Source organism: Argopecten irradians, chromosome 7 (genome assembly GCF_041381155.1).
Source record: "Argopecten irradians isolate NY chromosome 7, Ai_NY, whole genome shotgun sequence".
In the NCBI taxonomy this organism is placed as follows: Eukaryota; Metazoa; Mollusca; class Bivalvia; order Pectinida; family Pectinidae; genus Argopecten; species Argopecten irradians.
The window spans coordinates 3,018,535-3,079,482 of record NC_091140.1 but is presented as its reverse complement, the minus strand read 5'-3'; the positions used below and the strand labels follow the sequence as shown (position 1 = coordinate 3,079,482).

The 60,948-nt window shown below is 37.2% G+C and overlaps 1 protein-coding gene and 2 long non-coding RNA genes across 3 annotated transcripts; all 3 read right to left on the bottom strand.

Moving 5' to 3' along the window:
- Nucleotides 1-2,156: 2,156 nt before the first annotated feature.
- LOC138327292 (uncharacterized) lies at nucleotides 2,157-7,422 on the bottom strand. Its single transcript, XR_011209026.1, has 2 exons — nucleotides 3,904-7,422; nucleotides 2,157-3,717 (listed from the first exon to the last, which is right to left on the bottom strand). It is a non-coding gene; the product is annotated as an uncharacterized lncRNA (long non-coding RNA).
- A 4,143-nt stretch (nucleotides 7,423-11,565) lies between these two features.
- On the bottom strand, nucleotides 11,566-12,136 carry LOC138326734 (uncharacterized). Its single transcript, XR_011208950.1, has 3 exons — nucleotides 12,091-12,136; nucleotides 11,660-12,057; nucleotides 11,566-11,626 (listed from the first exon to the last, which is right to left on the bottom strand). It is a non-coding gene; the product is annotated as an uncharacterized lncRNA (long non-coding RNA).
- A 1,806-nt stretch (nucleotides 12,137-13,942) lies between these two features.
- LOC138327291 (uncharacterized) lies at nucleotides 13,943-26,909 on the bottom strand. Its single transcript, XM_069273262.1, has 5 exons — nucleotides 26,036-26,909; nucleotides 19,556-19,651; nucleotides 19,041-19,274; nucleotides 18,086-18,242; nucleotides 13,943-17,761 (listed from the first exon to the last, which is right to left on the bottom strand). Exons 1-5 carry the CDS (start codon nucleotides 26,492-26,494, stop codon nucleotides 16,233-16,235), a joined length of 2,475 nt encoding a protein of 824 aa, XP_069129363.1. The 5' UTR covers nucleotides 26,495-26,909; the 3' UTR covers nucleotides 13,943-16,232.
- Between the last annotated feature and the right edge of the window lie 34,039 nt (nucleotides 26,910-60,948).

Sequence of the window (60,948 nt, the reverse complement as noted above, 5' to 3'; positions counted from 1 at the left end):
ATAACACTTAATATACACAAATACCATGATAGTAAAACAAAGGGAAGTAACTGGATCATAACACTTAATATACACACACAATACCATGATAGTAAAACAAAGGGAAGTAACTGGATCATAACACTTAATATACACAAATACCATGATAGTAAAACAAAGGGAAGTAACTGGATCATAACACTTAATATACACAAATACCATGATAGTAAAACAAAGGGAAGTAACTGGATCATAACACTTAATATACACAAATACCATGATAGTAAAACAAAGGGAAGTAACTGGATCATAACACTTAATATACACAAATACCATGATAGTAAAACAAAGGGAAGTAACTGGATCATAACACTTAATATACACAAATACCATGATAGTAAAACAAAGGGAAGTAACTGGATCATAACACTTAATATACACAAATACCATGATAGTAAAACAAAGGGAAGTAACTGGATCATAACACTTAATATACACAAATACCATGATAGTAAAACAAAGGGAAGTAACTGGATCATAACACTTAATATACACAAATACCATGATAGTAAAACAAAGGGAAGTAACTGGATCATAACACTTAATATACACAAATACCATGATAGTAAAACAAAGGGAAGTAACTGGATCATAACACTTAATATACACAAATACCATGATAGTAAAACAAAGGGAAGTAACTGGATCATAACACTTAATATACACAAATACCATGATAGTAAAACAAAGGGAAGTAACTGGATCATAACACTTAATATACACAAATACCATGATAGTAAAACAAAGGGAAGTAACTGGATCATAACACTTAATATACACAAATACCATGATAGTAAAACAAAGGGAAGTAACTGGATCATAACACTTAATATACACAAATACCATGATAGTAAAACAAAGGGAAGTAACTGGATCATAACACTTAATATACACAAATACCATGATAGTAAAACAAAGGGAAGTAACTGGATCATAACACTTAATATACACAAATACCATGATAGTAAAACAAAGGGAAGTAACTGGATCATAACACTTAATATACACAAATACCATGATAGTAAAACAAAGGGAAGTAACTGGATCATAACACTTAATATACACAAATACCATGATAGTAAAACAAAGGGAAGTAACTGGATCATAACACTTAATATACACAAATACCATGATAGTAAAACAAAGGGAAGTAACTGGATCATAACACTTAATATACACAAATACCATGATAGTAAAACAAAGGGAAGTAACTGGATCATAACACTTAATATACACAAATACCATGATAGTAAAAAACAAAGGGAAGTAACTGGATCATAACACTTAATATACACAAATACCATGATAGTAAAACAAAGGGAAGTAACTGGATCATAACACTTAATATACACAAATACCATGATAGTAAAACAAAGGGAAGTAACTGGATCATAACACTTAATATACACAAATACCATGATAGTAAAACAAAGGGAAGTAACTGGATCATAACACTTAATATACACAAATACCATGATAGTAAAACAAAGGGAAGTAACTGGATCATAACACTTAATATACACAAATACCATGATAGTAAAACAAAGGGAAGTAACTGGATCATAACACTTAATATACACAAATACCATGATAGTAAAACAAAGGGAAGTAACTGGATCATAACACTTAATATACACAAATAACATGATAGTAAAACAAAGGGAAGTAACTGGATCATAACACTTAATATACACAAATACCATGATAGTAAAACAAAGGGAAGTAACTGGATCATAACACTTAATATACACAAATACCATGATAGTAAAACAAAGGGAAGTAACTGGATCATAACACTTAATATACACAAATACCATGATAGTAAAACAAAGGGAAGTAACTGGATCATAACACTTAATATACACAAATACCATGATAGTAAAACAAAGGGAAGTAACTGGATCATAACACTTAATATACACAAATACGTGATTGTAAAACAAAGGGAAGTAACTCTAATTGATCAGAAAGTGACTATACATTATGTAATTGGGAGACCTTGCTCCTGCTGCAACATCTATCTGAAAACAGAAAGTATGAACTGGAGTCATAACTTATCTCTCAGTAACACTACATCATTTCTGGTAATGACGGACATGAAAAAGACAACAGAATTCTTTTTGCATCCATATTTTATTTAAGTTTCTGTTCAAACACAATGAGTAGCTAAAAGCTTTGCAACAATTCGGATTGCTACACAAATAAACAAAACAACATAACCTTTTAGGTATACAACTGTCAAAAAGTGATTTGTTTGTAACATCAAGACAGCACTAAGGGTCATAATTAACTTAATTAACAGATTGTTATTACAAGCTGAAATACATTTAGTTATAACAAGAATATTTTGCAGTATACATTGATGGTGACCAAAACTGAAAATGACAACATTAATGTATTTGATACTGTATAGCTCGTTATTTTCCTTGGGCATGATATTTTCACGATTTTGCAGGACATTACTATGATTGCAAAATACACTGAAATGGTTGAATCACATATACAGCTGTACCTTTAAAGCCATATCACAAAAAATTTAAAGCTAAATTTTCTGAGTTTTTTTTGTTGTTAAAATCACAAAATTTTGACCCAGGTAAATGACTAGATACACAGTATACATTTGTTTTATGATATTTCTTCTGAGTAGATACGCAGGGAATGTTGAGTTTTAGATCATATATCTTGAAGTCAGAAATTAATACATCCCATATAGAATGCATTAAGTCTTCAGTTTCATTTGACCCCTGATGCCAGACTTGGATTTTCCATAATGAGTGATATTGGGTTTAATTATTGACTTAAATGTATCATAAACTTAAACTTTGAAGAAGAGTGCACAAGTTCTTCTAACTTTTGAAGCCATTTCCTCTGGGTGAGTCTGACAATGTAAACTATCCTTTAAAATTCATATCGATAAGAAGCTACGGTAAAATAAATTCATTGTATTCAACAATTTTAGTTTAGTTTTAGAAAACTTGGAGCAAACATTTAATTTTAGAAATCTACTGATAGGATAAAAGAAAGGCATGCCTTTGTACAAGAAAGAAAAGTCACTCCATGCTGGTGAGCTCTGTGTAGAACCTACCTAAATGTGTTGTATTATCAACAATGGTTAACGTCACTATTGCCTACCTGTGATTATCAACCATGGTTAACATCAATATTGCCTATCTGTGATTATCAACCATGGTTAATGTCTCTATTGCCTACCTGTGATTATCAACCATGGTTAACGTCACTATTGCCTACCTGTGATTATCAACCATGGTTAACGTCACTATTACCTACCTGTGATTATCAACCATGGTTAACGTCACTATTGCCTACCTGTGATTATCAACCATGGTTAACGTCACTATTACCTACCTGTGATTATCAACCATGGTTAACGTCACTATTGCCTACCTGTGATTATCAACCATGGTTAACGTCACTATTGCCTACCTGTGATTATCAACCATGGTTAACGTCACTATAGCCTACCTGTGATTATCAACCATGGTTAATGTCACTATTGCCTATCTGTGATTATCAACCATGGTTAACGTCACTATTACCTACCTGTGATTATCAACCATGGTTAACGTCACTATAGCCTACCTGTGATTATCAACCATGGTTAATGTCACTATAGCCTACCTGTGATTATCAACCATGGTTAACGTCACTATTGCCTATCTGTGATTATCTTACCTGTGATTATCAACCATGGTTAAAGTCACTATAGCCTACCTGTGATTATCAACCATGCTTAACATCACTATAGCCTACCTGTGATTATCAACCATGGTTAAAGTCACTATAGCCTACCTGTGATTATCAACCATGCTTAACATCACTATAGCCTACCTGTGATGATCTTACCTGTGATTATCAACCATGGTTAACGTCACTATAGCCTACCTGTGATTATCTTATCTGTGATTATCAACCATGGTTAACGTCACTATTGCCTACCTGTGATTATCTTACCTGTAATTATCAACCATGGTTAAAGTCACTATTGCCTACCTGTGATTATCTTACCTGTAATTATCAACCATGGTTAACGTCACTATTGCCTACCTGTGATTATCTTACCTGTAATTATCAACCATGGTTAACGTCACTATTGCCTACCTGTGATTATCAACCATGGTTAATGTCTCTATTACCTACCTGTGATTATCTTACCTGTAATTATCAACCATGGTTAAAGTCACTATTGCCTACCTGTGATTATCTTTACACATGTATCACAGAAAAACATACTGTTAAACAGTGAGATCAAAATTCATAACAATATTATCTTGTGAAATATATGAAGTAACATATAAATTAAGAAGCAGCAGATATATACATTGCATATAGTTATTGCATATGTCTATAAAATCACATAGCACTGAAAAACTCTAGTACGCTAATAAATAAAGACCAAAAGGGCCTGTATGCTCAAAAAGTGTAACAAACCAGCTTTGCATGTATTTTTCTACTTTGGAGTACATCAAAAAGCTATCTTCTTCCTAGAACTGAAGAATGAATTGTTAGAAGAATTGTACATTATTATCAATCAACATATGCAGACGGAAACATACATAATGGTGGAACACGAGATATCAGAATATTCTACCACTAGTCCTACGCCTCTGTGTTGCTTGTTCAAAACCTGCATAAAGCCAGGTATCAACTAGAGGTCACTAGGTAACAATTGTAGGTCACTGGATAATAACAGATTGGTGACTTTCCTTTAGTACCGAAGCCATGCAAGCCTTCAACAACAATGGCTCTTAATACAACAAGAAAGTAAAGTCCATTTATAGAACCAGACCTAGAATTGAGGTTCCATAAAAAAAAAACCACTTGGTCCATTTAATACAGGGGTTTCAGCATAAATGTACCAATACTACATATGCCAAGTACAATTAGTCCCACCTTCCTGCCATCATCACAAAACCTTGTTAAATCTGACAGGGACTTCTCAATAGTCACTATACTTTTCCTGAGTTTATTTGGTATTCGTAATATGTAGTGAAAAATGTAAATATTGTTAATTAAAACTACCTATATACCTGCTGATAGTGAAACAAACGGCAGTAACGCTGATTTTAAATGTGCTCACAAAGTCCAAAAATGTTTCCTTCAAAGGTCTGCTGAAACTGTTAAACGTGTTGAGAATACAAAAGATTTTGTTCCATATGCAGATTAAAATTACTTTCATCTAGAAATGTGAGGAGTGTACACTGTATCAATCATGTTGAAGAAAGGTACTTATTTTTAGTAAAATCTCATGCACATACATGTATACACAAAGCAAGCAAAACACTTATTCAAACATGCAGCTAAGTCATGCACTAAGAACATAGTTAATATCATGTAAATTACATTTATCAATCTCTAGAAAGAATACAATGATAATATGGGGTTGAATAGAAAGTCTAATCCTGTGTTATACAGCTAACAGGAGAGATATTTGATTAACCGAGAGAGCTGTATAGAACAGCTAACAAGGGAAATAGCCAAGTGAGTCATATGATAATACAGCCAACGGGACAGGTAGCTGGTATAAAGTGAGCTTTAAAATACAGCTAACAAGGGAGATAATCAAGTGAGCAGTATAATACAGTTAACAGGGGAGATAATCAAGTGAGCAGTATAGGTGGCGATGTACAGTAGATTTGAAAAATTTAGCAAAATAAAGTGCAGGCTTTAATTATGTACACACAGCTTTTTAACCTTAAATGACATCTATATAAAAGTATATATATTTGTAATCGACACAACATTTGCAATTGTTATGCAGAGTTCATTTTTGGACAAGTCTGCTTTTTGTGGTTTTGTGAGCCTGTAAAAACCATGGTAACCAAATTTGTTTTTTTTTAAAAAATGCAAAAAATTGGGATTTTCAACCCAAAATTACACCCCCTCTAGGAGAATTTTTTTTCTTGGACACAGTTTAAAACCAAGCATCACTGCCATGATAGCGGAACTGAGCCTATTTCGACATAGGTATTTCATTAAACTTTTGAGCAATCTTACCTCGTGCCCCAGCTATCAATTTCTGCTGCTACAGTATTTTTTCATGCTGCTACAGTATTTTTTCCGAGTTTTTCCATCTGAGACGCACATTCGGATACCCTCTAAACCATTAATCTCGAACCCATTTTGCGGAATTTCTTTATGCAAATGTGAAGCCTGCATATAATTCTCTAGATTGAATTCACCAATTTTAGGATATATACATTTTTTTTTTATTTTTTTATGCATATAATAAAACAGGGGCTTTCTGCTTAATTAAAATCTCACCCATGGTCACTCGGTCTTACTGTACACTGCTACCATAATACAGCTTACAGGGGAGATAATCAAGTGAGCAGTATAATACAGCTAACAGGGGAGATAATCAAGTGAGCAGTATAATACAGCTAACAGGGGAGATAATCAAGTGAGCAGTATAATACAGCTAACAGGGGAGATAATCAAGTGAGCAGTATAATACAGCTAACAGGGGAGATAATCATGTTAGCAGTATAATACAGCTAACAGGGGAGATAAACAAGTGAGCTTTATAATACAGCTAACAGGGGAGATAATCAAGTGAGCTTTATAATACAGCTAACAGGGGAGATAATCAAGTGAGCAGTATAATACAGCTAACAGGGGAGATAATCAAGTTAGCAGTATAATACAGCTAACAGGGGAGATAAACAAGTGAGTTTTATAATACAGCTAACAGGGGAGATAAACAAGTGAGCTTTATAATACAGCTAACAGGGGAGATAATCAAGTGAGCTTTATAATACAGCTAACAGGGGAGATAACCAATACAGTTTACAGTTAACAGAGGAGATAACCAAGTGGTATGTCTCATACAGTGACCAAGGTAAGCAACTTTTTAAAATTTATGAATGGGAGATATTTACTACCAAGATAAAAACAGCTCAAATATTTTCATGGAAGGACAGACAAAATCTATAAGAAACGTAACTATTTAAGGCACAATTCCAAAATATATCATACAAATAGTTACTGAAGAATCAAAACCTAAATCATTCAAGTATACAGTATACTACAGTAACATAAATCATTCAAGTATACAGTATACTACAGTAACATAAATCATTCAAGTATACAGTATACTACAGTAACATAAATCATTCAAGTATACAGTATACTACAGTAACATAAATCATTCAAGTATACAGTATACTACAGTAACATAAATCATTCAAGTATACAGTATACTACAGTAACATAAATCATTCAAGTATACAGTATACTACAGTAACATAAATCATTCAAGTATACAGTATACTACAGTAACATAAATCATTCAAGTATACAGTATACTACAGTAACATAAATCATTCAAGTATACAGTATACTACAGTAACATAAATCATTCAAGTATACAGTATACTACAGTAACATAAATCATTCAAGTATACAGTATACTACAGAAACATAAATCATTCAAGTATACAGTATACTACAGTAACATAAATCATTCAAGTATACAGTATACTACAGTAACATAAATCATTCAAGTATACAGTATACTACAGTAACATAAATCATTCAAGTATACAGTATACTACAGTAACATAAATCATTCAAGTATTATAATGTAACAGTATACATACAGTATACATAATCACAGAATATTCCAGTTGCCTGTTAGCGCCACAAGGACAACCATTATAACACAAACAGATGTAGGAAAACAGGCAAAAAATAAACCTATTCAAATTGCTGCTACAGTAATTGTTTGGTTAATGCAATAAAGAACAATTTGATAAAATGATGACTTAACAGATAAAATGCTAATCAACCCTGATACAGCAATCAACATACTGTTAATTTGATATAATGGTAAAGTTTTTATATTCACACAAAAACGCCTTAACTGGTGTAAAAAATAATTATTATCATTACTTGATTTGTACAATTCTTTGATTTAAACATTCTCTCTAAAATGCTCCCAAAAAAGGAGAAAGTTAAGACTATAAACAATGTTAACATCTACCTTCAATACAAGGTTGTATTATAGTCTATATATGGTCACAGTAATGTCAATACAAGCCAATCTAATCAAAATTAGACTTGTAATTCTTCTCCACTACAATGCTCTACGTTATGCTCCAATACAAGATCTAACAACTCCTCGTTCTGGGTCATCTCAGCATGACCCCATGGGTTAGCCAATTAGCGCCTCGCCTATGGAATCTTCTGTGTGGTTGATTCTCTCGGAAGAATCAAAGGCTAGCAGTACATCCTGAGGTTTCCGATTCTATGCCAGGGGTTATGCTGAGGTGACCCAGAATGAGGAGTTGTTACATCTTGTATTGGAGCATAACGTAGAGCATTGTAGTGGAGAAGAATTACAAGTCTAATTTTAATTAGATTACCATATAGTCAACACAAGATCACTATATAGTCAACACACGATCACCGTACACTCAACGTAAGGTCACCATACAGTCAACATAAGGACAAAATATATGTTACCATATAGTCAACACAAGGTCATCATATAGTCAATACAAGGTCATCATAAAGTCAAAATATAGGTCACCATAAGGTCAAGATATAGTCAACAAAAGGTCATATGAGGTATATGAGATCATCATATAGCCTATCAGGGACATATGAACACGTATACCTCCACAAGTCAGGGACATATGTACATGTATACCTCCACAAGTCAGGGACACATGTACATGTATACCTCCACAAGTCAGGGACATATGTACATGTATACCTCCACAAGTCAGGGACATATGTACATGTATACCTCCACAAGTCAGGGACAATGTACATGTATACCTCCACAAGTCAGGGACATATGTACATGTATACCTCCACAAGTCAGGGACATATGTACATGTATACCTCCACAAGTCAGGGACATATGTACATGTATACCTCCACAAGTCAGGGACATATGTACATGTATACCTCCACAAGTCAGGGACATATGTACATGTATACCTCCACAAGTCAGGGACATATGTACATGTATACCTCCACAAGTCAGGGACATATGTACATGTATACCTCCACAAGTCAGGGACATATGTACATGTATACCTCCACAAGTCAGGGACATATGTACATGTATACCTCCACAAGTCAGGGACATATGTACATGTATACCTCCACAAGTCAGGGACATATGTACATGTATACCTCCACAAGTCAGGGACATATGTACATGTATACCTCCACAAGTCAGGGACATATGTACATGTATACCTCCACAAGTCAGGGACATATGTACATGTATACCTCCACAAGTCAGGGACATATGTACATGTATACCTCCACAAGTCAGGGACATATGTACATGTATACCTCCACAAGTCAGGGACATATGTACATGTATACCTCCACAAGTCAGGGACATATGTACATGTATACCTCCACAAGTCAGGGACATATGTACATGTATACCTCCACAAGTCAGGGACATATGTACATGTATACCTCCACAAGTCAGGGACACATGTACATGTATACCTCCACAAGTCAGGGACATATGTACATGTATACCTCCACAAGTCAGGGACACATGTACATGTATACCTCCACAAGTCAGGGACATTGTACATGTATACCTCCACAAGTCAGGGACACATGTACATGTATACCTCCACAAGTCAGGGACACATGTACATGTATACCTCCACAAGTCAGGGACACATGTACATGTATACCTCCACAAGTCAGGGACATATGTACATGTATACCTCCACAAGTCAGGGACACATGTACATGTATACCTCCACAAGTCAGGGACACATGTACATGTATACCTCCACAAGTCAGGGACATATGTACATGTATACCTCCACAAGTCAGGGACACATGTACATGTATACCTCCACAAGTCAGGGACATATGTACATGTATACCTCCACAAGTCAGGGACATATGTACATGTATACCTCCACAAGTCAGGGACACATGTACATGTATACCTCCACAAGTCAGGGACATATGTACATGTATACCTCCACAAGTCAGGGACATATGTACATGTATCTCCACAAGTCAGGGACATAATGTATCCACATCGGACATATGTACAGTATACCTCCACAAGTCAGGGACATATGTACATGTATACCTCCACAAGTCAGGGACATATGTACATGTATACCTCCACAAGTCAGGGACATGTACATGTATACCTCCACAAGTCAGGGACATATGTACATGTATACCTCCACAAGTCAGGGACATATGTACATGTATACCTCCACAAGTCAGGGACATATGTACATGTATACCTCCACAAGTCAGGGACATATGTACATGTATACCTCCACAAGTCAGGGACATATGTACATGTATACCTCCACAAGTCAGGGACATATGTACATGTATACCTCCACAAGTCAGGGACATATGTACATGTATACCTCCACAGTCAGGGACATATGCAATCAGGGACATATGTACATGTATACCTCCACAAGTCAGGGACATATGTACATGTATACCTCCACAAGTCAGGGACATATGTACATGTATACCTCCACAAGTCAGGGACATATGTACATGTATACCTCCACAAGTCAGGGACATATGTACATGTATACCTCCACAAGTCAGGGACATATGTACATGTATACCTCCACAAGTCAGGGACATATGTACATGTATACCTCCACAAGTCAGGGACAATGTATGTATACTCCACAAGTGTATGTACATGTATACCTCCACAAGTCAGGGACATATGTACATGTATACCTCCACAAGTCAGGGACATATGTACATGTATACCTCCACAAGTCAGGGACATAGTACATGTATACCTCCACAAGTCAGGGACATATGTACATGTATACCTCCACAAGTCAGAGACATATGTACATGTATACCTCCACAAGTCAGGGACATATGTACATGTATACCTCCACAAGTCAGGGACACATGTACATGTATACCTCCACAAGTCAGGGACATATGTACATGTATACCTCCACAAGTCAGGGACACATGTACATGTATACCTCCACAAGTCAGGGACATTATGTACATGCATACCTCCACAAGTCAGGGACATATGTACATGTATACCTCCACAAGTCAGGGACATTATGTACATGCATACCTCCACAAGTCAGGGACACATGTACACGTATACCTCCACAAGTCAGGGACATATGTACATGTATACCTCCACAAGTCAGGGACATTATGTACATGCATACCTCCACAAGTCAGGGACACATGTACACGTATACCTCCACAAGTCAGGGACATATGTACATGTATACCTCCACAAGTCAGGGACACATGTACATGTATACCTCCACAAGTCAGGGACATTATGTACATGTATACCTCCACAAGTCAGGGACACATGTACATGTATACCTCCACAAGTCAGGGACATATGTACATGTATACCTCCACAAGTCAGGGACATTATGTACATGTATACCTCCACAAGTCAGGGACATATGTACATGTATACCTCCACAAGTCAGGGACATTGACATGTATACCTCCACAAGTCAGGACATATGTACATTCCACAAGTCAGGGACATATGTACATGTATACCTCCACAAGTCAGGGACATTATGTACATGTATACCTCCACAAGTCAGGGACACATGTACATGTATACCTCCACAAGTCAGGGACATTATGTACATGTATACCTCCACAAGTCAGGGACATATGTACATGTATACCTCCACAAGTCAGGGACATATGTACATGTATACCTCCACAAGTCAGGGACATTATGTACATGTATACCTCCACAAGTCAGGGACACATGTACATGTATACCTCCACAAGTCAGGGACATATGTACATGTATACCTCCACAAGTCAGGGACACATGTACATGTATACCTCCACAAGTCAGGGACATATGTACATGTATACCTCCACAAGTCAGGGACACATGTACATGTATACCTCCACAAGTCAGGGACACATGTACATGTATACCTCCACAAGTCAGGGACATATGTACATGTATACCTCCACAAGTCAGGGACACATGTACATGTATACCTCCACAAGTCAGGGACACATGTACATGTATACCTCCACAAGTCAGGGACATATGTACATGTATACCTCCACAAGTCAGGGACATATGTACATGTATACCTCCACAAGTCAGGGACAATGTACATGTATACCTCCACAAGTCAGGGACATATGTACATGTATACCTCCACAAGTCAGGGACATTATGTACATGTATACCTCCACAAGTCAGGGACATTATGTACATGTATACCTCCACAAGTCAGGACATTATGTACATGTATACCTCCACAAGTCAGGGACATATGTACATGTATACCTCCACAAGTCAGGGACATTATGTACATGTATACCTCCACAAGTCAGGGACATATGTACATGTATACCTCCACAAGTCAGGGACATTATGTACATGTATACCTCCACAAGTCAGGGACATATGTACATGTATACCTCCACAAGTCAGGGACATATGTACATGTATACCTCCACAAGTCAGGGACATTATGTACATGTATACCTCCACAAGTCAGGGACACATGTACATGTATACCTCCACAAGTCAGGGACACATGTACATGTATACCTCCACAAGTCAGGGACATATGTACATGTATACCTCCACAAGTCAGGAACACATGTACATGTATACCTCCACAAGTCAGGGACATATGTACATGTATACCTCCACAAGTCAGGGACACATGTACATGTATACCTCCACAAGTCAGGGACATATGTATATGTATACCTCCACAAGTCAGGGACACATGTACATGTATACCTCCACAAGTCAGGGACACATGTACATGTATACCTCCACAAGTCAGGGACACATGTACATGTATACCTCCACAAGTCAGGGACATATGTACATGTATACCTCCACAAGTCAGGGACATATGTACATGTATACCTCCAAAAGATGACATCATAGCCATGTTTTAAGTACATGTATACCTCCACAAGTCTGGGACATATGTACATGTATACCTCCACAAGTCTGCATAACCACTAAATAATATATCCAAGTTCATCAAAGTTTAACCATAAAGTTAATACAGGTCATTGTCCATATAATAATAGTTAAAATGAGGTCGCCTTAGTCATATAGTCAAAACAAGGTCATACTATAGGTCAACAATGGTGTTACTTTTATTCAAACATTGATTTATACAGTCATCTGAGTATATACAGGTCAACACATTAGGGTCAAGGAAGTCTACATTTCTACACTTCACAAGGTCACCTCAAACTAGGTCACCACAAACAAGGTCACCTCAAACTAGGTCACTACAAACATGGTTACCTCAAACTAGGTCACCACAAACAAGAAAAGCACTCATGTGGAAATAGAAAACATTCCACATAGATTGTCAGAATTCACCGGGTAATAAATGACACATACCAGAGTCGGATCTATACACTCCTCTGGAAATTATCTATAGAACTATAATCTAATACTGTCTATAGATTTATATTGTCTATACATCTAAACTGATTTTTATACTGATATCTGTATACTGCCTATAGATCTATACTGATATCTATATGTCTATAGATCTATACTGATAGCTATATGTATGTAGATCTAAACTGATTTTTACACTGATATCTGTATACTGCCTATAGATCTATACTGATATCTATATGTCTATAGATCTATACTGATATCTATATGTCTGTAGATCTAAACTGATTTTTATACTGATATCTGTATACTGCCTATATATCTATACTGATATCTATATGTCTATAGATCTATACTGATATCTATATGTATGTAGATCTAAACTGATTTTTACACTGATATCTGTATACTGCCTATAATCTATACGATATCTATAGTCTATAGATCTATACTATATCTATATGTATCAACTGATATACTGATGATATACTATACTGATATCTATATGTCTATAGATCTATACTGATATCTATATGTATGTAGATCTAAACTGATTTTTACACTGATATCTGTATACTGCCTATAGATCTATATAGATATCTATATGTCTATAGATCTATACTGATATCTATATGTCTATAGATCTATCCTGATATCTATATGTCTGTAGATCTAAACTGATTTTTATACTGATATCTGTATACTGCCTATAGATCTATACTGATATCTATATGTCTATAGATCTATACTGATATCTATATGTCTGTAGATCTATACTGATTTTTATACTGATATCTATATACTGCCTATAGATCTATACTGATATCTGTATACTGTCTATAGATCTATACTGATATCTATATGTCTATAGATCTATACTGATATCTGTATGTCTATAGATCTATACTGATATCTATATGACTGTAGATCTAAACTGATTTTTATACTGATATCTGTATACTGCCTATAGATCTATACTGATATCTATATGTCTATAGATCTATACTGATATCTATATGTCTGTAGATCTATACTGATTTTTATACTGATATCTATATACTGCCTATAGATCTATACTGATATCTGTATATTGTCTATATATCTATACTGATATCTATATACTGTCTATAGATCTATACTGATATCTGTATACTGTCTATATATCTATACTGATATCTATATACTATCTATAGATCTATACTGATATCTGTAAACTGACAAGATATATACTGATATCTGTAAACTGATAATAGATCTATACTAATATCTATACTGCCTATAGATCTATACTGATATCTATATACTATCTATAGATCTACACTGATTTCTGTATACTGTCTATAGATCTATACTGATATCAGTATACTGTCTAGAGATATATACTGATATCTGTAAACTGACAATAGATCTATACTGATATCTATCTACTGTCTATAGATCTATACTGATATCTATACTGCCTATAGATCTATACTGATATCTGTAAACTGACAATAGATCTATACTGATATCTATCTACTATCTATAGATCTAGACTGATATCTATCTACTATCTATAGATCTAGACTGATTTGTGTATACTGTCTATAGATCTATACTGATATTTGTATACTGTCTATAGTTCTATACTGATATCTGTATACTGTCTATAGATCTATACTGATATCTGTATACTGCCTATAGATCTATACTGATATCTATATACTAGCTATAGATCTATACTGATATCTGTTTTTATACTTTCAATAGATCTATACTGATATCTGTATACAGTCTATATATCTATACTGATATCTATATACTATCTATAGATACATACTGATATCTATATAGTATCTATAGATGTACATGTATACTGATATATGTATACTTTCTATAGATCTATACTGATATTTATATACTATCTATAGATCTATACTGATATATATATACTGTCTATAGATTTATATTGATATCTATAGACTATCTATAGATCTATACTGATATCTATATACTGTCTATAGATATATACCGATATTTGTATACTGTCTATAGATCTATACTGATATCTATATTCTGTCTATAGATCTATACTGATTTCTGTATCCTGTCTATAGATCTATACTGATATTTATATATTGTCTATAGATCTATAACTGATATCTGTACATCTATAACTGATATCTGTACATTGGCTATATTTTGGATGGTAAGCTCTCGTCAAGCCTCATGCTGACTAGCTAAAATCTTTCTTCTAGTTACAAGGTTCCATTTCTATTTGACAGACCTATTTCAGATGTCATAAATGCAAGATTATTCCATTATACTTTGAATTCTTCAGAAGTGAAATACAATATAGCAATTAAGATAAGCTACATATTGTCAAATTACCGGTATACATATCCTTGGATTAAATCGCAAATCAATACTGCCAATGTTTAATACCTCTTACATAAATAATTAAAAATATAAATTTGAAAATGTGATCAGGACAACAACAAAAATACTTTAACCCTCAAAACCTTTTTCAAGAGTTAAGGATGTCTGACATTTTTCCAAGAAACATTTCAACTGTCATATAATAACTGTTTGAAAATAAATTAACAATTTGTAACACATGAATTTATCTTCTTCTAAACATTATTTTTGTAAATACATGTATCCCTTTTTTATTTATCTTTCTCTGGCATTTAAAAGTGTGCCTTTATGTATGTTGCTCTTGGGTTTTACTTTGCATTTGTAGGTAACTGATCACTTTTTTTGGTATCTTGCTCTTGGGTTTTACTATTCATTTGTAGGTAACTTATCACTTTTTTGGTATCTTGCTCTTGGGTTTTACTGTGCGTCTGTAGGTAACTGATCTAGGAGGGGATCCAGTCCTTGAAGGCGAAAAATCCCTTGAGGAAAGTTTAGGCAGTCCTTCCCCGAAGTTTGTGGCTCCTCCTTGTGTAACTGGTCTAGTGCTTTCCTCTGGATACCCAGTAGACAGTATCGGGGCACTAGATCGTCTGGTGATCTGAAGGGATGTGTCACTGGAACATGATACTGCAGCAGAGTCTCCAGACGCAGTGGGTAAAGAGGGTGCTGACGTGGTCATCAGTGCTGCACTCACAACTGGCTTAAACACGTTTTGGTTACCAGAGAAAGTAAACCCACTCGGTATTTTGGGTTTCACACCAAATGTCAAAGTTGTCACGTTGGGGGTGTCTGTTTTTGATCCTGACACTCCACATGCTGATGATCTGGACAAATTGTCTCCCTTTAATGGGATGTTGGACTGTGAACTGAAGTTGATGTTAGATGAGCGAGACTGACTTGCCGGCTGTTCTGTGGTGCTGGTAGTAGGTGGGCAGTATGGTGGTAAACTCTGACCAAGAGAAACTCGAAAGGAAATAGCTCCACTTCCTGAACTTGAGCTTGATGGATTTGAAGTTCCTTGGAAAACTGGAAATTTTACTTCGAAAGGTGTATTTGAACTGATGGAAGGAGAAATAACTGCTGGCTGAAAAGTCTGTGTATCTGCCAGGGGGAGTTTGTCGAGTCCAGAAGTGACTGTTGATACACTACTGGGTGTATCACTGTTGACCGACACTGATATACTACTCGCCATAGAAGAGGAGGTTTCCGCGACGACTTCCATCGGCTGTTCCTGTGACACCACAATGTTTGGTTTTCCCGTTAAAGATTTCCTCGGTATGAAATCTGAGGTGGTTATTGTTGGGTACTTCCTGTTGCTCTCTGCTGATCTGGCCCCACCACAACCTGTACCGTTTTGGTCTGTAACACTTTCAAATTTGAAAGTAGAACTTGTACTGACAGGTTTGCCAGACAAAGCTGTTTGTGTAGTAGAGACAGGCCGCTGTGTCGTCATAGTTACACTTGTAGGGGCTCTAACCACGTTAGTAGCTCCTCCGTTCCCCGACACAGACAGACTGAAACGTTTCGGTCCTGCTCCAGCCGGGATACACACATCCACACTACCGTCAGAGCGTCTAGAATTTGGCACACTGAATAACATACTGGCACTAGAAGTGTCTGTCTTTGTAGCAGTACTACACTGAGGTGGGGCAAACGTTTCCTCGGATTGTTTAAAGAAAGATTCCAATCCTGGGACAACAGGTAACTTAGCCATTTCTGGGGAAAATCTCTTGGCAGCATCTTGTTTGGCAAATTTTGTATCAAATCCAGGAACTATGGGAGTTTTAGTCAGTTCTGACATCTCTCTCTCGCCACTGCTGCCACGACTTGAGAATCCCATCGCTCCAGGTTCTGACTGGCTTAGTACTGGCATTTGTAAGGGCACCAGGGGCCTCAAAGGCTTTGTTCCGTCTCCACCTATCAAAGTAGAAAGTGTCATCTGTGATAGCAACAGACTGTGGAATAACTGTCAAGCTTTTCTGTGGTACATTTTTAGCCTACACACAAATTTGTTTCAGAAAATTTCAGATACACAGAACTGATCATGAGTGATCATACTTTCTCTTTGAGCCATATGCAGGGATTAATTTGGAGAGCTTTTGACCACTGGCCACTACTTCTCAAAGATAACTCAGATGATTCAGGAAACTTCTTTGATAGTGATTATTAAGAAATGTCAAACTCTAAAATTTATCTCAAAATGATGATCCCTGTATGAGGATATGGAGGCTATATACAAACCTGTTTTCTGCCACATGAGATCAGAGATGCTGCGCTCCACATCACATTTCTGTAGTGACCAGGCGGGCATGTCTACAGATGGCATATCATTGGACGAAAACCAGGCAAGGTCAAAACATAACAGACTGTTCAACTGCTTCTCAGAGTCCTGCATCAACTACAAATACAAAGAAAAACCTATAAAACAAGAGATCCTTGGCACCACCAAATAATGATCTATGTCACACACTAGAAAAGGGGATCTTTTCTCTGCTTTTCTTCCCCCCCTCCTTCCATCTTTCTTAGATATACATATGTATCCCAGGCTGACCTTGACCCTATATATTTCATCCTTTATTATATTACTTGATATGTATGAATGGTATATCTGAAACTGACCTTGATCCTAAGAATTTTTAATTAAAATTCAAGTTAGATTTGACCCCAGTATTGTTAATATTTGTAGATGTAGCTAAAAGTAAGTTATATCAAGGAATGTTAATTTTGATTTCTTAATAATTTTTGTACAGCAGTTGTTAAGTCGATGCTTGTAAACATGCCTTCATTTTAAACTGGTGGCCTTAGAAGTTACAATCGTTGCCAAACAGAAGTCGGAAAGTTCATGACTCATTCTCGGAAGAGTTCCGAAAGACTTTACGTAGTTACGGTAGTCACAAGGTGTTCTCAACAATGACTTTACTATGTCAGCTAACTTTGGTTTGTTTGAAAAGTAGGACCCACTTAGCCATGTTCAATATTTATTTTGATTTTTAACAAAAAATTCTGAGTCATTATTGTCCATCTGTCATATCTCTGCATGACTTAAAACAGTTGGGTTTTTTTTCAATTTTTTTTCAAATTTTTTTTTCTTCTAAATCACGAAAAAAATCAGACAGATACTTGGGATTATAAGCCATCAATACCTGTATTCTGCAAAGTAATGTAATAGTAATACAAAATATGATATGTGACTTACCTTGATTCTAAGACTTAAATCCTTAGTACCCTTAACCATGCTAAGCTTTTTGAAATGTTCCTGTATGGTCGTCTGTAGGTTCTTGTACCGTCTGAGGTGATCCTCAACAGGGCGACGGATGCCCTGGATGTCGTTACCAAGGAGACGGGTTAGCTCCTCCTGGCGACTGTTGAGAAGAGAAACAAGGGAGGCAATCTCCAACTCCAGTTGTCTCTCCACTTTCTTCTGGTTCTCCTTACAAGTTAGAAGTGTGATGTAAATAATTAGTATGCGGCGTTATTGAGATAAAAAATACATGAAAATAGAAACAAAAAATATTTCACCATTTTAAACTTCCCAAAGAACATTTCTATATGAGAAATGTTTGTGTAAGAGATAATTTTAGAAAATACTCCTTTTATTTTTCATTTTTCAAACTGAATGATTTCATCAAATGGTTGTACTGTACTACAATAAAATAACAGACTTAAAAGTAACTGAATGGCTATTTACAATCACTTTTAGTGTACACTTACATCAATGCCCCGTACAATGTCCTCTAAAAGCTGTACACGATCGTTAAGGGGGATCACTTTCTTTTTCACTTCAGTCAGTTTGCTGGAAATGGTGGCCTACAACAGATCAGAGATTAACAATATGCTCAGAATTCTAGTCGGTGATGGAGGAGTTTTATATATAATCAATAGTCCATGACAGAAGGCATTGCATTCTTACTAATAATAACAAGAGGCCCAGAGGGCCTGTATCATTCACCTGGTTTTTTTTTTTTAGTAATTCTGTTATTTAGTAATTAGTGATTAAAAAATTACAAAGACTCTTAGTCTTACAATTAGAAAAATAACAAAATTGACCCCACAATTTGTTTAATTTTGAATCCCAACCATATAATGATGCAATAGCTATAGATACCATACGAATATGCTATCTAATACATAGTTACAGAGAGGAAGTCATTTATATGAAAAAAGTGGCCTAATTAACCTTCTTGTCCTCGCGCCTAAAGCCCCAGGGGGTCAGCCCCATATCATTTGTACAATTTTGAACCCCACCCTATAAAGATGCAACCATTGCATTATGAGTGCTCTCAACATGCTCAGTTGCAGAGAAGAAATTGTTTATATGGAAATAGCCAAATTGACCCCTGTTGACTGCGCCCCTCAGGCCCCCCAGAGGTCAGCCCCATCATTTGTATAATTTTGAATCCCCACTCTATAAGGATGCTACGGTACCATTGCATAATGGTTGCTATGCCATGCTTAGTTTCAGAGAAGAAGTCGTTTTTATGGAAATAGCCAAATTGACCACTTTTGACCCCGCCCCTCAGGCCCCTGAGGGGTCATCCTCATCATTTATACAATTTTCAGTCAGTTCATCCATAAGGATGCTACCAGTCAAATTTTGTTGAAATCCGACCAGCGGTTTTGGAGAAGAAGTCAATTGTTGATGGACAGACAGACGACGGACGCCACGGTCATGGCATAAGCTCACCTTTGTCCTTCGGACCAGGTGAGCTAAAAATACTTGTCATATTTATACATCTTATTACATTACAATATATAAGTATGTTCAAACAGACAAACACTAAAATTAACTTGAAATAAGTCTAACACTTATAAATATATTTACACATCACTTATATATTTATACATGAACCAAACCAGCATTCCTTTTATTTAGTATAAACAGCATGAAGTACTTATTTGACTACCTCAGTACCAGTATGCTATAGTAAGGTAGCTAGCACTTTAAATTTTCAGTATCACAGGAGACAAAGGCTGCAAATTACATCTTTCAATGCATTGCATGCACACTACATTTACACTAAGTGGAATTAAATAAGGCTAACATATATGATGTCTGGTCTTTTTGTTAACCTTTGTACATAAGCCATGCCATCAATTTGAACAGAAATACCACACACACTTGTCAATGTTTATAAGATGGTCACATCCGCCTATCGGAAGTGACCTTAAACTATACATAATAAGATACTTGTGCCCTTATAAAATCACACTAATTTTGTGGTTAAATGTTGTTCTGTGTCCTCATAATGGGGTCAGCAAATACTGTTACTGAAAGCTGTCCAGAACATCAAACATGGACACTCTACAGTACTTATTATATCATACAGAGCTTTTACTAATGGAGAACAGCAACCACTATATCTGATCACAAAATCCCGATTTTTCTTCTATACAGTTTTATACATGTACATTTGGTAGTAGACTAAAGGTTACACATTGTGCACACAGTGTGAACTATGAGTGGACACGGAGTGCACGAGGTTTAGACTACAGGTAGACACGGAGTGCACGGGGTTTAGACTACAGGTAGACACGGAGTGCACAAGATTTAGACTACAGGTAGACACGGAGTGCACTACGTGTGAACACGGTGTCCCATACAGGTGGACATCGTGTCCAGGTAAAATATCCACTACAGACAGACTAGATGATGTGCCACAGAAATATGAGAAAATATGTATTGATTCTGCAGTCTATATGGACTTTGACAGATAGAAATAGTTATTGCGATCAGAAACATAATATTTATTGCAACATAAAAATTGCCGTTAATTACTGGAAATCATTCGTAGTGTAATGTTTATTTGAATAGATACATATAAAGTAAAATGTATCAACATATATTATGATACAATTTAATTAATACATAAGGACGTTAATTATAGAATTTATAAAAGCAAAATAACTGCGTTGCAAATTAACTGCGTACGGTAAACCACATACTAGTTATGTTTCATCAATGGATAGTTCCCAGTAAAAACTATTTTTCTTAGCTAGTGATAAGTAGTTTAAAGATGAAATTCTTTTTCATACGCATAAAGTGATGAACCTTGCGTGGAGTAGGATTTTTAGTATAAGCAAATCGTCGCCAAAGAGATATTTTGATCGGCAAATTATTTTGATTAAAAATAATATATAGATGGACATAAGAAAAGCAAGGACATATAAACATAAACAAATAAAATTCTTCATAAAATGTTGAACTATGTATGTATGGAATATAGTTTTCTAAACGGCAAGGTGCGCGAAATAGTTTGTATAATACGTATACATTTGCTACATGGAACCTGTCACGTCGCAAAGCATTGGAAAAATGAGAAATCGTCCATAGACGTTAAAAATCGGCATTAGAAATTACACTTTATTACACTCAACCGATTGAGGAACCTGTAAGCACTGGCTTAAGAAAGCAAAAATTTATCATCGGGCATGTGGCTGCTCGTGAGCATCAACACTGTTCAAAGGACCGATCGCTAAAATGTAGGTCACATGTCTGATAACAAATCAAACAGACAGAATCAAAATAAATCCAACTTCTACCCATTTAAACTGTAGATTCATAGTTGTTGATTAGATTCTGAATTTGTCATAATTATTTTAATTCTAGAAACCTTGATAATTTGACAATATCCTATTCTGACCTTCTTTTACAAACCGCGTGAGTTATATGATAACAATTAATGTATGATCCATACATGTAGTAAATTGTTCACTTAAATTTGCCTGCTCGAAAGGTAGACCCCTAGGCTAGGACTGCAGTTGCCATGGTCACTTGGGCTTCATACTGTTCCATCAACCACACGGGTATGATAATCTAAATTACCTAACATTGGTCAGAGTTTGGCCAGGGGCCTGGGGCCTTCTTTGGGCACCCTTCAATATGTTCAGTCAAGTGTATCACAGACTAACAACACCTGTATACATGTAGTACCTTATCCCAACCCCAGGAGGTCCATTTATAGCATGCTGTACTTAGGTGGCAGCCTCTCTTCATACATACATATGTACATTGTACTCATCACACAAATACGTACAGTTATACAACAATGCTAGTCAATAGGGATATGTGTTTTAACTGGTAGTGCATTTTAATTTATTTGATAATGAAGCTTTATAAATTAAAATTAAAAATAATCTAAATACCAAGTGTATAGTTAAAGATGCTCCACCGCTGACAAATGGTATTTTTTCACAATCAAAAACAGGAGCAGACGATTTAGTATTTTTCTTCTGTTACAAAAGTTACTTACTTTACACCATTACCACCATTGAAAAGTTTGAGCTTCTAATTTTACTTCAAGTACAAAATATGAAAAATAATTAATTGCATCCCGAAAAAATTCCTTGGCACTATATTCTATATGAAATGAAGTACTGATTGCGCATGTACCAAAGGCGAAATAAATTATTTTATATTATTTTTTGTGTTAATTAGGCATATATATATACGATTAAATACAAATTATTGTTCGAATGATGAATATCATTTATGCTCTGTCGGCGGTGGAGCATCTTTAACTAAAACATTTATTTCAAGATTATTGGAATCATCATATTTCATCCAATATCTTTTCATTTATTTAATTTTTTTTACACTGGCTTTTTACATATATCAGAAACCTGATTACCATGACTATGTATATAAAATACCATATTACAATGTTGAATAAGTACCTAACCTACATTAATTTTGATTATAATATATACATGTATTATTGGTAAATTCAAGGTTGTGACAGACATGCATGATTTAAGCATTGTACAGCTACCGTCAGCTCCACTTCACGGCTGCCTGTCATGACAATAATTGAGGTGTATTCAGCATCGCTTACGTATACCTCATCCCTCATCCCAATCTACACCCCCCCCCCCGGAAACCGGTGTACATGTTTACCCAGGCTCTACAACAAGCATGTTCATGTATCTAATAAGAATGGTACTTTTGTGTTTCAAACTCATGAACCTACAGTACCCGAAGGGTGATTTGGGAGTAAATAGCTCCGCGAGTGAAAAATCGCTTGAGCTTTCGCTTAGAATTTGAGCGGGATCGCGGCGGGGTTGGAGCGGGATCGCGGCGGGACGGGAGGAAGATCCATCGCTCACAGAGCGGATCCGTCCGCTGTCCTCCCGCTCGTAGAGCGAGTTCCCCCGCTCGTTCGTAGAGCGGATTCGCCCACTCATGGAGCGAGACCGCTCGCCCTCAGAGCGGATTTGCCTGCCGATCATATCGCTCTCGGAGCGGGAAAAGTTACCAGTACGTCTTTAAAGCAGTTTCGAAAAGTCATGGTATGGTAAGTCTTATACAATGTATACCATTTTCGTTTTACATATTCATAATCTATTTTAACAAAATGGAAAAGAATCGACAACAAGACTTTATATGCACATAAATGAATGGTTTACTGGAAGATGTTAAAATTACGCTGAATTTTCACGGTAAGTACAAATTCCTTTTGTAGTATTTTGTAGTTGAATAAGGTCATTGTGACATTTATTTGGAACAGACATATACAAGTACAGAGTGAAATATCGGGAAATTATATTATCTATTATACAAGACAACGATTCCGGAAGAATAAAAGAGTCTTTACTCTTACATCCATACCATGTACGTTTCAATTACGTAAGTGTAATTTAACAACGTGAAGTTATCGCGGAGACTTTCATGTACTTTGTATAGTTGCATTGCCAACCGTATACCAGGGTCAAGGATTCTGTTGTTTGGATTACACATGTCCCTGTTGATAAACATCGTTGACTGTCATTATGTAAAATGACATTTTTAAAAACAAGCTATAATTTTCAAATATAAAGCAGAATAAGATACTCGGAAAAAATCTATAAATAGTCTTAAATCTGACATGGATTCCAAACGTACATTGGTGAAATTACTCAATGATCAATAATTATGTGTACTACTTGGTACGCTTTATATTTTCTAATAAAACTAAATAGATATATGCACAACAATCTGCATCTTGATTTAAACCCTTTTACAATGTTGTCACGTATACTAAAAAAATATTGTATTATATAGTTATATATACTGTACATTAAATTGTAGATGTTGTAATTAAAAAAAAAATAAACACTTAAAAATTATAATTATGTATTATTTCAAATTGAAGAACTTATTCTTCCCCGATCCCTAACTGTAACACATCACCTTGTCTGTCTAGGTCTCAATGTACCTGGACACGATGTCCACCTGTAGTGGACACTGTGTTCACACGTAGTGCACTCCGTGTCTACCTGTAGTCTAAACCTCGTGCACTCCGTGTCTACCTGTAGTCTAAACGTAGTGCACTCCGTGTGCACAAGGGTGTAACTTTTAGTCTACTACCAACTGTACATGTATCCTCCCCAGTATATTAACAATATGTATATAATTCCACTGCTTGCTTCAGTCCATCAAACAATATATTATTACTTGCAGTAATTATTATAACTGGTGAAGGAATGGGAAAATGTATGTGCAACAACCACTGGATCTGGAACTTATAGCAATTTGTGAATTACATATATATGCATTTGCTGATTTAGTTAAGCTACTGCCTATAGTAAAGGTCATAGTTCAAACCCTGTCATTGATATCATTTTATCATTAATTTAACAATTAACCCATGTAAGCTTTTTGCAACACTTAATTAATTAATATATTTCTCTAATCGGCAGCATAAGACTGCTGTATGATCTACATCCCTGGAATTTATAACTCATGATGTAACATGACAAAAGTATTGTACATGTACGTCATGTACATTACATGTACCTGGCCTAGCTATTTATTTTTTTATTACCAGAAAGACGAAACACAGAAAAAACGTGTTATATGTAATGATCATATTCATAGTTATATAACGTTAACATTGAATGACATGAAGAATATCAATTAGCCATCGATCTTTTATTTTCAATTGTATCCATATTACAGATGTCTGTTTTAATCTGCAATCTGATTATAGCCATCATGCAAAATGACAGCATTAGACATAAATTATTCATTAAGTGATTATGCTGAAATCTTACAATTGTACCAAGCCTATAATGATGTACAGTACAGTTGTACACATGCAAATAAATCATGCTTTACAAGTGTCAATTATTGTACTGAGTCAAGTGTATACATCCACATATACTTTTGGTATATAACTTGTTATATATGAAATATCTCAAAGCCCAAATATTCACCTGAAGAAATGAAGCATGTTCCTTAATTGGGGCACAGCGATGAGACATCTTTGATCCCTTATCTGTGCAGCAGTTACATTCTTTACACACAGCAAAATCACAGGTCATACAATAGAGTGTCATTGGATGATTATGCAATTTGCATGTAACTTCTGTGATATCCAAATCCGTGTTCCACGACGCTTCGCTGTAAGGCATCGCTCCCTTGGATTTGTAATGGGAGATGATGTTCTCCAGTGTAAGGTTTCCTGGTAATCCATCAAGTCCATTATCCAAGGACCAATGTCTCTGACACAGAGGACAGTCAATATTGACTCCAGGTGGGCGTCTCAGACGGTAATTTTGTCTAGCATTGATAATCCCTTCCAGACATTTCTTACAGAAATTATGACTGCAAGGCAGCATAAGAGGACTGTCAAAAAATTCCAAACAAATTCCGCACGTTAATTCTCCTTCCATATTTACAATTTGGGAATAAGTTTGTGAACACTAGGCAGTTATTTCATCCTGCTTACAAAACGTCCCCTTTGTGGATCACAATATAACAATAAATATCCAAATAAACACAGTATTTTGATTTCCATCTTAGTGTAGTCTAAGACATCGTCAAATTTTGACGCAAGATTTCTTGGTAATGCGATTAAGATGGATTTCATTAAATCAACGAATATAATGCATTGTTGCTATGCATTTGAAGCTATACACATTATCATTAAACCTCTGTCTTACAATTGTCGATGCAGGAAATATTAAGTTGCGGTTTGCTCGGTCAACAGTTTTCGTTTTCGTTCTTGTGATCTATGTATTTAGCAAGCTTGTAGCTCAATCATGAAGTCTGCGTTATAATCAAGCGTTTGAGGCGATTGCATTTTATTATAGTAATAGTTTTAACCGACTACGGAGACAAATAAAATATCCGGATATCATCAGTAAAATATGAAGACAACAAATCTGTTTTGAATATAGGAATGCGTTTATACTTTATAGTAACATTTTCTTACACCATTTGCACTTTTTGGTTTCAAGACAACCAGGATTTTCAACAAAAGCAACAACAACTAAAGTGTTGTAGTGGAAAAGATATTACCTTCTGACTGAAAAGTCAGTCAGAAGTAGCGGAAAAGATACAAGACATTACCTTCTGACTGAAAAGTCAGTCAGAAGGTGATATCTTTTCCTCTTTTCCGCTACAACAGTAGCAGTGGCGTAGGAAGATGAAACGTAATAGGGGGGGGGGGAGGGGGGGGCGCAAAGGTCCTCAATATTTTGTAACCCTCAATATTTTGTAACCCCCCCCCCCTCCCGCCGCACCTACAGGAGGAGATTAATTCAACTCCAAACCATATATGCTTTATGCACATTTTTTCATTTATCATTAAATTTAATCCTTGTACACATTTATAGACAGTGGGGTCGCTAAAAGGAAATTTACGAATACGCAAATTTGCCAAATTAGCGTGTGAGCGCCGAAGGCGCGGGATTATGGTGTTTTAGGGGTCTGAGGGTGACATCCTCGATACTCCAGGGGTTCCGATCACTTACGATCTCTACACCCCTGGACTATCTCATAGTGAAATTGAAGGCAGCTCAGCTGAAAATATTTGACCAATCACAGACCAGCAAAGATTTCCTTTGAAGACTACAGAGAGAGCGACGCCCAATTTCAAAGCCACATAGTCAACCACAGTGTACCGTTATACGGCTCTTTTGATGTACATCAAAGGACTAAATTACCTGTTCTGTTATGTTGCCTCCAGTTTTACGATGAGATAGTCCAGGGGTGTAGAGATCGTAAGTGATCGGAACTCCTGGAGTATCGAGGATGGGGGTCTGAGGGTGACCCCCATAGGCCATGGGCTAGGAGGGTCCCACATGCACCCCCCCAAACCTCCGAACCTATATTTTTCTTAACCCATATGACCCACTGATCACAAATCAAAATGTTAACATTGCATAAAGTGGGATGAACTTCCGGTTATGACGTCATCAAGATGGCCGCCATCTCAAATTTCACTAAAAAAGGAAAAATGTTCATAACATTGACATTTTTTAACTGAAGTAGACAAATGAGGTATCAAAATGACCACAATAGAACAACAAATACATATCAGGACCAAATCATCCAATATATGTAGCAATTTGTACGTAGGAAATGAAAAAATAAGATTTTAAGCTCAAAAATGGTAATTTTTCAGCAAATTTTTCATATTTGTCTTCATGCAGCAAAAATGTTTCCCAACAATTATTATTGATCGTAATCAGTTATTTGATCTCTTGTCAATCAGTAAAAACAACAACAAAATATATAGAAATGCAAAAGATAATTATTGTTATACCATCATTTGGTTTACAAAGCATTACCGTTTGCGTATACAGGTCATATGATAGTGTATTTTTCCCAAACCGCCGAGACTACGGTTTCCTGGTGTCTTAGAATTTCCTGAATATAATAGTGGCTATTGAAAATTTAAATCTTAACAAAAAATTTTGGGTTGGCTGAATATCTAAGTGGGACTTCAAAATATTTCACTTTCATGTTCGAAATGTTGTACACTAGTAGCATCTCAAACTGAATTATTACAGCTAAATGCCAACTAATAGCTATATGGTATCAAATTAAAACTGAAGTAATTCTGTCATACCGTAAATACCATGACACTTTCCGAAACGTTTTGTGCCTTTTAGAATGAGCACATCCAGTGTTATTTCCTGTGTATAACGTCAGGAAATGTCAGATGGTTACTTAACAGTGTCACATATTTCTTTCACTAGTACTTTGTCTTCGATAGCGTTGAGCTGATGAGCTGATGAGCTGATATGACATTACATTACCGGATTACCATCGTGGTTGTAGCTTGTCAACTGTCCATGGCCAGAGTTAACATAAGAAACATCAGTGTCAGGGATGTAGGAGCTCTTCCTGTTTCCAACCTAGTGATTCAAATATCGTATATGATGTTACAGACTATCAGATCCACATTCTGCGAAGGTTTCAGCTGATTCTCCTTATTTCGTATGAAGCACAATTCCTCATTCTTGTGAACCTTCAGTGACCATAGATGGCACAGGTGGATTCTTTGAGGTCATAAATGAGGTCTGCAGTGAAGTTCCACTATTTGCCAAGTCTGAAAAGCACTGTAGAAAATTTTATTTCTGGAGAGTCTTCAATGGTCTCTTTACGCATACACCAGATGTGACACAACCAGCACCTTCAAGGGAGTGGGAAAAGTCAGACCAATGAAAAACATTTAACATTAATGGCCTCATTAATGACCTCGATGATATCACCTGTGCCATTTATGGGCGCACGAGGGTCCACTAGATTAATGAATGGTACTTCATACAAATTATGGAGCTATGTGCTAAGGAGAACCAATTCCACCATTCGAATAATGTGGATCTGGTGTAGTTTCCATTATGCCGAAGAAGTCTGGAACAGTATATACGATATGTTAGAATCTGAGGGAGATCCCACATCTCTGAACCTATTGTTCCTGATATGAACTCTGGCCAAGGATGGGTTATGAAAGATGACAGGCTAGAACAACACTGGTAATGTACTGTCACATCAGCTCATCGACATTGAAGACAACGCTATGGCTTTCGACGAATTTGATACTGATATCTCGATTATTCTGATAATTTGGACTAGCTAGCTACCAGCTACCAGACATGCCGAGTCTCTTCAGTGGATGATAGAGCAGTGAGGTGAGAAAGCACGCACAATGATAATGGTTATGATTAAGAACCATTGAAAGAAATATGTGACACTGTAGTAACCATCTAACATTTTGCCTATGCTATGCATAGGAAATAAACAATGAATGTTCTCATTTTCAAAGACACAAACGTTCTGGAAAATGATATAAACAGAAACACAGGCTTAGGTTACATTTGTTACTCTATCAGTAGGTGTTGTGTTGTAATAATTACCAGCGGTTTCGAGTTCGAAAAATAGCATATGCCCACTATACGCACCTGGTGATGTTTTGTAATCCTAATGAGGGTATAACAATAATTATCTTTTGCATTTCTATATATTTTAATTTTTGTTGGTGTTTTCATTGATTTATTGATTGATAAGAGATCAAATAACTGATTACGAATAATGATTTGTTGTTGGGAAACATTTTTGCTGCATGAAGACAAATATGAAAAATTTGCTGAAAAATTACCATTTTTGAGTTTAAAATCTTATTTTTTCATTTCCTACGTACAAATTGCTACATATATTGGATGATTTGGTCCTGATATGTACTTGTTGTTCTATTGTGGTCATTTTGATACCTCATTTGTCTACTTCAGTTGAAAAATGTCAATGTTATGAATATTTTTCATTTTTAGTGAAATTCGTGATGGCGGCCATCTTGATGACGTCATAACCGGAACTTATACAATGTTAACATTGTTTTTTTTTCTTGTTTTTGTTTAAACTGATTTATAAGTGGACAAAAAACTAATTAGAAATAATAGTTTGCGGTTGGAAAACGTTTTTGCTGCGTCAAGCAAAATATGAAAAATTTATTAAAAAAAATACCATTTTTGAACTTAAAATCCTATTTTTTCACTTCCTGCGTAAAAATCACTACATATATTTGGTTATTTGGTCCTGATATGTTTTTAGTGTTCTATTGTGGTCATTTTGATACCTCATTTGTCTACTTCGGTTGAAAAATGTCAATGTTATGACTATTTTTCATTTTTTAGTGAAATTTGAGATGGCGGCCATCTTGATGACGTCATAACCGGAAGTTCATCCCAACTTATGCAATGTTAACATTTTGATTTGTGATCAGTGGGTCATAAGGGTTAAGAAAAATATTGGTTCGGAGGTTTGGGGGGGGGTTGCATGTTGGACCCTCCTAGCCCATGGCCTACCGGGGAAAATATTGTAATCTAGAATGACTGCGATGAGTCTAGAATGACTGCGATGAGTTTTACAATGTGTTTTGATGATTTTGCGAGCGCCCGAAAGCGCGAGATTTTGGTGTTTGGGGGGATGGGGGGGTCCGGGCCTCCCCCGGGAAAAATATTACGATTTAGAATAGTTTATATAAGATTTGATGAATTTGCGAGCGCCCGAAAGCGCGAGATTTTGGTGTTTGTGGGTCCGGGGGTCTACCCCGGGAAAAAATTACGATTCAGATTGGCTTAGATGAGTTTTACGATGCATTTTGATGAATTTGCGAGCAACCAAAGGCGCGAGAATTTGGTGTTAGGGGGTTCCTGGGGTCTCCCCCGGGGAAAAAAATACGATTTAGAATGGCTGAGATGAGTTTCATGATGTATTTTAATGATGATAAAGCGTTCTTAACATGGTAACGATCTGAATATACCGGCTTCACACCATCGGCAAATTGTTGTGTAACATAAAAAATGAGTTAATTGTCTCGCTAAGACATATAAACAAATTGATCTTTTAAGAGACATTTTTAAATAGTACAAAGAATCCCTTGATGGACACTTTTAGTCTAGTTCGTGTGTATTGAATTTTTACTATTTAAGGTTTCAATGGGTTTGACATTATGTGCTTGAACGTTTTAGGAAATGCGTCGCGCAGCGGAAAATTTTCTAGAATGAAGTACGAAAAATGTGCAGGAGGACCCTTTTTTCTTTCAAATAAGCATTTTCAGAAAATTTCAGTCGGCGAAAATAGCCCCCCCCCCCGCTTCCTACGCCCCTGAGAAGCTAGCATATATATGTATATTGTATATGTTTCTGACTGTAAAGTTACTTTTCCGAAACGGCTTTTAATTTCTAAAAATAGGAATGTTAAACGATATGGCAAGCCATTTTTTAAATTCTATTATCGGAATTGAAATATCTGATATTGGGAATTCTAATTCCGTTATCGGACATTCTATTTTTGATATCAGGAATTAGAAAACAATTGAAAATGGAATTTCCAATTCAGACACTTTTGAAGGTGGCCAATCTCAACTAACGAAATGTTCATTGTCTCCTAAATCACAAGAAACTGATTATAAACAACGGCCTAAAGTGCAGTTTTAGAAACAAGTGATATTCACCGGGGTCAAGCACATTGATCTGAAGTTACAGTTCATATTAATGTGGATCGAGAGTGTCCATATACCATTTTTAGGGGTCTAGATAAATAATTGAAATAAACAGTAACTAATTCTCATATCAATGTCGTATGAATAATGTGGACGCGTTGACTATGATATAGGACATTTTTATGTTAAAGCCGGGGATACTGAAATCCTAATTTGGGACAGCGAACCTTGAAGAAAACTCCTTTTTTCCTGAAAGCAACATTCATGGAGAATGTTTCTATGGCAGTTCCGTTCTTTGATACAGGTATTTGCATGATTGAAATTTTTTGACCGAAGAAACTTATACAAGTACAAAACTTTCTTAACCGATCTCGATATTTATTGAGATGAGTTAATTGTATCAATACAGATCGTCCACAGGATGAGGGACCAACAAATATCTATATACAAATTAAGTACAAATTTAGTACATGATTCATCTAATTAAAATATATTATCAATAATTAAATTTTTATAACCAAAAACAGTAGCAGACAAATTAATATTTTTCTTCGGTTACAAAAGTTACTTACTTCACACTTTACACCATTACGACCATTGAAAAGTTTGAGGTTCAATTTTATTTCAAAATATAAATATCAAAAATGAGTAATTGCACCCTCCCCTCCTCAAAAAAAAAAAAAAAAAAAAAAAAAAAAAAAATGACACGATGTTCTATATGAAATAAAGTACTGATTGTCCATGCACTAAAAGAAATTTTTTTTATGTATTTTTGTTTTTTACATTTGCATGTCACTTTTACTTTTGATGATGTTGATGATGGCTGTTCCTTCTTGGGGATTAAATCGTCGTTGATAAACGGGTTTCCTGGTCTAGGTTTTAACCAATGTAATGCAGATACCCTACAGTGAGTTGATAATGTAAATATAAACACGATTATACATCAGTTATAATTCAAATGATGGGTATCATTTATGCTCGACAACCACAACCTTGAATTTAACCTTGTCATTACACTGTACTAATATCACATATACAAACAAAAGCTGAAAAATGCGCAATATATTTGACCATCAACCCAATAAGTATTACAATACATGTATATTTCCCCATTAACCCACATAGTCAGTACATTTTTTATGTAGTTTTTCCCAGTTTTTACCATACTTAGTTTTCCCTCAAATATGCATTAGAAAACATTGGTGCTTACCTCATTTCCCCCAACAGCACACTACTTGTTGTTCACAGGTTAATCTGTATGGCCTATATATATTAAAGGATTTGTGCAGTCAAAAATGATAATTTAAGTATATGCTGGAAATGGCTTTATTAGCGCGTGTAGAAACCTCTCCGAGCCGCGCGCGACCGGAATAACCTGTAAGCCGTCGATATCGAGGTCATTTTTTCGGTGCATATTTCTAGCTCTAAACCGTGTGACACCATAATAGTGCGTGGGGTATAGCTTATATCGACGGTCACAGGAAAAGCCGATCAACGATTTTTTGATGATTACTTTTGAGTGAAGTTAATCGTACAATAACTTTGGCTCGAATGTAAATAACTAAAAGAGTGAAATTCGATGTTTCAAATACTCTAATTTATGCTCTAATAGCAGGTATCTTCGTGTAATTATGAAAGAAAATCCATACAGAAATAAAAGTTTCGTATTTTTTGTCGGGGAGTTATACAACGAATAAGCTTTAATTAGATAATATTTTCCTGTAGTGTGTATCTTTGATAAATTGTGAATTGCAAAGTCTGTGACTGTAAAATGAAAATTTACGTAACAAGTAAAGAAATCCTTGGTTAAATCATCGAGGATATGATGCTTGACGTACATGTACGTACACACCGATGATTGATCATTACAAACATTGTGTTGTGTGTTGCTAACACTTTTTGTATTTGGTGGATGGACTGATGAGTATATATGACAGTCATGTGGTTTTTTCCAAAAATACGAGATTTGAAAAAAATATTTAAAAATCGGGATATTTTCTACTATAAAACAGAGAAAGGGACGACAGTCGCCAAATTAGAATTTTTACCCCCACCTCGATTAAAGCTAATTTTTTCACAATAGTATACCTTTTTTCCTAGAGTCATAGTTCCGAAAAAAATCACATGACTGTCATATTTACCCATCAGTCCATCCACCAAATACAAACAATGTATTACAACATTAAAATCACGACCAAATCCAACCGATAGCGCTAAAAGGTACGGTGGCTGGGAGCGGACATGAAATAAATAAAATTATTGCGTTCGAACGAAATATTATTGCGTGGGAACGAAATACTATTGCGTTCGAACGCAATAATATTTCGTTCGAACGCAATAGTATTTCGTTCCCACCCAATAATTTTATTTATTTCATGTCCGCTCACAGCCACCGTAAAAAGGGCTTCATTCCCCGAACACCAACTCTCAGTGGGAGGTGTTTATATAGGAAACCCTTTAGTTTACCCTGAAGTTTAGTTATAGTCTGTTTCAAACTCTAACACCAACTCGGGTAACTCATACCTATAAAAAGATACATCATAAGATATACTGCAGTTTTGTTAATTAAGTTCAAGCACTCTCTAACATTTTTTATATTATTTATTATAAAATTATTATTACATTTTCTTAATCATCAAATTAAAAAAAAGCATTGTACAATATTTATTAAAGTGTCACACATATTTAACAATAGTAATTATTAAATTAAAATATCCCAGCACTCATGCAATTCAACGTTTTCCAAAATAATCATATTGTAATAAGACATTATAAAAGTGTCGCATATATTTTAAAACTGTAAGTAATTAACCAAGAGCATGCTCTTATGCAAAATAGTTCCTGACAATTTAAGCAAGGTGCAGCAGCTGTGATGCTGATCGTGAGTAAGCATATGTCATCAAGTCAACTGTTCCATTCTGGTATCCCATGGCCAAATAATGACTGCATATTCTAAAATTGGTCTGATATAGGAGAGATATAAAGTTCTTGGTGTATTTAGTTTATGTTTCAATATTCGTAATAATTAAGTTCTGTCTTGATGAACCTTTATCACAAATATTAAAGATGTGATCCTACCATGATCCTTTTTGTTAAATGTTAAACCCAAGTGTCTATGAAACTCATCTTGTGATTTTGGTGGTTATTAAAAGTGAGTGGTCCCCCTGCAGATCTGAATGTTTTCTTGTATATGTTAAGGATATTGTTTTATTTGGATTAAAAAGAATTAGCCATTGATTGATCAGCTAGCCCATGAAGAAATTGATGATAGATCATCATTCAAGAACTCTGCATGTGTTACTGTCAGTAAAATGTCATCTTCATTATCAATACAGAGATGTGTCATTAGCAAATTAATTTTTAAGATATTACATTTATCTGTTAAGTCATTTATAAACAATAGGAAAAGACCAAGCACTGAACCTTGCGGTACAACATAAGCCTAAATGCTCAACTCGATCAAAAGCCTTACTTATATCACAGAAAACAGATGAAAATAGTGATTGATCCTATCAACAAAGGGAGGAAACATCTTGACTTATAAGATAACTCCCTCCACTAAGTGTTTAAAAGGGTCATTTTATGATATTTCAAATCAAATATGACTTTTTTTTCTCCATAATATTTTCCAATCAGAACAAAACCGCTGAATTAAAGAGGAAGATTCTCGTTCTTGAAAACTGAAAAAAAAATCAATCAAGTATAGATCATTAAAAAACAAATACCGAATAGTTTTATCTAAATTTCGTCTATCTGCTCATAATTTGGCCTCGAAGCAGGCAGATATACTGATACTGCTAGGGAACAAAGATTTTGCCCTGGTTGCAATTTAGATGTGGAAGACGAATATCATTTTATTTTAATGTGTACTAGTTATCATAATTTAAGAAAGAAATATGTAAAACCTTTTTATTGGCGTAAACCATCTACATGTATGTACAAGTTGATACAATTATTATGTTGCGAAAATATAAGTGATCTACGTATAAGCTAAATTTATATTTGAGGCCATGAAAATACGATCCCGCCTCCAATAATTTCAGTAGAGTTATTTTAGTGTTGTAGCCTTTATATAATACAAATTTATTATTTCAATGTAAAAAAGAAAAGTAAAAAAAAAAGATAATTTAACGATCAATTCAAATACATAAGATAAGATAAGATAATTTATTAATGTCTCACCTCCAAAGATTTACAATTATATTAAAACATTAAAAGGTACAAATCTTAAAAAAGCCACTCTAAAAAGAGTTATGAGAGACTATTAAAAAGTCAATTTCAAACTTATTTACATAAAATATATTGTACTTTTCTCTTTAAAATATACCATACCTTTATAAAAGTATTAAGAAAAGAACATATTGCACAGGTCTATTTCACCACGTGATTCCTTGAGTACATATAATGTATTAAATAAATGTATGGCTTTAGTGAGTGGGACAAGCGTGAGTGATTGGGTCCATCCCTACCTACAATTCGCTTATCCCACATCAAACATACATACACTGATTTGCTGATCACCTACCAGGTGAGTTATCATCAATCTTTATAAAATGACAGTGTATAATACAGAAAAAGAAAACAAAATTAACTAGATTTGATCGCGATCAAAACACGGGATTTCCATCCAGCAAACAATCATGTTATCGATCAGATGATCGTTTTGATAATTTTCTCTTTGCATAAAATCAAACTATCTGTAATGAGCGAACAAACGGTCGAAAGAACGAACAAACGCACGCCCGAGTGAAAGAAAGAAAACAATAACTATCGAACGAAAATGACAAGAAAGAAAGAACGAATATAATGATTACATACACAATGTACACGTATCTGGTTGAACACGGTCAACGTGTCTTTCATTCCATCCGTCTTTTAATCGGACTGTGCACACGTCCGGTTACAGACAGGACACACTGCATATGCAACGAGCATACTTCCAGATTTGATTTTATTAACTCAGACAAACAAACACACGAACACATGAATTAATGGACAGACAGATGAAGGACAATCACGATACGGTGATCACAATTTGCACACATGGACGAATAAACAGCGCTGAAAAGTTGAAAGTTAGAACGCATTACGATGAAATAAATATACACATAAATAACACATACATGAAGTGGCATATTTTTTGCATGCTGTAAAGATACACAGTAAAATCTCAAATAGTCGAAGCTCATCTAGACTTCGAAGCATAAACTGTCTAGACAATGCACCTAGTTGTGGTGTAGTTGATGTTATCACTTAAAAAGTGTTTAAGTTTTGAAATTTTGTTTTCAAATTACAATTTTATGGGACTGATGCAATAAATCAACTGAATGGATCGCTGCCTGTCGTGTGAAACATACATGTGTATTGAACGGATAACTGCCTATGATGGGATATTAAAAATATATACTATATTTTTAAAAATATATACTATATTTTTAAATGAAATCTCATTTTGTGTGATGTATTTGAAATGAAGCCGCCACATTTTAACAACCAATTTTATGTGATTATTAACACGCAACACTGTGCGTGTCAGTTCGCTAAACCTGCCTATATTACTAGGCTTTTAAAATGTGTTTTTGCCTAATATATTCAGTGGCGTAGGAAGATGAAACGTCATGGGGGGCAAAGGTCCTCAATATTTTGTAATCCCCCCCCCCCCCCGCTACACCTACAGGAGGAGATTAATTCAACTCCCAACCATATAATATATGCTTTATGTACATTTTTCATATATCACTAAATTTAATTCTTGTACACATTTATAGACAGTGGGGTCGCTAAAAGGAAATTAACGAATACGCAAATTGGCCGAATTAGCGTGTGAGCGTCGAAGGCGCGAGATTTTGGTGTTTTATTAGGAGTCTAAGGGTGACCCCCGGGATGAGTTTTATGTATTTTGATGATTTTGCGATCGCCCGACAGCGCGAGATTTTGGTGTTTGGGGGGTCTCCCCGGGAAAAAATTACGATTTAGAATGGCTTATATGAGTTTTACGATGCATTTTGATGAATTTGCGAGCGCCCAAAGGCGTGAGAATTTGGTGTTAGTAGGGTCCGGGGGTCTCCCCCGGGAAAAAAATTACGATTTAGAATGGCTGAGATGAGTTTTTACGATAAATTTTAATGATTTGCGAGCGCCAAAGGCGTGAGAATTGCGTCTCCCCGGAAAAAATTAAGAATGGCTAGATTTTTCGATTTTTAAAGCGTACCTGCATTTAAAGCTTTAGAAATGATAATTGTGTCGTCATAACATTATGCAACCCTACTCGATCTGAATATACCGGCTTCACACCATCGGCACATTGTTGTGTAACATAAAAAATGAATTAATTGTCTCGCTAAGACATATAAACAAATTGATCTTTTAAGAGACATTTTTTAAATAGTACATAGAATCCCTTGATGGACATTTTTAGTCTAGTTTGTGTGTATTGAATTTGCACTATCTAAGGTTTGACATTATGTGTTGGAACGTTTTAGGAAATGCGCCGAAATGAATGAAGTATGGAAAATGTGTAGGAGGACCCTTTTTTCTTTCAAATAAGCATTTTTAGAAAATTTCAGTCGGCGAAAATGGGGGGGGGGGGGCAAAAAGACATGTTTGCCCCCCCCCCCCCCCCCCCCGTCCTGGGGAACGGGGGCCCCCTGCCCCCCCGCTTCCTACGCCCCTGTATATAGTTAGCTCGCGATACCTCTTAAAACGTGAAATCGTAGGAAAGATTTGGCCTACGCTACGTATACGTCAGCGGCATATTTGTAATACATCGCCCCACAGGTGTTCGTTTCTAATATAAGTATAAGTATAATACTGGGTCAAGGTCTATAACTCGGCCGGCCATATAACACTACCCAATTTCAGAAAAAGTATGATTATTATCCAACCGTATAGGATATAATAATAGAAATACTCTCAATCGACAGCCAGATAATTTATCTTTAATTTGGTATATGATACAATATATATCATGCCGTATAAATGTCACTAGGTATCCAGAAACATCGGAAAACAGCCAGATTTCAACTGGTCGGACACTGTGGTGTCCACCGATAAACACGCTAGGGCTCTAATGGGTAGTTCAAAAACCACTGCATGTCAACACTTCAGCTTCATAGGAATTAAAGTTTGGTAAAAAAAACAAACTTACCGGTATGTTAGTGTTTATCTATGTACCATCCATTTGCGCAATACAGCCTTTTGAAATTTCCGATTGAAAAAATGTGTGTCTCTAGCCGTCATGTTGATATGTGTGTAGTACATTTGTTTTCTCGGCGTTGATTGGTCAATTAATTTTCGAGAGCCAATCAACGCCGACGAAACAAATCTACTGCACACATACTTACATGGCGGCTAGAGACATAATTTTTTTCAATCGGAAATTTCAAAGGGCTACGTTAGGCAAATGGATGGTATTTATCCAGGGATTTACTAACCGGTAAGTTTGTTTTCTTCCAAACTTTCATTCTTATGACGCTGAAGTGTTGACATGCAGTGGTTTTTGAGCTACCCATTAGAGCCCTGGCGTGTTCATCGTAGGACACCAGTGTCCGACCAGTTGAAATCTGGCTGTTTTCCGATGTTTTTGGATACCTAGTGACATTTATACGGCATGATATATATTGTATCATATACCAAAATAAAGATAAATTATCTGGCTGTCGATTGAGAGTATTCCTATTATTATATCCTATACGGTTGGTTAATAATCATACTTTTTCTGAAATTGGGTAGTGTTATATGGCCGGCCGAGTTATAGACCTTGACCCAGTATTATACTTATACTTATATTAGAAACGAACACCTGTGCATCGTCCATACCCCGCTGCCCCCATGGTATATCTCATTTGTAAAATTAAACAACTCTGCACAATGAAATACTTCTGAGACCCTTCTATTTCACACATTTGTAATGGCCGCCGACTACACATTTAGTTGAGTAAACGGCAGCAAATCACCATCGTTTCCGGTTTTATTTTTAAAAAACCACGTGTAGTTGAGAGGTAAACAAAATGCCAGCCATGTGTAGGCCTGTAGTGAGTTACATGTAGATCGGTACTGCCGCCGTGTTCAATTTGAATGCTTGACAACATGTCGTGTATGTCGACCATGATTCCACTATAACAAATCTAAGTGGTTGGCATTTTGTTTCGTCACAATAGACAGTCTATTAATCTGTCTGCTCGTACGAAATGACAGGACACACACTGCGTACAGCACGTACATTCTTTGGGATATATTTCATTAAGTCAGATAGACAAACAATACAAACACACGAACAAACGAATGAACAGACAGACGGACTGAATGATGGATGGAGGGATGGACATGCAGACACGCACGATATACGATTTCAATTTGCACACAAGGACGAACGAACAGTGCTGATAAGTAATTAGCGCTGTTCAATTAAATAAGCCAATCAGCGGGAGTCTGGTGAGAAAAACAAATTCCCAATTTTAATGGGATTTGAATTGCCATATTTGGAGGGCTATATTTCCGCCATTTTCGAATTCATGATTTCGAAATTATAACCCCGTAGAGACAATATGCCAAAGTCTAAAAATCAACACCCTACATTAAATAATAAAGGCCCTGCAAACTCACAAATTACGGCATAAAAGAAGGAAATGGAACAAATTGCCATATTTTAAGAGCTACAAATGTATATTTCCGCCATTTTTCTATATAACCCATTGAAATTCCTAAAGTTTGAAGACAAAAGTTCATGCAACATAGATACTAAAAATTAACACTGTATATACAAGTTAAAGCCGCTGAAACAACTGTCGCAAGGACAAATAAAAATAGAAATTTCGATTTTTGATGTCCTGTATCTCCGCCATTTTGAATAATATAACCATGAAATTGGTCATTATATGTGTCTGAGAGTATGCTCTTTAATTAAGGATTAACTTGAATAGATTTTTTATGTTATGGAGATATAACACAAAAATCTGAGTGTACTCTAAATAAACCGCGAAGCGGATTATGATGAGAGTACACTCAGATTTTTGTGTTATATCTCCATAACATAAAAAATCTATTCAAATTAATCCTTATAATTCAATTTACTAAAGATAATCTCTTCAACATTTAAAATTCATTTTGGGACTCTTTTGTCCATGAAATTATTACGCCGTCATTTCAGCCAATCAGAAGCGACGTTACAAACGGCGACGCCATTTTTTCCTTTATGGGATGATAAAGTAAATTGTTAAGCCAATGAAAATGCTCGTAACAAGCAAAATTGAATTATCATCCAATTCAAAACATTTGTCTTTGAAATTTCATAAATTACGGTGAAATTTACGTTGAAAAATGAACGAAACGCCATGTTTGGAGGGCTATATTTCCGCCATTTTCTAATTCATGACTTTGAAATTATAACCCTGTACAGACAATATGCCAATGTCTTCATTTACAAAAAATCAACACCCTATATATTAAATGATAAAGGCCCTACGAGCTCACAAATTATGGAAAAAAATAAGGAAATGGAACAAATTGCAATATTTGGAGAGCTATATTTCCGCCATTTTTCTTTATAACCCCTTTAAAATTCATAACTTTTGAAGACAAAAGTTGATACAAGATAGATGTGAAAAATCAACACTGTACATACAGGTTTAAAGGCGCTGAAACGTCTGCCGCAAGGACAAATAAAAATTAAAATTTCGATTTTTAATGTCCAATATCTTCGCCATTTTGAATCATATGACCTTGAAATTGGTCATTTTATGTGCTTGAGAGCATGTTTTTTCATATGCGCCTTTCAAAACATTTCTATGGTAAAGTTCATTTTTGACTTTTGTTTGACCTCATTTGACCCTTTAGCGAACTCTTGGCCTAGACATAATCTCTGATAACATGTAGTAAGAAAAAAAACCCGTTCAATATCGCGATCTACCTAAATAACGAAATGCACACGTTGAACAGCGTACGGTTATGAAGTTATGAACGTTTAAAGTTTGGTCGAGAAAAGTAGTTTTTTACGTCTGTGACCTTGACCTTGAACATTTTTGTAAATATGTACGTTCATAACGTGTCCAAAGTTGAGCGTCGTACCTTAGTCCGTTCGTGGGATATCCTGCTAAAAAGATTTGTGGAAATAAGAAAAAAAAAAGAAAAATAATAAGAAAAAAACATAACAATAACAATAGGGATTTCTATCCGTAAATGGAAATCCCTAATAATAGATATATACAATATAGATCAAATTTTGAAAGTCTCATATCTTAAACAACATATCAATGTCATTGCTAGGGGTGTATCCACCCAGACATCTTATGGTATCATTCCATGTTTATGGCGTTAAAATAAATTTGTGCTGCTTTATACAAGAAATATACACAGTCGTTTGCGAATTCGCTGCCCACAGCATCATTGTCAAAGTCATATTCGCCAAGTGTTGCTTTAAAAAGAGACACTAAAAGTTTCTCGTCATTCATCTGCGACAACGTCAGATATGGCTGTACACCATAGTAATTTATTATTTTGTCCATAAACGTGTCCCTGAGAATGAATGTGGTAGTACATTCAGTGACGAAATGCCGAATGACGTCATAGGAAGGTTTTCCGCACTTCACACATATTTTGCTACTGTGTTCTATAGGAGGGCAAGTTAAGATTTTGTAGCATAGTGCTGGAAGATTTCTAGCGTTTGTCTGTCTTTTGCCGTTAGATTGCTCCTCATTTCAGACCCATATAACACGGCTGGTAGTATTACCTTCTTATAAATGTTAACAGTGGTCAACGGCTTAGTATATGCACAGACTGATCCCATACGAGTTATGGCATGTAACATGTTCCTTCCTTTTCTGCATGCTTTCTACACAGCGTTTGAGATCTTTAGATCCGATAATACTTCAATTCCTAGATGAATTTCTGATTTTACCGTCTTGAGCATATTCCCGTCCAATGTCCATGTGATATTTGTAATACAGGTTTTAAACGATATTATAGAACACTTAGAAGAATTAAAAGTAAAATTCCACGTCTTCGCATATTCTTCCGCGATGTTGAGTAGGCACTGAAGAGCTCTCGGACTCGTGCTAATGAGCGCTATATCGTCCGCTAGGCATGGGTTAGCACATTTAACTGACAGAATTCTCGCGCCTGCTGCCGATACTTCTAATTGGTTAAGTAGATCGTTTATATGGAGGAGGTATAAAAAGTTGACATTATTCCTCATTGTCTTACTGATCTTTTCACACTGAACCAACGTGATTGGACATTATTGTGGAAGACCGCACTGACGATTACTTTATATGAGTTGTAAAGCATTCTGAACAAGTTTCCGGTTATACCGAGTTCATATAACTTCTGAAACATGCCTTTATGTTGAACAGTATCGAAAGCTTTGTATGTATCTAAAAACGCAACATACACATTACTGTTTTGTTCTAGATTTTCGTTGATACATTCGTGAAGATTAAAATATGCCATGGGGCAGCTCTTTTCTTCCTGAAATCCTTGTTGCTGTTTGTTAGGGAATTGGATATTTTCCGTTTCCATCCATCGAAGGACACGATTACGAATAACATTTCCCATCAGTTTGTAAAGGGTCGGTAGTAACGATATTGAACGGCAATTATTCGGATCGTTCTTCTTTTTATGTCCACCTTTATATATTGGTTGATTTACCTGAGATTTACCTGTGATCTTGCACTGAGAACAATTCTGAGATAGATTATAGCTCCCCATCAACACACCTTAACCCCTATGAAAACACCCCACCCTACCCAGTCAGAGTTGGTGTTCGGGGAAGACTCCGCTAAAAGCTAGGCGATTCGTTGGATGGGACTTGATTTTTCATTTATCCAAAGCAATATCCTGACGTATTATATACAAAAAAAAAAAAAAAAGCTGCACAAATTCTTTAACATCTTTGTGAGAACGACTGGAACGCAAACTTTCTTTATATATTATTGTGGAGTTCATTAAAGGGACAATTCAGTCTAAGAGAACATTAAAATTTGTATATATATCAGATAAAACAAGTTCTAATGGAAATTAGATCAGTCAGTTATACTGTGATATGCCTGAAACGCCTATGGTGGTGACACGTGTGTGAAATATTCAAACTTGCTCGCTGTCCGCCATTACACACTGTGGTCGAACTACTTGTATGCCGAACCCTGTCCCTTGCTCGTAAAGTAATGCAACTTTTGGCTAGAACTGCTCAAATAGCTCTGACAGTAGTGTGTTTACCTTATTAGGTGAATTGTCTTGCCTAAAAATCATTTTATCACCTTCTCAGTGGTTATGTAGTTCATTTGTTTAACGTGCGTGACTTTGGCTCGGGTATGGGTACAGAGTTGATATTGTACCTGCTTAATCGTATTGATCAACGATTTGATATTTCAACGATATTAATTAAAATACTTAACAATGTCGAGGAATTTGTCAATGTTTTACGTTATATGTTTCATAAGAAATGTAGAACAATACATTTATGCTATATTTTGCTTATTGGTTATGTAAAAGAATTTGCCTGAGTGAATTGTCTCTTTAATAATAATTTTCTTTTTCTACATTTTTCAGGGTAAATTTCTATAATAAATGCGTGACTTTTGCTGTCTATCTCAAAATACGTCGTAAAGATTGTGTTTTGTATCAAATTACATTACGTTTTGATGGTAATGTACAGTCAATGTCAGTAAGATTTTTGTCACGGCTAGACAGAGATTTACGTTAATACAGCGTTAAAGTTAGTTCTGTACTTTTAATTTTAGATTGATGTACGCTACACCAGAATGCAAAAATTACAGATACAGTTATACATATTTTCAATTTGTTTTCAAATTTTATCAACAAGGTGTTAAGAAGACGTTGAAATGTTGCCGAGGCATTCTTCATACCAAACGGCATAACTTTGTACTGGTACAAACCTTGTGAGGTTACAAATGCCGACACTTCTTTAGCTCTTTCTGTTAATGGCACCTGCCAATATCCTTTCAAAAGGTCAAACTTGCTAACATACTTGGCTTTGCCAACTTTGTCAATGCAAGAGTCAATCCTTGGAATTGGATAAGAGTCTGTTTTACTGGCAGAGTTTACTTTTCTGAAGTCAGTACAGAACCGGTATGTCTTGTCTGGCTTTGGTACCAGAACACATGGAGAGCTCCATTCACTTTTGCTTGGTTCAAAAATATCATTGTCCAATATGTATTGAATTTCTATCTTTAAGTGTTCTTCTTTCAAAGGATTGACACGGTAAGGATGTTGCTTGACAGGTGGCGCATCGCCTACATCCACGTCGTGATAGATAGCATCAGTTTTGCCTGGTGTATCCGGAAACAAATGTTTAAACTCAAGTATCAAATCTTTCAGTTCATTGCGTTCCTCTTCTGATAGATGACACAGTTTCTTGTCCAAGTTCGCGAGCACATCTGAGTTCCTTAACTTAACACCACAGTCTAAACCTACATCTTGTACACCAACATCTAAGTCTAATTTACAAATATCAGCTGTACTTTCACTTTTTGATGGTACAGAGGCCAAAGTAGCAATAGGTTGAGAGGTCTTGCTCTCTTCTCTATCTACATATTTCTTCAGCATATTAACATGACATAATTGAGTTTTCTTGCGCCTCCCTGGAGTTTGTACAATGTAGTTAACATCATCGACCTTTTTCTCAACAACATAAGGTCCAATAAAATATCTAGCTTGCAAAGGCTGACCCGGTATTGGTAATAGAGCCAAAATTTTGTCACCTGGATCAAAACTTCTTGCACGGGCATCTTTATCATACCATGTTTTCATTTTGGTTTGAGTAACGGCCAAATTTTCTTTTGCCAGTTCACATGCCCTTGTCAACCTTTGCTTAAAGTTAGACACATACTCTAAGAGATTCACTTTAGAATCTTCGTCCAAAATTTTGTCTTTCAAAATTTTCAAAGGACCACGTACAGTATGTCCAAACACAAGTTCAAAGGGACTGAACCCAAGAGATTCTTGTACAGATTCTCTAACGCCAAACAACAACATGTGTATGCCTTCGTCCCAATCTCTTTTGTTTTCAAAACAATAAGATCTCATCATATTCTTCAATGTCTGATGAAAACGTTCTAACGCACCCTGAGACTCTGGATGATAAGCACTAGACTTATACTGCTTGATCTGGAGCTGGTACATGACTTGTTGAAAAATACCAGACATGAAATTCGAACCTTGGTCCGATTGGACCGCTTTTGGAAGACCAACCAGTGTAAAGAATTTAACCAAAGCCTTGACTATGTTAGGGGCCTTGATATTTCTGAGTGGAATGGCTTCAGGAAAGCGTGTGGAAGCACACATAATAGTTAAAAGATACTCATTCCCAGACTTAGTTTTGGGTAGAGGACCTACACAGTCTATAATGACTCTACTAAATGGTTCCTTAAATGCTGGAATGGGGTGCAAAGGTGCAACAGGGATTTTCTGATTAGGTTTCCCTACCACCTGACAAGTATGACAAGACCTACAAAAATCAGCCACATCCCGTTTCAACTTGGGCCAAAAGAAGTGATCTAAGATCCTGTTATAAGTCTTGGTCACACCTAGATGCCCTGCCATAGGTACATCATGAGACAAACTTAGAATATCTTGCCTATACCTCGGTGGGACAACTATTTGATTGACAACCTTCCAGTCTTCCTCGGGAGACACATCAGGGGGATGCCACTTGCGCATCAACACACCTGACCGACGGAAGTAACAAACCGGGACTTTCTCCGCCTCTTCCTCACTCAAAGCCCGATTACACAGTAAGGAGATTTCAGGATCTTTTTCCTGTTCTTCTATAAGCTCCTCTCTAGACAAAGATGATTTACTCATCAAGTCAGACAAAGAAGTACCCTTGTTAGGAACAACTCCACCGCTATCAAAGTCTACAGGATTGCTCAAAAGATCACACTTGCCCCCGATATCCTCTATATCATGAGCCAAGAAAGTGTCACCTAACCCTGGACTATAATGATCCTCAACTACTGCAACATCAGAAACCTTCTTACTCATTGAACGAGTTACAGCACAAGAAGGGAAAAAACCAGGAAATTCCTGTTGAATAGTCTCAGCATCATCTGTTTTATCAGGGATACTGGACACTAAGGGATCTACCCTAACTTTCTCTCCAGCCAAGTCATTGCCTAAAATGAGCGACACGCCCTCTATGGGAAGTTCCGGTCTAACACCAATGGTGACAGGCCCAGTAACCAAGTCTGACTTTAAATAAACACAATGGAGAGGTACATTAACAAAACCTAACTCTACACCTTGAAGCAAAACACTACTACCAGATGAGGTCTCCTCAGACAAAGGCACTACACCATCTAATATTAAAGAATGAGAAGCCCCAGTATCTCTCAAAATCTTCACAGGTTTCAAGTTGGTGATATCACTAGTAAGTGAAACAAAACCTTCAGAAATGAAGGGAGAGTACTTCTCCAAGACACTATCAGACTCTGAGCTCTTAATCTCAACAGACACTTTAGAATCTTCCACAATATTACTAAGTTTCTGACTAGGCTTCGGCATAGCTAACACAGAAGGAACTGACTGTTTACGCCTTTGCTCCTTACGCTTGAGAGAAAAACATTCAGACATAACATGTCCTACTTTCTTGCAGTAATTACAAACAGGACCAGAAGGAGACCCCACACCTGCCCTATGATCTGTTTTAGAATCAGACTTAGTCTTATCACCTAATTTAGGTTTGTCGTTAGAAGGGCCACTAAAGGTTGGGTTCCTAGGCTGACCAAATTTACTAGTACCTGTGGTACTGTTTTTGTCTTGAGAACTGTTTTTAACAAATGAGCCTTTGTGGGTGAGAGCGTAATCATCAGCCATTGTAGCTGCTTCACTAAGTGTTTCAACTTTTCTCTCATCTAAATGAGTTTTTTATGTTTGTGTGGACACAACGTTTAAACTCCTCTATCAACAATAATTGCCTCAATTTACCGAAATCCTCATCAATTTCTTTAGAATCACACCACCTATTAAATAGTTGTGCTTTTTCTCTGGCAAATTCTACATGAGTTTGTTCATCTCTCTTTCTCGAGTTTCGAAATTTCTGGCGGTAAGCCTCAGGAACTAACTCATAAGCTTTCAAAATAGCTTTCTTGACTACTTGGTAATTTGAAATGTCATCTACAGATAAAGAAGAATAAATGTCTCTAGCTTTACCAATTAAGACACTTTGAAAAAGCATTGTAAGCTTATCTTCAGGCCATTTCATACTATCAGCTATTTTCTCAAAATGCAGAAAATACTTGTCAACTTCTTTCTCTTGAAAAGGGGGAACTAACCTAATGTTTCTACTGACATCAAAACCTCTGTTTCCTTGTAAACCCCTAAAAGTTAGATTACTTGAACCGTCTTGAGAAGCTAGCTCTAATTCTTTCATTCTAAGTTCTGTTTCAGCTTGAATTTTCTGCTTCTCTAGCTCTAACATCTGATCTCTTTCTTTTTCTTTTAATTCTTTCTCAATTTCTTTTTCTCTTAACTCTCTTTCTTTGTCTATTTCTTTTACTCTTAACTCCTTTTCTATTTCTCTTTCTCTCATTTCTTTCTCTTTATCTATTTCCATTTGTCTTAGTTTCATTTCATGTTCAAGTTCCATTTGTCTAATTTGAATTTCTGAACTGACTGTTTCCTCTATACTATCTAATGCACTAGAGTCAAATTTGCCATTGTCAACAAAATATCTTATAATTACATTCCTAATTTCAGCCTTCCTCAAATTAGTTTTGATAGTAAGGCCTAAATGTTTACCCAATAACAGTAAATCCTTCTTACTAACTTGCAAAAGAACTTCCAGGGATGGCGCTTTAACAAACTGTTCTACCTACATAGTAGTCATGTTTATCTAGCTGTTGGTTTCAAATGTAAACTCCAAGTTTTTACACAAATTTTGAAAATTTCTTAATTAATTTTTCAAAGTTAGATTTCACAAATTAAATATCGATCTCGGACAAGAGCCCCCCAATTTCTGTTACATTAACGAATAACAGAAATGAGAAACCAGCAGCTAAATTCAAAACACAATTTAATTATATATACAATATTATACAGAGATGGTTTACAATGTCTAAAGTAATTGGTGGTGGTACAAGAGTGGTACGATGATTTAAAGTGTTACTTATCTGTATGCGAATGTCCTGGTATAATCCTCGATCCTTCCAGGTTTCAAATTAACAATAATCACAAATCCACAAGGAAAATTGAATGTCCACCGATGATTTGTAAAGTTCCAGGCAATATGAATAAATCCACACAAAGTGTTGTAATAATCCACAGATAAAATCACAATAGCTCTCCCAATAGAATCTTATATGGCACTGTACAATTCTTGATATGTCTCATTACAGGTCTCATTACAGTTCTCATTACAGTTCTGATTAGCCTTGGACAGCTGGAGTATATATAGCTAAACCCTAATTCAAGAATATTGGAGAACCTTCTACTTCTAGAAATATCTAACTAAAAGCAGTAAACAAATAAACACACATAACTTTCTGGAAATAGATCATTCTAGATCTCTACTTAAAATCAACATGTTTACAAACATATTTGTTTATACATGATTATATTCTAGAAAGTTCTATAACCTAGATGAATGATATGACCTTTATAGGATGTATTGCTAAAACAAAACTATAGGAGTTATCTCCCTTATCTCATAACTACATGTATTTAGTGTCATACATAACAGAATACAATAATTTACAATTAGGATTTCCAAATAAAACATAATGACGCCATTAATGGCATCACTAAAAACAATGATACACTGGTCTTCACAAATGTACATACAAAGACTTACAATAATGTGGTAAAAATCATTATTTCAAGGATTAAACTGCACGAAAGGTGAGCAGGTATATAATTGAATATGTCTGTATCCAATTGCGTTCATACCACCTTTAACGCAATCAAAACACTGTTCAATCTCTATATATTTACAAATGCCCCTATATAGTCAACGGGAGGGGAGTTGCGTTCAAATTAGCGTAAACGCAACGACGTATGAATACAAACCCAGAGTAGGATCTGACTACTTCTAGCTCACGCTTCGGTAAATTTGCGTCATATGATAATCTAAATAAGATCAATTATTTGATATACATTTTTCCTTTTCACAGATGACAGATTTGCTTTGAATTAATAATAAACAAAAAAAAAGAACTATTTTGTTCTTCTATTTGTCTCAAGACTGATCCTTAGGCGGCACAAACAATATTATGCTCGTCAGTACTCGGTTGACAGTAGTAGGTTTGTGTAAACAAAGTTTCTTCGTTGTCGGGTTTCAAAATAACAATAAAGAACTGTTATTAAATCCAATTAAATATGTATTTGATATCAAAACAGAATATGTGTTCAGGAATTGTAACGGTAATAAACAACAAAATGAATCGCTGGTCGGGGCTACAACCGGGGGCTTTCCTCAGGAATGTTCGGGGAATTCCAAAATTACCTCAGTCACACACCATGCAAACAAATGTCTATCATCCTATGGTATTTCCTTACCAGTTAGCTGTTGTGGCCTGTTGATGTACTTGGCTATACAGAGCTAAGTGATGCGTGGTGTTGCTTGTTCGATGTCTCAAATCGGTCTGGTGTTTCAAAAGCGTCTCTCTCACCCCAACTCGCTCTCACTCGGACGCTTAATCTCCATTGGCCTTACCGTAATTATACCACACTCTCCCCAATTTTCTTTTTGGGATGCTGGGGGCAATAAGTTTGATCTGTGGTAAATATGTTGTTGACCAAAGAATGGATAACATACCCTGAGCCTCCTGCGATGTCGCTAAGGGTGGGTCTGTTGTTGTCGCTCCCAATGTCATATGCGGAATCGCTAATGGTAGCTGGTATGCGATGTCGCTCCAGGTAAAATTGGTGCATTTGGTAGGGGAGCCCGAAATCGGTTCTCATCCTAGCAGGGACCGAAAAATCGGACACCATTCCTTTCCATTAGCTCCATCACCTCCTCAACAGTCATGTCTTCAAGGACATCTGCCACAGCCTGGGCTGTCCTGTTCAGGAAATGAGGGGCACTCCATTGATGTTGCTGGCATAGTGGAAAGTATGGTGCGTCTGTCTCAATTAGAAGATTCTCCTTCGGAATCGATAGGAGTGCCTCTTTTTGCTCTTCGCCAAACTGGGCCACAATGCCAGAGAAACTGAAATGGGTGTTGGGAAAGCCAATACGCTAGCACTTCACAACATGTGCCGTCCCAGTGAAACAATGGAGTTGGATCTTCTGATGGCGGTCCACCCTGGCCTCAAGAATATTCAGGCACCTCATGTAGGCCTCAACTCCAGCCTTGTCTCCCCGGGTTCCTCGGATATGTAGAACCAGGACCTTGTCGCTTGGTAGGAATTGAAGCAGGGACTTAAGCTGCCTTTCCTGGTAGTACCAGTGTTCGGGTGGTTGAACTGTATGATCAATTCCCACTTCACCAAGTCCCACAACTCCGGATACAGTCAGTAGCACCTTCAGCCGATCTAAGTCCACTGCAGTCAGATATTTTTTAGGGTGAATCCCTACGACAACCCTGACATTTTCCTGTCGCAGCAGTTGGATCTCCTCCTCTTTAGGGTAGGTACTTGGATCACAATATACTGCCACTGCGCCTGCCACTTCGACCCTGACCTCAGCAGATGTTTCAGGCAATCTGGTCACGATGTCGCTAACCTCTGCCCTGCTGTTAAGCTGAAGCTTATTCCGAAGACGATCTAGGTGGAAATGGATGAGGGCTGCTGGAGAATTCACAGGGTCCAGACTAAATTCCCCTGGAATCTCCCATCCCTGCACCCGGCAGACTTCCTCCATAGCCTGTTGTTGCAACGGGGTAACCTTCCATCCAGGATACATCAGGTGGTTCCTGTTAATGTGGTCAACAAGGTCGCGCAATGTTGTCTTCGGCCCCAGCATGCAATTCACCATTAGAGACAGACAGGTATATCTGGTCTTGGTGAGGTCGTCTGACAAAGGAAGACAGTCCGCGAAAATCGCTGGGACATGTCTTTGGACCAGATGGAGTTTTGGATACGTCGTTCTCTCTTCACAGCCCCCGATGAAACATTCAGTGGCTCGACGACTCTTTCCACTCCCTCCATGCCTTTCCCCAGTCTCCTTGTATGATATTTTTCTTGGATTAGGTTCGCGTTGTCGCTTCACACGCTTCTTCTGGGGCTCAAAGTAGGTCACTGTCCTTTGAGTGTCTTGCTTTTTGCTTAGTCCATGCAACGGTGACCCTCTCTCTGGGTTCGCTCCCACACCAGTGTCATGCCGTGCCTTTCTCTTCTTTTCTGTGAACCACGGCCTCTTTGGGGATTCAAATTCGGATGTGATATCGCTTGCCGAAATTTGTATCTGTAAGTTATCCTTGGTGGACAACACTGGAGGGGTTCCAGGAAGCTTAGCGGGAGACGGAGTCGTTACTACCGGGGAACCATGCGTTTCCGTTGGTGGTTCCGTCCCATCTGCTACTGCCTGACTGAATGTCTTGCTAGCAGACGCGGTTCCTTGGTTCCCTAGGTCCACTGTCACAGATTGAATGGTGGGGTCTTGCTTCTTCCTGTAGTCCGTGGTGGTCTGGAATACTTCGTCCTTGACTGGGGCAACTGACCTCTCTTTTTGCCTCCAGATATGTTCGGACACCCACTTGTTTGAGAACAGGGATTTTCCACATTCTGCTGCCTCCCTCAACCAGCTTTTCCTCCCCTTCTCTTTTGCTATTGCAACCTGGCCTTGGACTTTCCAACTGCTTTGTGGTTAGCGTTTTGTCGTTGAACAGCTTTCCGAATAAAGTGGTAGGGTCCAGTAGGCGAGCCTTCGCTGTCGACTGCTCCACCTCCACAAGGATATTCTCTCCTTGCTTCACCTTCCGACTTGTCATCTCTTCTGTAAAAGAAAAAGACATTACATTGGGGTTGTTGGTTGGCAATTCGTGCACTTAAATTTGTCTATGTCCAGAGCATCTGAGGGTGATATGTTGATACATAAGCCATGGAACCACTCCTCACAGTAGTCGCACTGGATCATAAACTGACCATCCCACGGTTTTCTACACAGGCAGTACGTTCCGTTGTCGGCAACAGTGTCTGGAACAGGGATATCATCAGCAGAGAAATATCGTAGCCACGCGGGCAATTGCCTATCGCGACACGGTTTCAGTTTATCGTGATTTAAAACCATAACCTAATTTCGTAATTTCACCCTAAACAGATAGGGAGTAAGTTTCTCTGTTATAACACCTGGTCCTTTCCAAGGTGGGCAGAGTTTCTTGCATTTTCCCTTCTGCGCACTGTCATCCAGGATGTACACTTTATCCCCTTTGTCGTAGGATTTCTTCAGAATGCGTAGGTCGTAATTCCTTTTCATCCTTCGTTGAGTCACCTGTAACTTTTTACGGGCATGATCATGGGCTCTATTAAGAGACGCGACAAGTTGGGTCACATATGGTGCCACTTCTTGAGGTATTGTCCTTCCGCAATGTTCGAACATCAAATCTGCTGGTAGATTAACCTCCCTGCCGAGCATCATCACGTTAGGTGTTTGGCCAGTATTTCGGTTCACCGTCGATCGCATTGCTCCGGCTAGTTGCGGAAGGAATATATCCCAGTCAGTTTGTCGCTTCCCAACGAAGCATCTTACTGCGTCCATGAGAGTTCTGTTGTATCTTTCCACTTGTCCGTTTGAGGAAGGGCGATACGGAGTCGTTCTCGCCTTGTGCATATGCAGCACATCTCAAAGAGCTGCGAACAGGTTACTCTCAAAATTGCGCCCCTGATCTGAAAATAACTGGAAGGGCATCCCAAAGCGTGAGAAGAAGTTGTTTACTGCTGCTTTCGCTGTTACTTCCGCTACCTGGGATTGGACTGGAATTATTTCGACCATTTGGTAAACTGATCGACCATTATCAATATGTGTTCCTTTCCACGTTCTGTTTTTGGTAAAGGCCGAAGGAAATCTATATGTACCCTCTCCATTGGTGCTCCTGCATGGTACTCCGTCAGAGGATATTTAGCGTGTTTTGTCGGTTTTTCATTTCGGTTGCAGACCTCACAGGAACCAACAAAATTTTCAATATCCTTGGTAATTCCATACCAGAAGAACTTTTCCCGCAACTTTAAACGAGTTCGCGATATTCCTTGATGGCCAGCCGATGGTAGGTCATGGTGCAAATGAAGGGCCGTTGCTATCAATCCTTTAGGGAGTACTAAATCCTTGGCATTTGAGTCTTTCTATTTGATGAACATAATTCCGTCCCGAAATCGAAGTCGATCTCTATTTATCCAGAAAAAACTTGGTTCCGGGCTAGAAAGAAATAGTTCCCTCTCGGACGGAGTCTGTTGACTGTTCATCCAGTTGAGTACTGGTTTGAGTACTGGATCCTTCTCTTGCTCTTGACGAATTTCCTCGCACGAAAACCCCCAACATGCTTCCATGCCGTTCTCCGATTGTAGCATCCAAACTACCGAACCAGCCTGCGACAGGATGGATACCTTCCGTATACGGAGTATACTCTCCATTTGCAGGTTGTTGGTTATATACCTCCACAGTTACTTGGGTCATGTCTTCCGTCCCTCCAGGGTCCCACTCTCTTCCATCAGTGTCCACCACTGAGATCGGCACAATGTCATCCACAGTTTCAATGAAATCAGCCCTTTGGGAGTGTGAATTTTGGCAGTAGTTGCACCCACCGCATGGTAGATTTTCTAATGGCACACCGTGTATATAGTGACTCTGGTCAGCCCAGCATCTGGATAATGCATCGGCATTCGCATGTAGCTTACCCCTCCGATCATGTTGTACTGGCTCAATTCCTCCATCCAGCGGGCTAATTGGCCTTGGGGCTGCTTAAACCGCAGAAGCCACGTCAGACTGCTGTGATCAGTTCGTATTTTGAATGGTCTGCCCAAAAGGTAATGTCGGAACTGTCTACATAGTCTTACAATCGCCAATAACTCTTTCCTAGTGGTACAATAACGTCGCTGCTCAGGAGTTAGAGCATAGCTAGCATACGCAACCACTTTTTCCTTGCCCTCCTGTAGCTGTAGCAACTCCCCACCAATAGCTTCATTGGAAGCGTCGGTGTCTAGAAAGAAATCATCCGTCGCGTTTGGTAAAGTTAGGACTGGGGGTTGTGTGAGCTTACATTTCAAAGCCTCAAATGCTTGTTGTTGGTCGGGTCCCCAAACAAATTTCTTCTTCCCTGTTATGTTGTACAGCAGTGTCGCTATGTGTGCAAAGTCTTTAATAAATAACCGGTGATAATTTGCTAAACCCAGAAAACGCTCCACATCCTTAGAGTTGGACGAATTGCTCTCCAATTCTTTATGGCTATTATTTCTGTCTCCGACATCTCAAGGGAGTTTTCGCTTACAATCCTTCCTAGGAACTCTACCTTCTTTTGGAAGAAAATGCACTTCTTTGGCTTTAATTTCAAGCCATACTTCCGGAAGCGCGACAGTGTTTCCACTAGGTTTGTCAAATGATCCTCAAAGTTCTTTCCCAGCACCACAATATCATCTAGGAAAGCAAGTGCGATTTTCCAATTTAAACCCCTTAAAACCAAATTGATTACTCTGGAGAATGTTGATGGCGAATTACATAGACCAAATGGCATCTTGATAAACTCAAAAAGGCCGTACTTGGTAATAAAGGCTGTCTTCTTCCGATCTTGTTCCGCAAACTTAACCTGCCAGTATCCCCAAATAGCATCTAGCTTCGAAAACCATCTGTTTCCTGATAGGGTGTCCACACAGTCCTCTACCAATGGTAATGGGTACACGTCCTTAACTGTTATGTTGTTGAGAGCTCGATAATCGATGCAGAATCTCACTGAACCGTCTCGCATCCTCACCAGAACAGGTGGTGAGGCCCACTCGGAGACCGATGGTTGAATTACGCCAGCTTGGAGCATCTTGTTGAGTTCATCCTCCTCTTCTTTCGCAAAATGTAAAGGAGTCCGTCTCATGCGTTTCTTAATCGGTTTACCCTGGGTTTCGATTGTATGCTCAATATCTTTAAAGGTAGGTTTCGCCCAACCAAATAAATATTTTTTTTGTGAAATGCGATAAGCGGAAGAAAAGATGAAAAAACATATTAAAATATCTCAATTTAATTTCTTTATGTGTTTGAGATTGAACAAATGTGTCTTGAATACAAAATTGAAGGAAATCCTTGATTAATTACGGTGTCCGTCAGACAAAATAATATGCAAATGAAGCTGCGATGGATTGTGTTGTCGAAGTTTGGCGCATGCGCATTGTCACGCACTAAAAGTAAACAAAATGGCTGAACGAAAGTGTGTGCGATGAAAAAAATATATCTGAATCGGCAACAAAGTGGAGGAAATTATAATGGATTCGGTGGCACCCTAGGATATCTATAGGGAATTAAATTCAGAAATGGCATGTAGCAATAAAAGAAACAGAAGCCACATCTCAAGCGAACTTGCCGGGATCTGTTGGGACTCGTGTAACGGCATTGCACGTGGTGAGTTAAATTTCAACACATATGCCAGCGCACAAACAGCCGCAGACTAAATACATGTATATTTGGTGTACAAAGTTAGCGAGCGTGTGTAAGTAACATGAAGTGTTTTAGATTATATGATATGTATAAACAGTCCCTCGCACTTCGATTTGTTAACTAAACATGCCGTGGCAAGACTGTCACTTCTATCTGACATTTTGTTGCACGCTTCCGTATGTTGCTGCGGCCTCGTTTTGGAAAAAATACGTCATGTTCTATGTAAATCTTGACTTCGCTCTATTTTTAGAGGAGTATTTTCCTGGTCAAGCTAGGCAACTGACCACCCATATTGTTCGCTGTATGCATTGAAAATGATCTGAAGATTATATCTATGTATAGGATAAATTTCAGTTTCGTAGTCTTTATATTTCATTGGGCGAAACCTACCTTTAAAAGACCCAATGTCAAATGTATGGGAAGCAAAAACATCTTGAAAACCACATATGACATTAGTCAAAAGCACGAACTCCCTTTCTGAAAGGTGGTCCTTAGACGTTTCTAGCATATTCCTCAGATGCTCAGGAATCTCCACTGGTCCGAATGTTTGGTGATTATCCGTCTGTGCACGTGGTTCTACCTCAATTTCCTGGTCAGGTTCAGGAAAGATTTCTGCCTCAACAGCTGATCCTACCTCCTGGCCCTTCTTTACCACTACAAAGTTTTCTGATACATTTAGGACACAGATATCTGGCTCCTCTCTGCTTAAATGTATTGTACGAGGAATCATCAAATTTGGGTTTCCACTCGACTCAATGCAATAGTCCGGTAACGTTGCCTGCATGTGACATTTAACCCAGGCTACTGAATTTGGAGGTATTGTTCAGCGTTTTGCTACGGTCACTTTACATACTCTGGGCTCGTGGTCGATGTTCCCAACTCTAAGTGACGTCGTGTTCTTTCCAACCGTCAACATGTGATTTTGCATATCAATCTTAGCGCCCTGCCTAACTAAAACATCGAAACCTAGGAGCATGTCATCCTCTATTGGTGCCACGTGTATAATTTCGTTAAACACCGTTGATCCAAATCAGAGTTTCACAGGTCCTATTTTGCGGCCTAGTATAACAATGTCCTTTCCTGCAGTCATGAACTTCATTTGACATAGCGTAGGTGGCTTAGGATCCAATGACTCATAAACTTGCTCGGAGATAATAGTTGACTCCGCTGCTGTATCCACAATTGCGCATTTGACTTGACACGGTTAATTACAAGCGTCCCCACATCTTCATTACTCTCCTTATCTGTTGGTGCGTCTACCACTTCCCATTCTTCCTGTTCACAACCGACAACCGAGCTGATGGTGAAGCCCACACTTGACCCTGTCTGTTCAATTTCAGATTCCTCCTGCTCAACGGTCAAAGAATGTGACACCCCGTAATCGGTTGTGTCAAGATTTTCTGAAATGGCCTTAATGTCTGTGGACATTTGCCTACTATTGGGTCGGTAATCCGGCCGTCGATACCAACCCTTTGTCGTTTAAATCTTCTTGTTTAAACTGCACTCTTCTTGATTCTTGCAAGGCTGGACAATCCTTCTTAAAGTGTCCTTACTTGTGACAGTGGAAACATCCCTCCCTTTGTTGGGTCCGATAAGGCGATTGGCTTCGGCTTGGAGATCGTCTCCTGCTCCTCATCTCGGTGAGCAAATTACCCATTTTGGGAGACAATGCGTCCATCTGATACTCCACTCTCCCAGAAGATCTCTGAAATTCTGCCTTTAAAGCTGACAATGCAAGTTAAAAACATGCAGTTGAAATTAAAAAAAAATATTAACGAAATATTTTTTTTCAAAAATTGTTTCTCAGACATCCCCTAGTTATGACAGTGTGGTATCTAAGGAAGTGGCAGCCATTTTTCTTTAGCTCTGCTTAGTAACCTTCACTGGCCAACCCCCTATATAAAGCACGGGACACTTGACACACGTGTATCATTCTAAGCATATCTTGTCTCAGATACACATGCCCCGATATTGCAAATAACAATGTCAAATTGAAAATAAACACTGCACTCACCTGACAATATTTCATTGAAGTAATAGATGAATGTGTTGTCAGCTATATCCCAACATATGTCCAATACGAACTAATAAAACACTTCAATATACATTTAGTTTTACACGTACATGTACAACGACACGTGTGTGTCCTTGATAGTTGTCGCTCGTTCGGGTCAGGTACATAGTCACGTGTATATGGTCAGTTGAGTGCGTCGGGTACGATGATATACGTGAAGATATGTGGACGGATTATTTTTGGATTTCTTTTCACTTGCGTTGGAATTTTATTTTGAGAAACATCTAAATGACAACTTAGAGGAGTTGACATGTTTTCTTGCTAAAAAAAGTCCCATATAGTTTTACAGGTGAGGGTTTTGTTTACCTATTTGTAGGTGATATAACCTGTGGACTGCTAGGTGTATAGGTACATGAATGAGCGCACGTGTGTCGATTCACGCGCTTTATATAGGGGTCGGTGAGTCGTCGGAATGTAAAACAAAAATGGCTGTCCTCAACCGGGGAATGTCTCATAAACGATTCTTGGAAAAACGAGTATACTTATTTAAAAAAAAATCATGTTAATAATTTTAACTTGCATTGTCAGCTTTAAGGAATCCACCACACTCTCCAAATTATCCACTCTTTTTTCCATGCTGCTTCGTGTATCCCCTTTCTTAAGAATAGGAGGTAATATTGACCCCTGGCTTTCCCTAGGCTTCTTTTGCTTCACCTCCCTAACATATGTTGGAGCGCCTTCCTCTGCCTCATAGTCCAGCTCACTGTCCGGTTCACACCTGGCTTGGTATATTGACGGACTTATTGGATCCGCCTTAGACTTGGTGGTGTGCTTCCCTTTATTGGAACGTCGGATACACCGGAACCATTCTATTTCCTCCATTGCCGACTCTATACTATTATGCTTCTTCATGCATGTATGTTGTCCGGCCGCCTTGTCCGTACATCCGAGACCAAAACTGCATTACAGCGGTTTTTCGTACCCATTTATCAGGCAGTCCCTTGTATGCTTTCACTGCCAAGGTAAGTACCCTATCCGCCCATTCTTGCAAAGGTTCACCCTCCTCCTGACATGCTGCGGAAAATTTCGCTTGCAATGTCTCGGGTAGTTCATCTACTTTGAACCGTCGATCAAACTCTGCCATTAGTTAACCATAGGGTATGTCCCCATTCATCTCCATCAGATGGCTGTAGTAGTCGCCAGCCTTACCACTCAAACTCCAGCAAAGGGCATGCTTCCTCTCCTCGTTACTCCAGTTACAAGTCTCTGCAAAGCTTGTGAACTTCTGGCGAAATAAAAGCCAACTGTAGCGTCCGTCAAACTGGAGATTCTTCGGAAGTGTCAACGGTTTAAACCCCTGAGAGCGTACTGGCTTTCTCTCCTCTGCCCTCCTATGAACCTGCTTTCTTCGTGGTGTCATTCCTTGTTGTTGGTGTGAAGACGCATTATAGCTGTCCTCCTCCTCTTCCTCAGATTCATAACCGTATTCGGTTTGGCCCTTGCTGTCCTGCTCACAATCGTCATAATCGTCTTGTTGGTGTTTCGACATGGATTTAAACCCAGGTGCAGATGTAGGCTGTTGGCCCTTGTACCTTAAAAATTCCGAAACATCCTCCACAAATTGTTTCTGGTCTGTGGCTGGGGTGTCGGTATATTCCTGGAGCTTCCCAAAATGTCTATTTGGGGTAAAATCCACCAGTCCTAAAAAAGCTGCATCAACTCGTAGTCTTGGAATTGTGAAAATATTATCGAAAGTAATGTTTCCTATTGTTCTCCGAATTCCTTCCAACATTAGGTAGAGCTAGTAAATCCGTCGCCTTGCAGAAATCAATGCGAACTTTTGCCATGTTGTAATGTGTGTAAAAAACAAGATGAAACAATGAAAAGGAAATTTATTTCACAGAAAATTGTAACAACGACAATGTTAATAAGACTTCTAACAGATAGCGATGTCGCTTATCAGTCACATTAAAGTCTATCAATGATTCTTTATAATATGCTAACCAATAGCGATGTCGCTTATCAGTCAAATAACAGACTATCAATGATTATTTTTACAATATATTAACCAATAGCGATGTCGCTTATCAGTCAAATAATAGACTATCAATAATTTGCTATACGATGTTAACAGACAGCGGTGTCGCTTATCCGTATCAATGAAATTCTATAATTTGTTAACCAATAGCGGTTTCGCTTATTTGTCAACTTGGGATGTAGTTGATAAAGTAATAATTTTGGGGCTCCTGAAATAATTCTGTTTATAATATAATATTGCTTGTATCAACACATCAGATTTCAGATGCTATGTCCATAGCAAGGTGTAGTAATCAACAGGTAGAAATATAAAATATAACTT

Coding starts and splice junctions, on each gene's coding strand:
- LOC138327291 (XM_069273262.1), bottom strand. CDS start 26,494: ATGGAAGGAGAATTAACGTGCGGAATTTGTTTGGAATTTTTTGACAGT. Junction 19,652..26,035: donor AACATGCTTCATTTCTTCAG/GTGAATATTTGG, acceptor GATCTGTTGTAG/GCCACCATTTCCAGCAAACT. Junction 18,243..19,040: donor ATTTAAGTCTTAGAATCAAG/GTAAGTCACATA, acceptor TTGTATTTGTAG/TTGATGCAGGACTCTGAGAA.